Below are 72,089 nucleotides of genomic sequence, written 5' to 3'. Positions count from 1 at the left end.
TAAGGGGGCTCCAACCACATTTAACCTCAACCCATGAATTTGATGAGCATTTAATTCCTGTTTGCCAAAACGAAAAGCTGAAATGGAGGACAACTGAGGGAAAAGAGGGGAATCAGCACATTTACAATGTTTAATCTGTGTGAGTTATTAATAAATAAGGTTAAAAATAGAGGGGCTTTATTAGTAAAAAACAGACTGAATATTAACCAATGCTTGCTATAAATGCAATCCCAGTTTAACAGCACTTTGAAATGGGAGACCTGCAAACCAAAAGCAGGCCTGGTGCTCTTGTCTGTGTCTAGGTTTCATCCTGTCATGGGACAATAAATGTGTATCAAAGTCAAGGCATAAACTCTGCTAATTCTTCAGTATAACCTTTTCACATCACTTGGCAACTGCCCATTTAACTGAAAACTGCTTTAGGAATATGCTAACAAGGAGATTTAAAGGTCTTCTTTATAAGATCAACATATCTCTCTCCCATATAAACTCTGAGAAAAAGAGTAACTAGTAAACAGAGCTGTAAATCCTTCTCAGTTTTTGAATTAAAATTTTAGCTTTATTAATGTGGCAATTTTTTCCTCTTCAAAATAGGACAGAAGTACTACAAAAAGTACGATAATTTTTTTTTGTTATAAAAATATTTTTTGAGTTATTTCAAATGTTTTAATTTCTTAAAAAGGAAATTGATTATGAGTGGTACTGTCAAAACCTGCTTTTTAAAAATTTTTCAATACAATCGTAAAATCAAAAATGTTTGTCATGCAAAAATGTTGGCCAACTATAACAATGCAATGTTTGAACAGTACCTTTTTTAAAAAGAGCAATGCCACTCATGATGATCAGTCAGTCACTGATATTCCTTGCTGCCTCTTGTTTTGTAGTGTGGCATAGGAAAGAGGACTATTAAAATTCAGCTGATAGTCTAGAATGATTCCTATGTTCTATGTGGAGGGCTGCAGAAAAAGAGAGCTTTGATGCAGCTAAGAAACATTTAGCTTGGATTGTATCAAGCAAGGTAACTTCAAGAACTAAAAAATAAATCTCCCAGACTCTGCTGAAATGCTTTTTCCCTCCAATTTCCTTTACAAAAAAAACCAAAAACAAAACCAAAACCATACAACACAAAATGGAGTGGAGAGTCGGAGCCACACACAAGATCAGTGAAAAGATACTTTTCAGCTATAAGGACCAGCTTGTTGCCAATTTCTGTCAAAATAATTCCCCAGGTTAAATCCTGGTGCTATTGAAGTCATTGTCCAAATGCTCATTGGCTGTGAGGGGAGATGAGGATTTGTCCCGTTCAATTCATTAGTGATGGTATGAACCCCAAGCAGTATTACGCTTCCTTTAAAGAAAGAGAAGCTCCTACTTACTGTTTATATACTAACGTTATTTCTCACACGTTTATTGTGTTACTCTCCTTAATTTGGTGCCATGCTGGGTCCCTGTGGGATGCCACTCAAACATTATGTCAATGTTCTCAAAATTGAACTCCAGTGCTTTATTTTACAAATGGCTTCTAGCAGATGTGTGGCACACTTTATTAACTTAAGTACCCATTAGTTGAAAATTTCATTAGTTTGGGGGAAAGGGATCAGTTTCATCAATAGATCTGGTATGGGTGGACCCTTTGTGTCAACCTGACCCATATCAAAACGGATTATTGTTGTAAGTGAGACAAGTGACCTAATGTTCTGCCTATTATGCACACATGATCTATAACCTTTTAAAATACTAGTGTGGGAAAGGAGCACACTTCAGTGCGTCCCCAAACCATGGATTCTTAACAGGTGGCAGTCCCTCTCTTAGCAACGTTTGCCATGGGCTGTCTGCGCCAGCATATGAATTATCAGGGGGTACAGTTTCCAACCAGGTAACCAGGGGAAATCTGGGATGGAGAATGAAACCAGAATAATGAACGGCCAAGCAGAAGTTTTAATGAGTGCAGCTGGTGGACCTGGGTCTGTAGTGCCATCGTCTGACTGACCAGTGCATTTCAGCTGAAGCATTCCGTGTGCTGCCTGGATCTGTCAGGCTAATAAAGCCCCAGAGGTAAGGCTGGCTGTCGTTACAGGAGGAACATATGGTACATTTTACTCCACAGTTTTAATGTTTTGATGCTGTTTGCTCTTTGAATGATGGCAGCAGTAGTTTCCAATGCATTCCCTTGACCTTGTTTTGGAAACCATTTTAGGGCCAACTTGTAAGTCCATGCAAAAATATTTGGTGGGACCACACACTGAAAGGTGCACTATATAACCCTTTGGCTGTTTTGTGCAGCAGTTCTCACACCTGCCTTGAACTGATTGACCTTCTGAAGAGCAAAAAGTAAACCTGCCTGGAAGCGATGAGTCATAGAATCATTGAGGTTGGAAAAGACCTTTAAGATCATTGAGTCCAACCATCAATCTGACACTGCCAAGTCCACCACTAAACATGTCCCTAAGTGCCACATCTAAATGTCTTTTAAATACCTCCAGGGATGGTGACTCAGCCACTTCCCTGGGCAGTCTGTTCCAGGGCTTGACAACCATGAAGAAATTTTTTTCCAAATAGCCAAACTAAATGTCCCCTGATGCAACTTGAGGCTGTTTCCTCTTGCCCGTTGCCTGTTATTTGGGAGAACAGAGTGACCCCTTCCTGGCTATAACCTCCTTTCAGGGACTTGCAGAGAGCCATAAATCTCCCCTGAGCCTCCTTTACTCCTGGTTAAACACGCCCAGCTCCCTCAGCAGCTCCTTGTAAGACTTGTGCTTCAGAGCCTGCACCAGCTCCTGCACCGTTAGGGTCTCCCTGTTTCAGAATACCCAGTCTTCCTGAACTTCTTTGCCCTTCAAACCATCAATCTGACACTGCCAAGGGAAGGTCACACAGCTCACTTCTCCTGAGCTCTGCACACTGTGGGGTGAGAAGCAAGAATTAGGCTGGACAAACTGCCCTGTCTGGGACAGCCCATTTCAAGTGCCCTCCTAGAGGCAGACACTTCCCTGCTGTATATTCAACACCAGAATGCCGGTGATATGATTAGAGGTGTGAGAAAACCAGGAAGACACCAGCTGGGGTAAACTGGAGTGGTCTGTTGGAGTCTTTGACCTGACTTGCAGCCAATTACTCCCAGCAATATCTGGGCGGCCCACAGATGGGATCAACCAGACACATTTGATGTGGAAAAAAGTCTTCTTTTCAATGCTATGAATTTGGGAGACAAAGGGAAGGTTGGTTGTGTTTCAGTGTTTGTAGAGAGAAAATTGGTTTTGGAGCCACCTGTTCATCTTTGGTAATAGAGAATGGTTTTCCTGGAACGAACCACTTCCCTCTGTTGATAATGAAAGTCAAAGGCAAAATACAGAAGACTCCAAAATCAAAGGAACTGAGATAGGCAAACTAGATTTCCTAGTTTAGTGGTGACTTCCTTTCTCCTTCTGCCAGCTTAGATTGATTCTCAAAGTTTGGGGTTTTGTCAGTTGAACAGAAAGAGGTTGTTTAGCTTCTGCAAACATGACAGGTATGCACTTATTCCTCTAGGAGACAGATAGGTACAGAAAGGATAGGTACAGAAAAAATGGCTGAGAAAATCAGAAAAATGGAATATGTGCCTCGGCCAAACTCCCAGATTCTAAGTGATTGTGGGACACTTAGTTCACTTTTAGTTCTCATGCTTGTTTCCCACCTCTGAAATTTAGGTCTATTTGCTTCCTACAGAAAGTGTTTTCAGGTAGTCTGAAGAAAATTTTGTAAGAAAATGAAGTATGTCAATTCTTCTACAGTGTCACATCACCACAATCATTTTCTGAAACAAAACCATGCTAATGTTATTATGTTTAATCTTCTGTCTAGTGCTGAACAGACAAAGAATTTACAGAGATTTAATTCCAATCACTGCTTCTGCCGACAAGCTGAAGTCCTCCCTCTCTCAAGTCAGTAGGGAAACATGCAGTTGCTTCTTTATCTCAGGTTCACTGCAGTAATTTCAGTATATTTTGCTGGAAAGTGCTTTCTCACAGCCAGGTCTCCCGTGATACCAATATGAAGTGTACACTATATTCTTTCCCTGTTTCCTCTGGAGCCTAATATATCCTTTGCAGCACTTTCAGCTTGAAATGAAGTGTATGACCTAAAGTCTATAGAATAACATGAATCACTGTACAATAATTTATAGGGTCACCTTGTAATTACTATTGAGTATAACATGACTCCGTTTATTGGAACATATACAGGAGAAAGGTTATTTTTGAAATTTTTCTTGTTTATTCAAGCCAACATTACTCCAGATTTGAATGGATTTATTGACACCACATTAAAAGTAATCATTGCCAAAACAACTGGGAGAAAAAAAAATAAAAGGTAGAAACTTCCTGCTCCCAAATCCTTGCAGAGAGGTGGGGAGCAATCTATGGCTTTTCTGTGAAAGGTGGTTTTTTTCATATCTAAAGAACTGAAATCTGCTCAAGGTTTGGTAATAAGAATGGACTAACTGAATGATAACAAAGCATGTTGCATGGTAGTGTTCCAAAAAATAATGTTTTATTTGGAGGCAAAGCATATTAAAGCAAAGAGAAGCCAATGATTTAAAGGAGTAGAGTTATGTTCTGGGCTTGTTTGGGAGATTTTCAGGTTTCTGCACTTACTATCCCTAAGTTATACTTTCCCATGTCTTTGCCCACAGCATAGGACAGGGAGGGGTAGAAAAGGAAGTGTGCTCAAAGCAGTGGTGCCCTTGATAGAAAATGGAAAAATCTTCAGGCAATCCAGAAGTACAAAAAGCACATATTTGGCTCCTATTTGTGGGACCAGAACCAGAGACCTTGCTGAATTTTACCAAAATTTGATGGGTTAAAAACCACCAAGACTCTTCACACCACAGGAGTGTCCATAGAGGCCTAACAACTAGAGAACATCAAAGCCAGTGCAATAAATATAAGTGCTGTGTTCAGAAGTCCAACTTGTTGCTCTTCTGGTATTTAGGATCGCTTAACGCCATCACACATTCCAGATGTGCAGCCCAGGCTGTGCCAGTTCTGAACCTATGCTTGGCTTGACCAAACATGGAAGGTTTTATTCCAAATAGAGATGTATTCATTTGCAGTCAAGAATAAAAAGTGTATTTATGGAGGGAATTTTGGGTGCTGTATGCCAACACACCAATTAGGAGTGTGTAGAGTAAAGAGGTACTGTCAGGCCGCATATGTTTCAAATATATATATTCAAAGACCAAAATACTTAGAGACAGCAGATGGATTAGTGACACATTCAGAAAACTATGGGTACACATATTCTGGTAAATAAAGCACTGTCAAAGCATGGACACGTGCACTGGGATTTGCTCATCCACACTATTCAATTGTTAGAACAGTCCTTGGTGTGGTTTTGGCCTAGATCAACTAACAACCTCCCAAAAAATTCCTAGGTATGGCTTGTGAGTTAGTTCAGGCCAGGGACCATTGCCAGCAGGCAACATGCAGGCAGCTGTCCTGTGCTAGAGGTTAAGAGAGTTTAATGTTATGGATGCGTCAGATTGTTCCAGATGGCTCAATGGCCCTGACACTATTTAGTTTACTAATATAGATTTAACCTTTAGGTTTTTATACTCATCCACTTGGACCTGTGACTCACGCACACCAAACAAGCAGCTGTGGTGATTTAAGATGTTATTGCACCTGAGCTCTTTGTTACTGGCTCTTGCTGGAGGCTGCTGACCCCACTGTAGAGCTGCCAAAAGTAATGTACTTCAAGTGTTTCAGGACCAGTGAAGGTCAAGCCACGATGTGAGGTCTGTACATGCACTGAATATGGGGAAAAGATCTGTTTAAGATTCTTTACCCACACCTTGAATCCATGTATTTATAGAGCCCAACACAAGGCCAGAGCTCTCACTGGTGCTGTTGCTGTCGCAGTACTCAGCACAGGATGCCCTTAATCATGAGTGACCTTTTGGGTAATGACCCTGTCCTAGAGCCACTATTTGGCTTTCATGGACTGCACTGCTTTTTGTGAATCTGTGTTTTCCTCTGTTTTTCCTGAATCTGTCCTTCCCTGAATGTTGTTGTGCAAGAGTTTTGCACCCTAAAATCTATGATATTTTCCTTATTTGCAATCACTCCTACCTTTAGAGACAAATTAGCTTTATAGATAATTAATTTAAAGGCATTAGTTTGATGTCTGTTCAGTTGTCCCCGGTAGGTTTATTGTGAATAGAGCTTCCAGCTGCCAGGAGAACTGTGGTGGGGTACAGAGATGCAATGTGGTACATGGCTATGAGGAACTATCACCTGCTGGTAGCACAACAATGATGGTACCAGCTGGGACTATGCCTCTGCCTGAAAGGCAGAGAAGTGCAGGAAGATTGGATATTTTGAAACAGGGAGATCCTAAAGGTGCAGGAGCTGAAGCACAAGTCTAACAAGGAGCTGCTGAGGGAGCTGGGCGTGTTTTACCTGGAGTAAAGGAGGCTCAGGGGAGACCTTATTGTTCTCTGCAAGTCCCTAAAAGGAGGTTATAGCCAGGAAAGGGTCACTCTGTTCTCCCAAATAACAGGCAATGGGCAAGAGGAAACAGCCTCAAGTTGCATCAGGGGACATTTAGTTTGGCTGTTTGGAAAAAAAAATCTTCATGGTTGTCAAGCCTTGGAACAGACTGCCCAGGGAAGTGGCTGAGTCACCATCCCTGGAGGTATTTAAAAGACATTAAATGTGGCACTTAGGTACATGTTTAGTGGTAGACTTGGCAGTGTCAGATTGATGGTTGGACTCAATGATCTTAAAGGTACCCTCAATGATCTTAAAGCCCACTTGTTAATGAAGGGCAAAATATGGAGAAATCCACCATGGCTTCCTACCAGACACTTCTGGGGCTGTATGTGAACGGACATGAAATAGGCATAAAATACTTTAAATGGAAGAGACTGAAGAAATTACAGCCCTCTGGAAAAGGTTCACAACCTCTGGTGCACACATAGCAGTGCTACAGACAGTCTCAGGAAGATATGCATGTCTGCATGAATGCTCTTTTTTTGTGTATTATTTCTCTGAGTGGAAATCGTCTCAAGAAAATTATGCTTGGAAACCTGATAGCAAAAGGCAACTCAGGGGTAAAAATAATTGGACATAAGCTTTTCGTCTTTATCAGGGTCTCTTTGTTTTCCTACAGTGCTTCTTTGGCTGGAGAAGCACAGAGCAATAAATGTAATTTAAAAGGCATCCTTGACATTTGTGAGATCCTTAGCATCATAGCACATGCCATTCTTGCCCTTCAAAATATGTAGGGAAAGTGTGGTCGTCTCACACAGAGCATAAGAACAGCTGCTGCTTAATGGTTCTTCTAATCACAAGTGCATTCTAATAACAAACAAATTCTACTACTTCTTACTTTAAGCCAAGTTTATGTGTTTATTTTAAGAACAAAGGCTCAAATGCATAAAGTGTCAGAGTGGCTCTAGGAAAAAAATTGTGGGCATCCCATCCCTCCCTTCCCCAAAAGAAAAAGGAAGTGTTATCTGGTTGACTTCAAGAGCAACATTCTTAGATTAATCTCAAAAGGTATCTAATGAGTAAGAGGAATGAATTACGTCAAAACAAAAGATCACATTTACTGGCCCATCTTTCCACCAAAACAATTTCTACATGTGTTGAAGATAAACAACAGCAGCAAAGCAGGGACTCTATGACTACTAAATATTGCGTAGGGCAATTTTCTGTGAGTTGAAATGTTAGTTGGAAACAGTTCAATACATTTTGCTGAATAGCTTTGGGAACACAAGAATTGCTGAAGCCATGTTTGATACACATTTGTGCTGCATGTTTGAATGTGAGTTCCACTGGAAGATATTCCTGCGTAGGACATTCATGGTTAAGCTTTTCTTTGAGAAATCTCTGTCATTCAATGGGTGTGAATTTTCAGCCTTTCAGTGGTTTTGGGAGCCCAACTCCAAAAAGGGGTTTAGGTCTTAACATAAACAGAATAATTCAAAGTACCTCTTGTGATCATCTGATCCAATACCCTACACAATGTAGGATTAACTTGGAAGTTATGTTGAATTTTGAAGTCAGATGAAGTTTGTGAATGTTCACATCTGAGTTCTGAACATGTCCAAAGAAGAACATTCCACAGCCTCTCCTGGATCTATGCTAATGTTTGATTATTCCCAGGGCAATTTCTTTTTATGCTTCATATGGCTTTTATTTATTGTTTTTTGTCTTTCCTGCTCTGAGAAGAGCTTGACCGTCTTCTCTATAACCATGCAACAGGTCATGGAAAACAGAAATAATGTCTCTCCTCAGTCTTTTCCTCTTAAGACTCAGCAAACTCATCCATCTACCACTTGTTTGCATGCTGTGCACTCCAGCCCCCTGAGTAGGTTGCTGGCCACTGCTGAACTCACTCTGGTATGTCCATGGTTCTCTTTCACTGGGGATCCCCAAACCAGACACAGTAATCCAGATGTGGGCTCACAAATGCCAAAAAGAGGAGAAGGATCTCCTCACAGACCTCCTAGCTACAGCTTCCCAGTATGTGGTTGGCCTTCTTCAGCGAAAGACCATACTGCTGACTCCTGTTCAACTTCTTGTCACAAGGAGAGTACAGACAGGTAGATAAAACATGTAAATGCATATATTAGACATTGCACATTACATATTATATCTATATATATCCTAAATTTTATCCTTCCCAAAGGAACAAAGTGGGCTTAAAATGTTCTCTTGCAACCCTATCCAGAGCGGAACAAATGGGCTATCTGCTAACTACATTATGGTGGATATCAGTAATCACTATGGGAGTACTCGACTTCAGAAACACAGACTGGCTGCAAACCAGACTCAGAACAGAAGTGGTGGTAAAGAAGCAGCTGAGCTTAGCATCAGACTTTCTAATATGCGCTGACTTTTCAGTGTCAATCTTTGCAGGCTATGCTTCTCTACTTTAAACACTTTTTTTTTGGTTACAATTATTTGTTTTTTTAATGGGAAAAAAAAGGAATGTAATTTTATTAAATAAATCATCTTCTCCCAGTAATATCAACTAGTTTTCATGCCTTGCTAAACATTAAACCAGACAAAATGGGACTTGGTTACATACAGTTAAGTAGCTCACTCTTTGTGCACGGTAAATGAGATTATTATTTGTTATTTTTAAACAAATGTTCACCCATAAAAAGAAATATCTCTATTAGACAGAAAAGTGACTTCACAAAGGTGCATTATGTGGCAGCCAAAAAACTGAAATGGGCGGCAGATTATTTCCAAAGTTAAAAGTTTATGGTGAAACCACGATATAAATTAACTGCTAGCAGCCGTTGAGTCCATTCCTCGGATCATTTATCTGTATGAGAGTGTTATATGTTTGATGCCTGGTATGTATGATGGTTTTGGGGTGGACTAGAGTGTTTCTGAGTGATTTAGCACATGAAATCAACTCCAAGTTTCTAAAACAATAAACATGATGATGGAAGAGGGAAGTCAATATCTGTATCTTGATTTCTTGTTGCCATTACAGTGTGTCTATCTACTTCATGGTCTTCAGCACTATGAGATTTATCAGATTATCTCCAAGTCATGAGTTAGTTTCATTCTGACAATTCCATTGAAAAGCAGAGAAGTATAATTCCCATTTTACTCATGGGAAACTAAAATATGAGAAAATGAGGTGAATGAATGATGCAGTGGATAAAAAACTGGCCTAGGAACTGAACCCAAATACAGAAAGTGAGTTATTAAAACTTGTACCTGTCTCTTCAATGGGTAACACATTTCAAGGGAAGTCAGGAATGGGGTATACATCAAGAAGATTTGTAAAAAGCAAAAAGATAGTGATGTTCAGTGAAAACCTGAAGAGGGACAACACAAACACATACACATGGCCACAAAGAAGTTACCAGGTCAATACTGGGTTAGCAGAATATCAACAAAATTTTTATTTAAAAAAAAATGTGTGTTTCTAAAAGGATTGGAAAATTTAAGCTCAATCTTTTGGAAGAGGAACTGGCCATTGTTGAATAAGATCAGCTGTATCACTTTACAAAACTGTGCAATGTTTTCATCAGCAAATTTCAGCTGAAATGGACTGCAAAAAAAAAAAGGAAAGCTACCTCCCTGCAGGACCGAAAAACTATACATTTCTGATTCAGAGTTTAAACAAAAATTAAAGTTTTGGAAGATGAACCTGGTGGAACACCACTGGTGAAACTGCTGGATTAATAGGTCCTGAGTGGGAAGAGCTACATCAGCTCACTGCTGATGGGAAGGCTTGGACAGCTCGATGTGCTGAAATGAAGGGGATGACCTAAGGATTAAGGATTAACTTCAGGCTTTTAACTTGACAGTAATGTACATAGTACGTGTGTTGCATGGATGTTTGCACATATAGACAGATGTGTCTGAGAGAGAGACGTTGTGGGTTTGTACTGCTGGAATATGGGCTATGTGTGAGAGATGTGTGTTCCTTCAGACTTGGCTGGTTTTCTGTTCTTCAGCTTTAAAATCAAATGCTTTTGCATAACTGTCCATATTGTTTGTGAATAGTTATAAGCCAGTCATTTCCATAGAGAAAAATAAAGGCTTATTAAATAAACAAATATAGTAACATCAGGGAAAGAGCATTATGGAGAGACAAACAGCCTGCTAAAAATGGGAAATATCTGTGCAAAGTGTCATGCATCAAAGAAGTGAGAGCTTTTTTTTTATCCAGCTTCTTTTTGAGAACATTCAAAGGAAGTAATCTTGAAATAAATTAAATTAATACCTATGCTGAACTTTGGAGACTGATACCACCTTTCCATTTTCCTTCCTTTTTAGCAGAATAATATGATGCAGTCTCAATGGGATTGTGAAGTGGAAAGGAGTGTGCATACACCCGGGAAATGGGGAGTTTCTGGCTAAATGCAGAAGTTTGATCTGGTGGCATTAGTGTAGGGGCCTGATGGCACCTTCTAACTGGCTTTGGATCTTCACTTCCAGCCAGGAGAGCCACTGATTTAAAACTTAAGAGTATTACAGGTATTAGAAGCAAAGAAACAAATAACCTTTCAGAGTGACTGGTTGGCATAGTGTGGGGCTGTTTATGAGACTGATGACAAAACAACAGGTTAGCAGATAAAGAGATTTCTGAGGGTTCCAGTGCAAAAAGCTTCCACAGATGAAACCAACCAAACGAACTACAACTGCCACTGCTTTTGGCAGAGCTGAATACAAAGATGTCCATAAAATACTTTCTACTGAAAACAGTTCTGAATAAAAGCAGTATCAATTTTTTCAGAAATAATGTTCTGTAGTCATTAAAAATACTAGAGCAAAATAACAAGTTAGCAAGTATGTTAACAATTTCCCTCTAATTGGCACCAACATTGGAATACATCTTAACTGTGGCAGAGGTAGTGGAAGCAGGGAAAATGTGGGGAAAGAAAAGTATGGAGGTTAAGTGTTTCCTTTCCATCCTTAGTCAAAGCTGCACAGAAAGCAGAGCAGAATATTATCCCTGTAAGAATAACCAGGTTGCCCAGAAACCCAGGAGTCACCAGCCTCATTCAGTAGCGTAATAGAAGTAGCAGGCAGTACTTAAAAAGTTGTCAGTCTGATACTTTTCCCCAGGAATGGCCTTAATTAAGACCATCTTTACTCATCCCAGTGGCCTCTTCTAAGTATCTAACCATGCCATTTGTCTGGTAGATGCAGTGAATATTTTAGTTCTTCATGCTCTCTCTGCTGTGCATTTGGTTCACTCCTTGCTTCAGACCAAGTCTCAGGTCCCCCAGGCACCTATGCTGCATATGGCTTTTGGCTCACTCTTAGAGGAAACTTGGACACTTGAACAGAGAGTTGTTCCAAGTCTTATTTCCTATACGCTATATAATGTTTGAGCTAGTTTGTATCACTTGTTCAGAGACTAGATCTTGCTCCTTGAGTCCCAAAGGCAGTATAGATGAATAGATTTATCCATAAATTCAAGATTGTTTTAAACATGTCCCCTTGAATTCATTCGCTGGGACATCAATATGAGGCTATAACTTGTGGTGGGTCTCTGTTTACAGCAAATACCTGGCAGATTCTTCACAACAGATGCATGGTATAGACATTTGACCTTTGTTACTTCCCCACGCTGTGGTGGATCTGCTACTCATGTACTCAATCCTCTCACTCTGACAAGGCTCAGCTTAGCAGAGGACCCCTCTTCAGCTGCTCTGAGAAGATGTGCATCTTATCCTTCTAATAGCTACAACAATCATGCTGTCAGAATATGAATGGTTATAGCCATAACATCAATTCCTGCATATTGGGAAAACCTCTATGATTTGGTATGACAGAGGTATTCACATGAAAAGCATAGAAGAGGAAAGATGCAGAACCAATTGAGAAGGCTTCAATTGCTAGAAAGCTTCAGGGAATTTTAGGATGCCTCATGGTTGCAATCAGAATGAGGTTGTGTTTACATGCAGGGGTACCATGGAACTTTTCTGTCTATGTATAATGATGTATTACAATAATGATGCAGCAAATTGCTTGTAAACCATCTACCAAAGGGTAGCAAAGTGTTAGAGATGGCAACCCAAAGCCATATCAATTTAGTCACAAGAGAATCACAAAGTAACTGAAGTTGTAGGGGACTTTGGGAGGTCTCTACAACCTACTTCTCTAAACAGAGGCAAGCTTTAAATCAGATTGTGTTGCTCAAGAATTTGCCCATTTGGGTCTTGCAAACATCAACACAAGTTTTTATTCTGTCCCAGATTCCCTTAACGCCTTGAATGGATAATGAAACGAGGGAAAAGGTGATGAGATGTATATGTATATTTCCATGTCTAAGGCCTGGGACCAGAACCCAGAATTCTTGGCCCTGACAGACTTTCTCTGTGATACTAAGTAATACTGGGTAAAAAATTGTAAAGAAGCTCTGGTTAATGTTGTACAGGCAAGCTTCATTCTGACCTGACTCAAATTTGTTAGTGATTAATTTTCTTGTCTGCATGTTTTTTCAATGATATTTTTGTGTAGATTTTAATAGATAATAATATATCTTTGTCCTACAGGATCCCAGAGTGCTTCTCAAGTTATACATCTAACTGGCCAAAGCCTACTTCTGCTGAGGCCAACAGACATTTTGCTATTGATTTCATTTGGGCCAGGATTTGGCTGTGTAGAAATGGAATATGAGCAATTCTGTATGTCCGCATGGCCTTTAATAAATTCTGGTTTCCCACCTGGGCAATAAATCTGCCAGCAGAAGAGTAGTACAAATTTTGGTGTCACTTACTGAACAACTAAATATTTTAATATAAATTTTGAAAGGTATCAGTAGGCCATAATGGCAGTTGCTCTAAAAGTATCAATAGCACAATTTAGAGCCAGAAGTGGAAGGCAGTGTGTGTGGATGTGGATAAGTGTGAAGAATCTCTGGATATGCAGCAAACTATGCATGTACTTTTAAATCATTTAATAAAAAATCAGCTCTAGTTGGTTGCATAATCTAAAATTCTGGAACATTTTTGCTGTCCTACGTCTGCAAAAGTTTTTCATTTAGGAACACACACGTTTCTTGTCAATGTTATTTCTACAATCACTTAGAGCAGGGCATATTGTTCTCTCAATTTCTTGTTAAAATGTTTCACGTAATTAAACTTTTACAACCAGTTCTGCTCTATGTCTGATACCTGCTGTAAATTATAAAGAAAAACCTCTCTGGCATTTATGAGAATTCAGATGATGAAGACTACAGAGAAAAAGAAAAGAAAGAAGCAGTGTCACTGAGCCCCAAATAGTTGCTGTTTCCCTGTTATCTCCCACACAATTTGATTTAATGAAATAGAATATTTCCTGTTATATAAACTAGACTGAAAAGAAGCCAAAATAGAACTAATAATATTACAAATTATGATATTGCAAACATTTCATAAGTTGCAACACAATTTGAATAATTGTGTGTTTTTTCTATATTTCTGTAGCTTACTACATGGGAAATAAGGCTAAAATTTTCTAGATTCTGAAAGACAACAGCAACAACAACCAAACAACAGGAAAAAGAATGGAAATTAAAGAGTCACCTGGTTGTAGTGCTTGTGTCACATGTGATGCACACACACAAACATAAGCAACCTCTTCCTGTGTCAAAATATTGCCCGAGTTTCAAAGGGGTGCTTGAGATGACCTTTCTGGTTTGGAGATTTACAAAACAGATACGTTCCAGTAAGATCAATTTTGAGAGCAGTGTTCTGCTTCCAGGCCCTCCCAGACCAGCTGTGGGATGACTGCAAGATGGCACATCGATTACAGGATTGAGAGCTTTAATCCAGTTGGCAGCAATGCTGCTATGAGACTTGGTAATCTCCTCTAACCTCTAACCACATTTTAGTGTGCAAACTATTGTGTTTGCTCTTGGGAAGCTTCACTCTTGCCAACAGGAGCCAGTATTTATACTATTTGGCATATTTATTATTCAGTTAACCCATTCCTTATAAGTAAATAACTTTTTTAGCATTTAAAATTCTTCCAAGAACAATGGATGATGGACAGAAATAAATAGACATGAGGGGAAAAACAAAAGAAAACAAAATTTAAATTGCTCTTCTCCCATAACTAATATAATTCTATTCTTTGTTTCACAGGGTTGTTTGTCTTGATGAAGGGAAGCAACAATCAGTCAGTGGCCAAGAAATCTTGTTGTGTTTAAACATTTGTGTTAAAATTCAGGGAAATGAGTTGTGCAGTCTGATATCCAATAAAGATCAGGTGACCCATAGGCTTTGGTTTCCTTGTGAATGAAGGTAAAAGGGCTCTGCAGCCAACATATTTTTTACTGGGATGCTCAGTAGAACATGTAAAAAGAGAATTTTATACCTTTGGTTCCTCTGGGCAGGGCAACGTATGCAGATTAGTTCTATTCAGAATCAAAACATATTTTATAGTTCACAGGGGACTATTCTATCTCTTATTCTGCGAATTTTTGCTGTAATTGTGATGTCTGAAAACTCTGAAGAGAAAATTGATTTACCTTACATTCTAAGAGACAACCACTTGCTGGCAGCTAGATAGGTGTGTGTATAATACCATGCTTGTGAGATTCTGACTTCTGGGTTAAAGATAAGAATCTGATAAGTATTTGATAAGAATCATTATCTGATAAAAATCATTACTGGTGAAGTTATTCAGATAATAATATTATCTATCAATAGGGATGTCAAAGTCTGGGTGCTCCATTGCTTCATGTATGTACTCCATCACACCATGGAATGAAAAGAGGTCTGTTTTTCCCATTAATGAACAAGCAAGAACCATGTTACAGAGTGAATTGATTGTACCAAAACAGACATGTGCACAAAATTTCTAGTGTTCTTTGTCAAAAAGTTTATTCTCAAAGAGGCAACATTATTTCAGCCCGAGCATGCATTTCTCTAGGACTGTCTGTATAGTACACCACTGCTGGTCAACATATTTTTCACTTAAAAACAGTCTTATTTTGTGAGGGACTTCTTCAACATCTTAAATTCATCTTTTAAACTGAAAATTCATTTAAATGGCCTAAGCTTCTGCCTAAGAGGGGAAAACTTTTTGACTTCTATCATACACAGTGATGTCCATGAAACTTTGGCACTTGAGTAAACTCATAATAAGTAAAACATAGACAATTTAAAGTGAAACCAGAAATATCATGGAGAAACAGGTGAGAAAACCCTGTATTTCTGAAATATAAATTAGCCAGTAGAAAAGAAAACTCGTATAAAATTCTTGGTATAGTTGTCTGAAAACTGACACAGGCATAAATTAATTCTTATTTAAAAAATCTTTGTATTATTATCTGAAAATTTCCAGGAGTCAGATTTCTACATATGTTCATATTTGTATGTTAATTTTCAATTTTTGATGCCATTTTCAGAATTTATAATTTTTTTAATTCATGGTTTTACACATGCTCTTTTCCTTACTTATCTATTAAGGTATCTCTATGCTGGGAAATAGATGTGTTTCCAAGTCTTCCTTCAACTGGCTTATGAATGTGACCTTTATCTTAAAACCTGTTTATTCTATGTATTCCATAGCTTTTGTGACTATTTACAATATGCATTGCACATTATTAACTTGATCCAACATATTGTGAAATTACAGAAAAGACTTCCCATTGACCTTGAAAATTGTTGGATTAAGCCTTATGCTCCAAGTAAAAGTAGTTGTAATAAATGACACAAAAATGTAATAAAGAACTCATTTATTGGCTTATTAAGCTTATTAAAATAACCTAGTGTAGATTATCAAGTTTTCATTTACAAATTCAGATTCAAACATATATACCTGAAGCTCCAGTATACTGATTGCTGTTATATTTAAATACATTTTGGTAGAAACTTGTTACTTCTCCTCTTCTACATGCCCATTCAGGTGTTCATGTGCTGCTGGATATTTTCCATAATCTCCTGAGGACTCACTTGCTCAGTGTCAAGTTGTTCATTAGTGAAGTGTTGCATTTTGTTCCATTTCTTGGAGCCTTTCTCAATGCCTTGCTGAATCAGTATGTGTGTCATTTCCACTTTATTCCTGAGTGCCTGTCTGCTTTTTTGGGGCATTTGGTAAATGGCCTGCCAGTCACATGGGCACCTGTATTCTAAGCTCTCCTTGACGAACAGCTACATACGGCTTTATGCTCTCAGCTGTTATTTGCTCAAGCCAGCGAAGAAGCTCTGAGAGATACTGAAGGAAAGCAGAGTAATTCTCTATAGTTAGATCAATTAACCTTTTGGCTTCACTGATTAGCTTTTCTTGGGACTGACTAAGCTGCCCATAGATCTCCCGGAGTTTTTCTTTGAGTTGCTTGTTATGTTCATCGATTTTCCTCTTAGCAGCTGCAGACCAAGATCGGATTTTTTCTTGAGCAGCAGATGAGAGTTCCATGATCTTCTGTTTTCCTTTTCCTTCAAAATCAGTTATAAAGTCATAATATTCCTGACTGTAGATTTCCACCAATTCTCTTACTTGGTCTGTCAGGCGTGTAGCAATGCCAGCCAGATCTCCAATACGCTGGTTGTGCCAATCTACGAGAAGATCTATGATATTCTTCAGCCATCCCAGTACTTTTTCTTCCACCTCATAGTATTTCGCTGACAATCCAAGTGTAGTTGGATCAAAATATTCCTCCCGCAATGACTTTACATAGAGGAGCAGCTGGTGCAGCTTTTTTGAAAGGTCCTGGAATGTCTTCTGGCTGAAGTCTTTGAACTGAGAAATGTATTTTTTAACATCTTTTGTCAAGGATCTCAGCTTCTGGGCAAATTCTGAAGCCATTGCATCTTTGTACAGCTGTTGTGTTTCGACTTTGATGTCTTCAAAAGTTTTGGATTGCAAGCTTCTAACCATTTCTTCTACCTTCTGAAAAACTTGCTGCACTGCTTGTTTCAGTTGCTTCAGCCTTCCTGCAAAGTCAGCTTCCTGAAGAGTAGCAAATGTCTGCCTGATTTTGTTCTGCAAATCTTTCAGCATTTCTTTGATTTGATCAAGTATATTACGGCCTCTAAGAATTGTTTCAGAAGCAGGAAGTCTGACTTCCAGCTCATTGATAGCTGCAATCAAGGCATCAAAGTACTCCTGAAGTTTTGAAAGGCATACATCAGCAGTTTTTGCTGCCTTCTCTGTAGTCATGAGGTATATTTCTGCACCACTGTACTTTTCAGACAACCCAGGGACCTGAAATTGTGTGGTTTTCAGGAATTCAGTGGCTGAGTCAATTACGTGTTTTATTTTCTGGTGGTACTGTTCTATTATGTCAATTAAAACGTTCAAAAGTTCCGCTTTTATTCTTTGATAGTCAAAGTGTTCGGCCTGATCTGCTGCTCTTCGATAAAGCCGTTTAGCTTTGAACTTCAGCTCCTGATATTTGTCCGAGGCCTCATTGGCAGCTGTGCGAAGCTGAGCATCTAGTTCATCTATTTGATTTGCGGCAAAAGTGTATGCTTTTTCAGCGTTATTCTGCATTATATTCTTCATCTTTAAGGTGGCAGCACTAATTTCCAGTCCTGTATGCTCCTTATGGTACCGATTAACGTATCTATAGACTGCATTTGTCATTTTAGGCACTCTTGCTTTCAGACCCAACAGCAAGTCTTTGGCAGCATCCTCGTTCCAGTTGAATTTCATTTGAATCTGGTCAGGTTCTTTAAGGGATATCTCACCTTTTACTATGTTGATGTCATTCTGGGGAGCAGACTGAAAATACAAAGCAGGATAAGAAAACTCCAATATTATTTATGAGAGTATTTTAACATTCTCAGTATTGCATCTTTAATTTTATGATTTATTAAGACAAGCACTCTCCAATTTTTTGTCCACTGTCTGTTTGCTGTCTGTTTGCTCTCATCTTGAAAGTTTATTTTGGAAGAAATTATCTTGTACCAATCTATTTCAAGCTCCGTCAAAGCGCAAGACTAGAACATAACTTAGTCTGGTCTTTAATATCTGACTGCAAATAAGATTTTTCCTTCCTTTGTATTAAATGCCCATCATGTCTCATAAGGCAGGTGAATTACTTGGGAAAATGAGACTTCTACTCATTCCTAAAATCAATTAAAGTGATTTCAAAAAGGATCTTTTTCATATGAAAATATTAGAGGATTTAATTTTGTAATCATTTAAATAAATGAGACAATTTAGACAGTTATTCAGAGAAGTTAATAAATCCTCAAATGAGAATATATTTACCTGTATAGTTTTTCCATTTTTATAATAAATAGTGAATTATGAGTTGCTTCTGATCCCTAAATTAGAATATAATTTTGGAACGTAATATTTTAATTTGGAAATTATTGTAGTATGCCAATAATAAAATAATATATTGTAACAGATTAAAAAATTAATATTAACAGATTAAAAAAGACACTTCACAGATGGTCTGACCTCTTCTAGTCCCCTTATTCCTATAATGGTCACTTATGTAGTAATTCCAAGTAGCCTGATGGCTATCTATTAAACCTGACGGGTAGCTTATCTAAAACTGACTTTGTACATTCTTCACTTTCAGTGGATGTGCCTTCTTAACCACAGGAGATGGAAAAAAATAACTCTGTGAAGGGCTTGAAAACACCTCTTTACGCAGATATTATGTTTAGTACTAGAAAGGCCAGTGTAGGAAATAAAACCTTTAATTACTGATACTATAGTTTTAATTTGGTGGTTAATTTATATCTCAACATAAACACACACAAAATTTAAAAGGGAACTTTTCCTCTGACCACACCAAATATTTTTGCTTTTTATTGCTCATATTAAGCTTACCTGAGTTTGGTAGTACACTCTGGCAACTAAAGTTTCATTGTCGCTTTCCATGACATAAGCAAGGGTCCCAGCTGAGGGTGAGGATATTGAGCCTGATGATTTCCATTCATTCTCTTGGTAACGCACATGAACATCTGTGAAAGTCGGGCTGATGATGTCTAGTGATAAAGTGTCCTCCGTGCCTCTGCAACCACAGTAAATACACAGATATGAAGCAATGCAGAAAGCACAAGCCCAATGTTGTATGTCTGAACATAGTACCACTTATAATTTCATATATATATATATATATATATATATAAGTAAACAATGCTTTTGTGATGAAAATAAGGTTTATTATCCACATTTCTTAAAATTTAGCCTGACATATTCAAAACTTCCTGTCACTCCAATTTTCCTGTTTTAGATAAAACTATATTGAGCTCTGTTATGAATTTTCATTAAATTAGGGCAGGTAAAAAAAGCCTGTAGCTGTACCATTGTCAGCTTTCCACAGATTTCTACAAACTGATGGCAATTTTTCCACCAACACAAGTATGGACACTACTGTTTATCTGTATTTGTACTTGCCTTCACTGATTCTGTCCCTTGGATGTATCAACACAACACTTGCAGATTGAAACAGGCAGAAAGAGAGCCAAGTCTAATTCCTGGTGTGGGCACTTGTGAATAAAAATTACTCTGTACTGGCTTGTGGTGACAGAGGGATCCACTGGGAACAAACCCAGCTATGTTGATGGTTAGATCTAGAACTTCTCTGATTATAAAATACTGTGTTTATCTCTCAGTGGTTTTCTGACCACTGAGGTGGTGAGAAAAGCTGTTCTAGAAACCCTGAGAGGGAACAGCTTTCAAGTTACCTTGACAGGGAAAAGGATATAGCCCATAATGGCAAGGTAGATATACATACAGGTTCCTATTAATTACTGCAAAGCGCCCTGGGGCATTGGAGATCAAAACAAAAATACATCATTTGCAATTATGTATATTATAAATTACATTATTAGAGCAAATCTTTACCGAAATCCTGAAATAGTTAGATTTTCCTGATAGTTTGCACTCAGGTCACGATGTGAAAAGCTGCCAGTTGTCTTCATGACAAACACACCTTCTTTATATTCGTAGTTTGAAACAACTGTGAAAAAGATTTCAAATGTGTATATTACCAACAAAAAATACAAAAGACATATCCAGTTCTATGTTATTTGGCCACTTTTGGGGTATTTCACTGATATGTCAAATTATGCTTCAAGAAACTTAATGCCTATAATGTCCCAAATAACAAGACATGAAAACATTTAACTGGAGCATTTTAAAATTCACATTATATCTCAACATGGATATGACTGACTCACATGCTATATATATGTAGTCATTAGCCTTCAGGGTGACTGACTGAGTCTCTGATACTAATTTATGAAAAAATACCACTCCTGATAAAAGAAAAGTCATATAAAATCAATGCTAAACAGACAGAAACACCTTCATATGCAACATTCTGGGTGAAAAAAGATCTGGAAAATCCTAGAATACAAGAATTTTTTCCCTCAAACTCATGGCATATAGAATTTTAAGTCTTACCATTCAGGTCATATTCCAGGAATTGCAATGTTGAGCTGCAGGTAGAGTCAATGGAATGTTCAAAAGAATCCTTCTTATTTGTCAAGTCTGTTCTCCAGGTGACGTTGTACAAAGGGGAAACAACTTTGAAAGATCCAGTCAAGGCACCAAATGATGGGATGTAAATTCCAGCAGGCAAGGATATTTTCAGAGGGGGGATCTCAATTTTCTGTTCAGGAATGGTAATTGTAGGCATTTCAAAATCTGCAATTTTATTAGCTACTTCATCTAGATCTACAGAGAAACTGCCAAATGAAACACTCTTTGGTAAAGTGAATTGAGACATAGTTATTTGGTATTCAGGTATTGTCACCTCAAAAAAGGGCATTTTATATTCTTCTAATGTAATATAATTTGCTCCTACATCCACTTTGGGGAATCTCAGCTTTGGCAGTGTGGGTAAATGGACATCAAATGGCATTGTGCTTAGTGTCTGTGGAATTTTTATGTTGCGCAAGTCAACAGTGTATGCTGGGACCTGGAGAGTGGTGAAAGGAAGGCTGAACTCTGGAGTGCTGAGGACAGGGCTTGGAGCCTTGAGGTGCAACCCAGGAATAGTGACAGTGAAGCCGTCGGTCAGCTTATTCACAGGTATGGGGAAAAAGTAACCATCCTCACTCTTGGTGTACACGAGGGATGCTGAGCCATTCAAGTACTGTTTCCTGTCAGCACTGGTAGTGACGTCCAGCTTCAAAATATCCCATAAGCTCTTCTCAGAAATGGGACACTTGATGACTTTGAGGAAGTCCATGTATCCTTCCAAAGAACCAGAAATATCAAATTTTGCTTTTGAGTTTTCATTTGATAACTGCATATCATGACTGAGAGATAGTGAGTGAATTTGGCCTTCACCCTTCCAGCCAGCTTTCTGGTTTGCAGGACTGATTTTCACTACAACAGCCTCATTAACTGATGCCATGCCCAGGAAGGGATTTGGCTGAATGGCTTGAATCTGAAGATCTGCTGATACATCCCAAGGAGCCAGCTCTAGGGTTGCTTTGCATCTCTGAGTCCCTGTTGTTGTGAAACGAGATGTACATTGTGCATAATTCTTCCCATTGTGCTCCCAGACTGCATAAATACCATGGGTAGATGCTTCAACTGCAAGTAATTCTTTGATTTCAATCATCCAGAGTCCATCTGCTTTAGAGTGGGCCTCGAATCTGAGGGATGACCGAGCTCCATTAGCATTTAAATAGGCATTTACCTCATGGTCTAAACTCCCAGAAAATGCATTTCCAGTGTAAAATACTCCATCAATACCCCCAGTTGTAGAAGATTCTACTGATATGTAATATGTCAGGCTCTCTAAAGCAAATTTGTGAGCAATTTCTCCCTTAGCACTAGTACCATATTTGAGAGTATTAAAATCATACATTAATTTTATCCCTGAGGAAAGAGTGGGTTTAGATTTTGTATTTCCAGAAAGTTCTTGGCTGAAATTCATTTTTAAAAGTGGTGTGTCAACTTCTATATTTGTTGCCACGGTAGCTTCCATCATCCTCTTGAAGAGAGTGATAGTGCTATCATGGTTTCCTCCTAGGTATTTGTTATTACTCAGGGACAATGCTGTGGCCAGCTTCAATCCCCTTTTTCTTGTCAAACTTGTTGAACCATCCAGCTTAAATTGCAGAGCCTCAATGACAGAAGAGGATGATACACCGAGATGTCCAACAATATCTGACTGATTGAACAGTCCAGCATTTGCAGTTAAAGTGATTACACTGGATTTAAATGAGAAGTCATAAGTAATGTTGCCCATGGCAGGAACTAAGATGTTGTTTGCTGAGCTGTTGATTCTGAATCTTGGAAGCTTTAGAGTGCGTAGATCCTGGGGGATATGAAGGACTGGAAGCTCAAAAGAAGGTACAACTAGTGTGTAAGATGGAACTGAAAATCCAATTATCGGGACTGTGAATCCTCTTGTGCTTATTTCTTTTGGAAGTGTGAAACCAAAGGCTGGCATCTCAGCAGTGAAAGGAGAAACTTCAATATTCACAACTGGAATGGTGTATCCAGGAATTGTGAGGGTCCGTGGTATTTTGTTCAGTGATGTTTGTATTTTGTATTTGTCCAGTTTTGTTTTGGCGTCATTATATGACTTTGTAAGAAAATCTAAAGCTGCATTTCTCCCTTTCTCAAAATGCTTGTTGAATAAAAGGATGTTCTTATTAAGTACTTCATGCACTTTTGCTAAAGGAAGTGGGATTGCATGCATGTCTTTGTTTTTCTCATACTGAGCATTCAAATTTAATTCAAAGGATTGTCTGGTTGTCTTCAGTAATTCCTTCAGGCCTAGCTGTTCCCACAGTGAATAATCTTTCAGCTGAGGAGTTTTGATTCCAGTGTAGGGAATCTGCATCTGAGGAATGCTTAGAGGAACGTTTAGGAAGTCCAGGTTGGCATCTCCATTCATTTCAATATGAGCTTCAATTCTGTCATCATTGCTGCCAGCAGACATATTATGGGAATATCTATACTGATTGAATCTGCCAGTAGCTTGCCAGTTGACCTGCTGAACAGAAGAACTGAGAGCGAACCCATAGTTATTCAGGAAGTCAATTTTGCCAGTTAGTTTCATCGGGAAGCTGATTTTCACGTTTCCATCATTGTTTGTAGAAAGATGAATTTTGGAAGGGTTTGCCAAGAAGGAAAGTTCATTATTTACAGTTCCAGTAATCCGTCCATGGAGCCGAGCATTGTGAGAGCCTGTTAATTCTACTTTCATTCCTAGAAGCTCTCCTGTGCCTTGCACATTCAGAAGGCTACGTCCCACACGCTGCGACTCCATTTCAGACTGAATCTGAAACACTGCAAACATTAAGGAATGGCATTCATATTTCATAGCTTGGTTGACTTTCAGGTACTTATCATTTATTCTGTTGTTGGCAGAAAATGTAATAGTGGGGCCCTCAATCTTGAAAGTGACAAGTGAATCATGAGTGCCTTCATCGGAGAAATTAGGTGAAGCCCATTTCCAGTTTCCTTTACCAGCAGAGGTAAATGATATGTGTCCGGCTTCTACCTCTGTTGTCATGTTATTGATCAGATCAGCCTGGCTAGAGAAATCAGCTTGTGGAATATTCAGTCTGTGAGAATATGCCATTCCACTCTGCATCCAAATTTTTCTTTGCAGCTTGACCATTAAGTTATTCTGTAGTTCTACTGAATTTTTCTTTGTATTTAGGTTTGCTCTAGTTTCAGCTTCACCTACTACTGAGGTCCCTAAAAACACCACCTCATTGGTGTGATCAACTTTAAGGAACCTATGGTTGACTTTCATGGCATTTTTAAGGTTCAGCTGTTTCATGTCAGGGGCCAGCAGACGTGAATCTGCAGTCGCGCTAAAAACTAGGAAGTCTAATTTGGATGTTGTTTGAGCTGAAATGGAAGTAACAAATTCTGGGCTGTTTGCAGATGTTGTGGTATTACGAAGCTCAGCTTGTGTAGACAGTGTGAAAAATGGAGAGGTGACTCTGAAAGCACCAGACAACTTGCCAAATGTAGGGACAGTCACAGTACGTGGGATATGTGGGAGCTGGAACTCGGGTATCTTCATGTTAGGAATCTGGAGCTCATTTAGATTTAGCTTTGGAATCAATAATTCTGGTATTTGAAACTGAGGCATTTGTATTTCTGGGAAAGAAATATCAGAAAAAGGCATATCTTTCATCTTCAGATCTTTCAAATAGACATCGATAGATGGGAACTGAAATTCTGCAGACATGAATTTGTCTATTGTTCTCACAATCAGAAGCTTAACTTCAATCAGGTCAATTGTGAAGGAAGGAATTGGAAAGGTATTTAGAATTTTAAATTCTGGGGTAGTAAATTTCATTGGGATTTTCATGTCCTTTAGTCTCTTAATGTTGATCTCATAGGAGGGGATACGGAGATCAGTCAGTGGGACAATGAATTCTGGTGTTCGAAATGTTGCTTCCCGAAGACTTCGGAGACTAACCTCAAAGGCAGGTATAGTGACTATAACTGCCCTGATTTCAGGGACTTTAAATCCAGTTTCAACAAACTGTTTTACATTTTCAGCCCAATTTTTTAGATCATACTCTTCAGCCAATGCAGTGATTTTTTTGGAAGCTGTGTTCCATTGGTCAGAGATGTATATGACAACAGAATTGTAGAATTGGCTTATCTTCTGAAGACACCACTGGAGTTCCTGAGAAATATCCATTTCAGAAATCCTCTCTCGCAGGTCTTCTAGATGTTCATTTACTTTGGCTTTGAGATTAGCAAATGTTGTTGAGTCTATGAGCTCCCTGAGCCAGTTAATTACTGCAGCAAGCTTCGTGTCCTTTAGCTGTTCCATGTATTTTGAAATCACAGTTCTAAAATCTCTTATATACTGTTTCAGGGCTTCTGCTTTCTGTGGAAGTTCTAGATTTCTGAGTTCCTCATTTATTTTCTGAGTCACTTCTCGAATTCTTTTATTTGTGTCGTCTACAAATTGGTTATAATCAAAAGCCTTGAGCTTTTTAATAACCATGTCAAGGAACTTGTTGACTTGCTTTATCATCTTTTCATAATCAAAGGTTTGCACTTTCTTGACAGCATCATCAACAAAAGCAACAACTTTATCAAAGCATGACTTCACATCAGCATTTTGCAGGTAGATGGTCAGTTTCTGGACAGTTTCTTTTATCCTGTACGTTTTAAGCAGTTCTATCATTCTGTCAATTAAAAAATATATCTGCTTATCAATTTCATATTTTATAATCAATTTGTGCATACGGCCACGGAAAGCGCTGATCTTCTCAGATAATTCATATTCCTCTATCCAATTTAGAATAAAGTCTTTGATTTGTTCAAGAATTTCATTAATTTTTTCGATTGGCAATGATCGCTTAAATTTTTCTAAACATTCTTTAGCATCAAACGCTTTAATCTGTTGTTTCAAATTTTCCGCAACGCTTCTGAGATCAATATTCTGAATCTGAATCTTGAGTGATTCTAGTTTTTCCTGTATTTTAGCTGTAATTCCGTACTCATCATCAAGATTTTTAATCCAAGCAAAAGTGCTGCTTCCGATTTTGTTAAGATCATATTGTTGGAAAAAAACCCGCAATTTTTCAATGATGTTGATTACAGTTGTTCTTACCTGATATTTGTTTTCTAGAGCTGTCATTGTTTCAACTATTTGATCAAGAAGCTGTGCAATAAGTGCTTTAATGTCGTACTGCTCATAACAGTCTTTGATGTATTGCTCAACTTTTATCAGATAGATCTGCAGCTGTGACAGTATTTCTTGAAGATTGTCCATGGCTTTTTCCAGCATAATTTGGAGATCATCAGATGTTATTCTGTAGTCCTTTGTGAAAGCAACAAAATTGTTTTTCATGCTGCTAACTTTGCCTTTGATATCTAATTTGTCCATGTAATCATTAATGTCCTGTGGCAGTTTGCTCAAAGTTGCCTTGTATCTTTTCATGTGTTGTTCTATATCTATGCTCTTCAGATAGCGTTGTATGGGCTGCAGTGTGGATAGAATGGCGCCTCTGAGTTTTTCAAAGTAAACTGGCAAATTTTCCAAGAAGGGTAGGCTGATAACATGCATATCTTTATTTTTGTCATACTTCACAAAGCCAGAGATGCTGAATTCTTGAGGCTCCGATATGCTGTTCCTGAGACCCAATAGATCAATTAAATTAACTTCTTCAGATGTTAATGGCAGCATGACTGATCTATCCATTACAGAGAGATCTGCTAAAGCTCTTCCATTAAGTTCCACACCGATCTTTTCTGCATTATTGTAAGTGCTGAAATCTTGTGAATATACATTATTGTTTAGCTGACTTTTCAGTTTCCAAGAACTTGACTGCTCCGATGGAGTAAAAAGCATCTGAACTTTGTTGTCAAGCAGGGTAGTGTACCTTCCTCTAGACTTCAGGCTATGGCTGGTGGAGCCCCTGTAATCATGGGAGAAAGTGAAAGCAAGAGGCTCTGCTTTAAACAGCAATTTGCTGTACAAATCTCCTGTGTGTTCACCCACAGCAACCAGCTTTCCATTAGCATTGGTGTGTATGTCAGCCGTGATGACAAATGGGGCCATAGTGGAACGCAGAACATTGCTGAAACGGAGAGGCTTGGAATCACAGTTTGTGTTCATGGTAACTGAGGAAGAAAGTCCTGCCACATCCAGATGAACTCTGTGACTCACTGCTGCACCTTGAACATTTGCCATGGTGTCTGTTTTCAAGTCTGCAGTTAGACCAGCGCATGTAAGGGTGTAGGTGTGCCTTATTTCATCTGCTCCATGGGCTCCTCTGACATTGCCACCCAAGTTCATATTCAGAGGCTCGAGAAGGAGTTCTGCTTTGTTGGAAACTTCCGTTTTAGTGTATTTAAGATTATTGCTCAGTTTAGCTGTTAGTGAGCTAGGCTCCAGTTGAAGGTCAAAAACATGCTTGTGAAACTTGTCAAAGCCAAAGCTGTTGTCTAATTTTGAAACAAACGCTAAGGACAAGCCTGGAATATTCAAATCATTTGTGTACTCCAACTTAATCTCTTTGAATGATCCCTGCAAATTATTTGAAAACTTGAGTCCTTCTCTATTAACTCTGAAATTTAAAACATGTTTGTTGTCCATACCCAGAACCGTACTCTGATATTCACTTCCCAGCGTTATTTCTGTTAGGCTCACTCTTCCACCTACATTGAATTTTGCATTGTTTTTCCCATAGCGCCCAGAAGAGGACAGTGACATGGAGCCTCCAGCAGTGTCGAGCTTGGCATTCATTTCACTCTGAATTGCCAAGGGACTAAATTGCACGTTGGTGGTTGCACTGCTGGCTAGACCATACCGATTGACATTGAGTGATGACTTATGTGCAGCTCGATTCTTCTGATCAGTCAGGGAGATATCAGTGTTGAAAACAAGGTCCTGGGAATTGAGAGAACCTGCAAACACAGCAAAATACTGGATTTGCTTGTAAGTGGCTTGGTATTCTGATCGAAGTGCTGCCATCTTCTTTGACAAAATTATTTCAAGCTTATTGACACCTGCAGTATGTTGATACCTCCCGTTGGTTTCAGATGACATTTTCAGCTGGCTGTTTTCAAACTTCAGTGTAGCTGTGTTCTTTAATAGCTCATTTTGTACATCAGAAACTGAAGTAATGGAAAATGAACCATCACTGTATCTGCCAGATATCTGATTGGAAGCCTGAAGGTAAGAAGATTCCAGCTTCAGATTTGAATTTCCTTCTAAAACCCGCCTCTTTTCATTGTATGTGGTAGACAGAGTGTAAATGCTTTTTGCATACACTGAAGCCACTTCCAGCTGCCCTTCCATATTGACATTATTGGTATTCATGTTATTGATCTTTTCAGAAACAATGTCACTGGAAAATGAAAGCTGAGGACCCAGAGTACTTGATGCTGTAAGTGATAAGGTGTAGTTTGAAACTGGAACAGGTTCATAATTCTTTCTGCCAGACAGCTTAAAAACTGATGTTAAGACTCTGTGCTTCAGGTGATTTTCGTATGCACAGATGAATCCATTTCTGTTATATGATGCTTCTCCAGAACCTTTCATAGGAAAAAAGAGACAAAAGGTAAGTGTGTCTATACTTTTTAATCTTTGAGAACTTGTCTGATGCCACTGAACTTCTATGCTACTGCTTGAATTGCAATTTCTGTGATGACATTTTGTTTTAGAGGCCTAAATGCTTTGGTAAATACTGAATATTTCAGTAAAAATGGCTACTATTTGGATATTTGAAGCTAAAGCTTTGAACTAAAAATAAATTAAGTTTCTACGCTACACTACTAAATATAGTAATGTGAAATAGCATAAAATGATGTCATTATTTAAATTAAGAAGATGGGCTCAGGAATAGCCCATATCTAACATTCCTAGATTTTAGTGTTTTGTTTATCATGCCTTAGTTATGGTGAGGAGCTTAGAAGAAAATGAAGTCAGGTTGTCCTTTTGCTGTTTAAGAGCCCAAACTGCAATTTTAGGGGAACCAACTTAAAAATACCATATTATGACAATATATGGACACAAGAAAAGATAAAACAATTTTATATACATATATACCCATATTAATAGACTGAGAAATAAATTGTGGGCATACCTACACATACACTTGCACACCTGATTTTGAAAACAGTTGATTTACCAGCTGCACAAGTGTTTGTAGAATCATGCCTTCAGTTTTGAAGGACATTTTCTTCAGTAAGGAACATCCAGGAAAACATGGACTGTAAAAGTCTTAACTGAATTAAACTGACTTCTTCACTTTCAGTGCCTGAATAAACAGACACACCCAATATCTTTAAAATCAAAGGGAAAGTGATTCGAGATCACGCAACACCTGTCTTTAAATTGGAATGAAATACACTGTGCCTGATATAAGGGATACAAAATAATTAAAGAAGGTTTGCAAACACTGATATCTAGCAAACATCCTTACCTTTCACACTGTAGGAAAGCAGCTCCAAAACGGAATCAGCGTTTGTGTTATAGGTAGCTTTTATGCTGGTTGCTCTCTCTGTGGTGCTGTTAGTCACGGTGTACGCGGCTGTCCAGTTGTAATAATTGCTGTACACATTAGCAGAGACCTCCAACTTGCCCAGCAAAGGCACACGGAAAGGATAGGATTTTGGAACAGTAAATGTTGGGATTCTGTATTCCTGAGATGGCACACTTATTCCCATGGACTCCACTACCAGAGGAGGTGTTTTAACAGTCTTTGGCATCCATATCTCATCAGATGATTTTCCCGCAAATGGCAGTGGAATATCAATTACAAAACTGTTTTTATTGAAGTTGTATCTGATCTGGCCTTCACTGGAAAATAAAGATAGAAAGATAGGCTGTTAGAAACTAAGTTCATAAAGCATATACAGGAGTTTTCATGATTTCCTCCTCTGCCCAAGACACTGAGCTTCCTAACACGCTTATATCAATGTCCTGATTTTAGTTTTAGAGAGAAATGTAACGATCAAACTCTAATGTCAACATTTTCAAGCACTCCTTCATCAGTATTTATCAAAAGTATTTTTGATACCAGGGAATTGTTTCAATGTTTTTTCCTCTTATTTCATAAACAAATGGACTTGTAGGTAAAATTTAAAAAAATCGTCCAAAATCACTGGCACACTTGTGGGATGCTGAGTACCAGAAAAAGGCAATTATGTTTTTTTAAAAAGTGATGTATTCTTAGAGAAAGGCATGAAATGATATTAGTGTTAAGAATTTATCTATCTTTCCCATTATAAGCATTTCAAAAGTTTCATCTAAATATTCAGCATTTTTTTTTATTCTGAATAAAAATCTAAGCATGCGACCAGGAACTAGGACTGAAAAATGGATCATTGGCTGAAAAAGTGTAATTAAGAAAAGGCAAAACAGAAAGAAACTTGGCCTTAATTTCTGAATGAACAATAGGCTGGCAAAGATACTTTTCTTGTTTTCGTAACTGGTCTTTCATATTGCAAAATCTTGAATTTTTACACTTAGAGTTACATCCTAAGATGAAAATTAAGCAAATGCCTTTGAAATTTTGTTCCTTTACAAAAAGATTACAAATTATAAAAGGAAATTTGTTCCTTTAAAAAGCTACATAAAAGAGCAGTAAAAACCCCCATTATTACTACTATTATTAGCACAGATGATAACAACCTAGGAGAAAAAACCAGTTTCTTCCTTGCTTATACTTAGCTCAGGAGCCCAATGGTAGCAATAGAGATGTGTAGCACTAACACACCATACCATATTAGCACAATAAAAGAGAATACATGGAAAAACAGATCTAAGAGAAACAAAATTGAAGACTCTTCTCCATTTCTTTTTCGAATCCAACCTTACACTAGCCTCTGTTGTCCTTTTCATTTATTTCAGCATTTCATTTCTATGAAATTTAACAGAAGGGTAATGACATTAATACAAGTCCTGTGAAACTCTTGTAGGTAGAAGGGATGGGACCAAACTAGTGCACACATCCAGTCCATATGAGTACAACTTCCCTCTGAGCATGCCAGGCATGGGAGGAGGTCAGGTTGCTCTGTTGGTGGAGGTTAACCACTATGTGTAGGGGAATGGGAAGAACTGTCCAACAGGACTGCACAGGAAAATGTAGAGCTGTGAGGGTGATGGCCAAAGTGTCAGCAGGGATGTAGGACACAAATCTATGAGAAACATGGCTTCGGTAGTTCTGTGGCTTAAAGACTGTTGAATGCTGTATTTTCATTCAGTATGCCTTATAATAGAATACTTTGGTATCTCTTCACATACGACATGAAGTCAAATCTGTATTAAATATGTACATCAATTCCTCCCTATAATTTCATTTCTCTGACTGTAAAGTTCTTTGTTATCATTCCAATTTTACGCTGATGTTAACAGCAATTCCATCCTGTTTTATAAAACCAAAGCAAAATAAAGTAACACTAAAGTGTGAACAAACATCTATTTTCAGTTTCCTGTTTCACTATCCTAATTTTATTCCCTACCTTTTCAGGAAAAGTTCTTCAGGAATGGTGATAACAGGCAGGTTAAGTTTCTGAATGTTCAGTTCCTGCAGTGCACTTAGTTTGTCTTGCAGAGTCTGGGCATAAGGGACATCTTTTGATGTCTTCTGCAGCCAGGTGTTGGTTGCCTGCAATGAGGAGAAAAGTTTTGTAAAGTAAATAAAAAGTTTTAGGACTTCTCAGTGAAGGTATCTGAAAGTTACTTGAACTACCCAAATACTGGGGTCTAGGTATCTGCTAAAGTGACTCATTCTTATCAAAGCTGTAAATACACAGCTTATTCAATTTGATGAGTGATTTTATAAGTAGTTCTTATTTTGACTTTCATGGGGGAGGCAAGAATTCCTCGGGGCTATATACTAGATATCTACTGCAGGTTGAAAACCATACCACAATAAATTGTGACACGATATGTCGCATTGTCATATCTGTGTGAGCCACTTTCCGATCCAGAAGTTCATTGGCATGCTTCTCCAGAGTTTTTGGGTAGTCTGAAAAGTCAATTGGGAAGGCAGAAGACAGTTTTTTCACAGCAGCACTGGCACTTGAATTCCACTCTAGCTCAACTTTCTCAGCATCTAAAATTCAAATTTTAAAAAGAAAATGGTAAAATTAGTAATATTCTAATTTTGAGAAATACTATAAACTAATATAAAAAGATGCTTAAGTGTACAGGTTGTGTATGTGGATCATGTTTTTGCTCCTACCATATCTGAGAACAACTCTTTTTGAAATTGAGTTTCCATGAATTGTTGCAGCTGAGCTGATCTGAAGATATGCTTTGTTTGGTGAATAATTAACCAATGCTTCACTTTCAAGTTCAGTTTCCAGGCGAGGAAAAGCAATGATGCCTCTTAACGTTGCCTCTTCTACTCCAGCATATCTGTGAAAGAAAAAACACATGTGAATAAAATATTTAATTGTATTTTTTCAGGAGCAATTTCAGCATTTAAATCTATAGCAAAGGCATAATAGGTGTTATAAAAAAATTAGATTTAATCAAACTTGCAAACACTGTCCTAATTCAATGAATATTTTCAGCTTATGCTAGGTACTTTGGAAAACTTGTAGTAGACTATTATAATGCTACTGTGCAGATACACACAGTAATGAGTCTGTTTTACTTTCAAAGGAATGAAAAGGATGGAAATATGTACCTGTCCTGGTAAAGTTGTAACTGAACCAAATTCTAAATGCCTTACTCAAGCTGAATTCTCTACTCAGGATACAGACTGTGGCCATGAATCACATAGAAACAAAACACTTGGCAAAATATATTATGCCAGTGGGCTTCATTTTCCTTTATTCACATTTATTTTATATCTCTGTAACTTTGTTGACTCGAGCAAACTTCTAATGTTATGTTAGTGCAAATGAAAGGGAATTGAGGTCTCTGACATCTGTCCAAAGCTCCCACTGATATCAGAGGCAATTCTACATGAACAGCAAAGACAAAGACTCCCTGGGGCACCATCAAGATCACAGAATTCCATGGAAGACTGAGGTTTATTAAAGAATGTGATCAGCCCATTTCACTATGGGTTTCTGAGGCAGACAATTTTAGAAACCCTGGCAGGCTGAACATTTTTGTTAGCTCCCCTGTAGATGTTCCCGGAAATATTCTCATCGAGAAGCGTGGGAATCTTTACAGGAAGCTCTCAGTTCTTTTTGGTTTTGTTTCTTACTGAGTGCCATTAGATTTCTTCATGGGGAGATGTAATAACTTTTTTTAGAGCCAAGCATATCCAGTAAAAGATAATACCTCTCTGAACAAACCTTGCCTTGTTTATATCCTTGGATTATCACACCTGCAATAACAGTAGTACAATGCATTCTTGTAGTCATGCAAACATGGAAGAACTACCTAAGGAACTTGTAATACAAATTATACATATATATATACATATAGTAGGAAAGATCAATCAATGTGTTATATGTATGCATTTGATACATTAAAAATAAAATACTTTAAATTTTTTCTATAATGGGGTTTCAATGACAAGTTTATCTGTGTCTGTATTTAAGAAATTTCTCCAAAACAAGATAAAATTTTGCCCAATTTTTACATCCAGTGAAATCTTTTCAAAGGTAGCTGTTAAATTCTAAATATTTTCCTGAGTTACCTTATCTGGCCAGTAAGAGTAACTTCTGTAATCTTCCTGTTGTTGACGTCTAAGACAAAGGTGTATGCTTTCTTCCCAGAAATGGATTCATCAGTAATTCTGAAGTTTGTACCAAAGTCAACACCAACATCTGGAATCTGGACATCACTGGTCAAAATTTTTTTGCCTCTGTTGTACCTGAAGGTCAATGTGGCCTCATGCTGGTTTATACCTAAAAAATATAATGTACTTTATTTATTCACAACTATGGAATCTGTTTGGACTTTTCTTAAAAGGTGAACAAAAAGAATCAGCTGACAATTATATCCCACTAAAGATCTAACACAACTTTTAATAAGTCTGATTTGCAACTGGGCCATCTTTTTTCTTCTCATCTTCTAAACACACCATGGGCTGATCCACTGACTCATCAATACTTTTATTATTTAAATGACCCCACAGATGTTTTGTATGCTTTCATTCTGTATTTCATAAGAAACATATTTTTCTCATGCTTATATTGACCCCCTCAATATCTCCTCTTCCTTGCTTCCTTGATTCACCAACATCACACTTTTACTAAAATCATTCAAAATACAAAATTGGCCTCTCATCATGAAAATCTTACACTGAGATTGCATGAAAGGAAATCTGGTTAAATTGTGGGCCTGCTTGGGTGTGAAAATGGTATTCTATCTTATACTGTTAAGAATACTATTAAGATTTATTACTAAAAATGTCTTTTCTATAAAATGACAGTTCAAAACTGAGAAAAACCACAGGTGTTTTTTTTTTTTTTTGACACTTACCTTCTGCCTGGACAGCAAACTTTAAGGTGTCAATCTGGTCATTTCCCTCTCTCTGCAGTTCGTAGTTTGCACTTGCAGAGTATTCCTTTACTTCGCCTGTGGACACTAATTCAACCTCAAATCTACAGAAGAAGTAAACAAATGAAACTTTTTTGTCCAGGACCACAAACAGAAGAAATCATACAGTTCTCAACAGCTCTCTTTCTGAGCTGCTGCTGCCAGTAAGTTTGAATGATTTTTTAAATGTAAGCTTGATGTGAGAGACTATTGGAGACTAAGCAGGAAGGTAGTTAGCACAAAATAAACATAGTCTAAGTTGACATGACTTACCTGCATTCTCCAGTCAAGGGAAAATAAGGAACTGCCTCTGCGTCAGTGGAATTAGGGTACAATACTTTGGTGCAGAAATTTAGACCAGGAATGAAAGGCTTACAAGAAGTTGAGGTTTCTTGGTTCTCTATCAGAGTTGGAATCTCTTCAGTTTTGGCTGGAGACACCAAATGCAGTGTATCACTGAAACAGAAGAGTCAGTAATTTATTCCCAGGACAGGTGCTCAGATGTCCTATTAACACAGTTACTTCTGAATAAAATTCCCTTATTGATGTAGGAGCTAACTGAAATAACATCTGGCTTTACATGATGTAGGTATTATTATTGATAGTTATAATTTAGTGTATTGAGCCATTTGCTCTCTCTAAAATTAATGCAAGCAGTTAATTTAAATTCAATTTTAAAATATCTATTGCTATTATAATAATTTTATGTGAAAGAAAACAAAATAATGGAAATAGTAAGAGTCTTGTATAAAATTTAAAAAATAGTGACAAATAATCTGTAAGCCATGACTGCAAGTCACCACTTATCTGGCATATTTGCTTGTCTTACAAAAGAAGTTATTGCAGTTTTATAATATCTGGGATTTTTCTGAACTGAAAATTTCTCCATGCCTATCCTAGATTTTCAATTCCACCACAATAAAAGCCAAGAACAGAAGGAAGAACATAGCCTTGAAAGTTCTCATTCAGTTCCCATTACCTGATACTGAGGAGTTTTACAGGACTCTTCGGAGCAGGAATGCTGAATTTCAATTGTCCAGCTTTTACACTAACATGTGCCTCTATTCCAGATTCATGGAAAATATTAGAATTCATCTCCACACCACTTCCAGCAAATTCAGGCATATTTATTCCCAGGTGTGTCACAAACTCCACTGCTACTGAAGGTTTAGCAATGAGATCTGCTTGCATCTATTAAATAATCAAAAAAAAAGGGGTATTTATTGGTCCAAGACACTTCTTGCTGGTTATACAAAAAAACCCCATACCACTCTTGTTAATACAGAGGAAAGTTTTACAGAATTGATTTTGCTATTCAAAAAATCTGATTTCCAAATCACATAATCAAATGGAATGTATAAGTGGTAACTGTGGTATACAAATCAGCAAGATGAAAACATCAAGAATCCCTACCTATTTTAATGTAAAAATACTCATGCTTCAGAAAGATTTTATACATGGAGCTACTTGCATGTATTTATAAATCTGAAGACATGAGCCAGTTCTCCGTTGTAAGAAAAAAATAGCAGTTTTCAAAGACAATGAGCAAACAAACAAAATGACAAAAAGAAATGGATCCAAGATTTGAATTTCTCCAAACACACACTGGCTTATTGTCAACCTTTTGCTTTGACCATTAAGAAAGAAAGGACAGAATGCAAAATTCTGGAAAAGATTCCAAAGCTAACTGAAGGGCAACAAGTACTAAATTTGGGAATTTATTTCTTATTTTGACTTAGATCTTGTATATGGTAGGAAATGAAAAGTTTAGATTAACTGACACTAATAAGAAATTCTTAGAAAATATTGACTAAGTTAGAGTAAGGTAGTTATTAGAACTGTAAAAAGGAATAGAAAAATTTATTTTCTTTTAAGTGGATAATTAATTTCGTGTCACATGCTTTTTTCTTGCTACAATTTTAAGATGTTCCCTCTCAGGTGAAAAATATTTTAGTTGACTCTTGCTACAATTTTAAGATGTTCCCTCTCAGGTGAAAAATATTTTAGTTGACTCAATTTTCAATATTTGTTTTAACTGCTAATCAAATTTTTTCTCTTTGAATTGGCCCCAACAAAATGTTTTGTTTATTTTTAGGCTCAAACAGCAAATTCACGTAGTGTAGCTTTTCTCCTGTTGTATTTTGAGTGCAGGGGGAGAGAAAGAAACAGATGAAAAAGTGTTATTTTTGAAAGAGTGATTGAAATACTTTTAATTCATACATTTTATTATGTCTCATTTGTAATTTATTATATGCATTACTTCTTAATCTAATTTAAATGTCATCCACAAATTAACCAAAGACCTCCAATGAGTTAGGGTTTTTTAATATTGAGAACATTTTGCAATCTTTAAAATGCTTCTAGTGTTACAGTTTAACCCATACATTAAAATGTAGATTATTAAGAGGAGAAAAAATTTAGACAACTATTGGAACTTACGCTTTTTTGATGAAGCTTTGCAGCTACTCTTGCCCCAGGTGTTGCTATTCCACACAAGGCAAACTTCAGTTGCAAACCTGCACCAGTTGGAAGCTCAAACTCATTGTCCATGAATATGTAGTGGACAAATAGATCCCTGTCAACACCTTTTGAAATGGCTTGTGCAATCTGGGAATCAAACAAGGAAATGAGCACTAACAAATCCACAGTTTGGAATATGTACATTTTGTACTTTTCAAACTGATCAGGGAATGATTGCAACTCTATAATCCAAAAGTTAATTTCATATGGAGTAAGAATCTAATTTCCACAGATTCACTGCTTCAAAAAGCAGTGAAAAACTGTCAGCAAAAGCTGAAATTTAAATTAATAGCAGATTTTTTTACCAGCCTTGACCTACACAGGTTGTCTACCTTAACATATACATACAAAGGTGAATTGGTTTAGATATCATGTAATATTCTGGTTTCCCCAAAGATAATGGCAAAGCATTATTTTACTTCAATGAAAGAAGGATATTACCAAATATTCCCAAAATTTACTACATCGTTTCTTTTTAACTTGATAAGGATGACATTTTTAATATTAACACATATTTACATAATTTAAAATTTAGTCATGTAACTTAATAGCCAGTACCACAGTTTTGGGAATTGTTCCAGTAGATGTCTCAACAATACAATATGATCTGAACTTTTCCTTTTTTCTTCCCCTCACCAATCCTCCAGGAGGACACCACTTGGTTATTGGGGAGTCTTCATAGTTTTCTCAGTCCTTCAACATGAGCCTGGGTATTTTATTTTAAATAATTATATTTTCATGCTGGTATCAAATATTTTTGCATAATAGTTAAATGCAATCTAAATCTTAAAAAAATCTGTTTAAAAAAAAAAAAGTTGATAATGCACATTGCTACATCAGAAACATACCATTTCAGGAACAGTCTGAAGAGTTTTAACACTCTTTAAAATCAAGCTTCCCAGCAGTTTAAAATCATTGAGTTTCATGTACCCAAGTTCTTCTCCCAGGATCCTTAGATACGCTCTTCCTTCTGGAGCTTGTTTGCTGCCCAATTCTTTTATCAGTTTTTCAAGGTTAAGTATTATTCCTTTCGCAATATCCTGAAAATTCAGTCAGAAAGCAATAAAACAGACTTATATGAAGTATGTAAGGTCATATATCTAGAACAGGTACTTCATGAAGGTCAGCTATTCTGCACATGCACTTATAGACTTCTCCCCACACAAAGATCCCTCCAAATACAATTAAGAAAGCATGTTGTTAAATAACATTAAGGATTTCTGTTTATCTCACAATAGAGTAGAAGGAACATACAGAGTAAAGCACTAAGTGCTGTAATTACTGTGTAAAAATAGGAATGCTGTGATGCACAGAGAATGTTTTCAAGCTGTACCTGATCCTGCTTGCCATCCTGCGAGTAACCAAAATAGTCAAAAAGCGCCTTGGAAACCTTCTCTGGCACTTTGCCATCAACCCAGTACAAGGCCTTGGTTGCAGTGTCTGGGAAAAATCCATTCTCTCCAAACAATGCTTCCACTGTTGGTTCAAATCCCTTTCCATCCAAGCCAAGCTGAAATGAACAGAAAGGACAACGCATAACTGAGATAGTTGCCTCCTTTTCTTTGGAACTTTACAACAAACAGACTTTCTGGGGAGCAAAAAATGCATTTGAAGTGTATCCTAGAAGCCCATGACTCTTAACAGAAGATATGGAACACTATGCCTTATAATTCATTTTATCTCTATGGTGAGGTTCAACAAAAAATATCTGCATAGGTTGTATCTCACTTAAAATCTACTATGAGTACTTCAGTGTGCCAGTGATGATTCATTAGCACAAAGTCAATGTGGTATGGATGGGTTCATTTTACCCTGAGCCCTTTAATAACTTCCACAGGGTCCTCCATCCAGTCAGTGGCAAGTGACATCACATAATGAATGGCTTGCTCTGAAGCCCAGTGAGACCAAATCAAAGTCCCCTTGAAGTCACAGTGATTTCTCCCAAGGCTTGTAAAAAAAAATACATTATTCACAGAAAGTTGTTACAAGAAAACAGAAATGAGAAAGAAAGCAGCTGAATACTAGCAAATGTTTTTGTTAATTGTTGTACCTCAAAGACATCACTTGGGTTGAATCCATAGGCATGCAGGGTGGTTTTCAGCATGGTCTCTTTAGGAATATAGCTGTTTGGATCAAATATCACGTTTCCTTCTACTTTGGCAGAGACGGGATCAATTCCAGGTACTGAAACTCTTTTTGAAATCTGATAATTTTGTGAGAATTTTCTGAAATCTTTGGCTGTTGGGAGCTGATTTCCTTTCAGAGCTTCTTCAACTTGGCTTTTTAGACTAGGGAGGAGGATAGCAATTAAAATATGATTAGTATATATTCCATACACTCATTTAGTTTTAGTTAAGGGTTTTTTTTCCCTTTGCAGACATTCATACAGCTGTGCTGATTGCTAATGGGTAGGTCTCTGCACATATTTAACAGTAAACATAAGACTTAAGGAAAAGACTATAATCTGGCGCTGTCCTGACAAAGCCAGTTTACTCAGCTGATGTGCTTGTCCAAATAAACAGAAAAACCAGTCCAAAACTGCACTGCTAGATAACTACTACTGCAGCTATGGAAAACTTTTTTCTTCCAATGAGACCAATATAGACCTAAATTTCACTTACTCTTCGATGCCCAGTTCTTCAGAGTCCAGGATGTTGGCAATGTGTGAGGCAACAAAGCTTTTCACCTGCTCACTCTTCTCCTTTGTGAGAACTCTCAAAATCTTTGCAAGATCACTTGGAGAGGGATTTTTCATCACTAGGAGATAGGCTGCTAGACGTTTGTCTGTGGGTGCATCCGGTTCTTGGAATGCTTTGAGAAGGGCTGAACGATCCTACACAAACAGAGAGAGGTTTGCATTGATGAACTGGCTCATGGATGATATTGCTAAACCCTTTTGGGAATATATAGGGTGAAATAATGACAGAATATTCTTGACTGGAAGGGACCCATAAGGATCACGGAGTCCAAGTCTTTAGTGACTGCATACCTATTTTTGTACCTTATTTCAATAGCCCATCACAACAGTTTCTTTGAAGTTGTTTTGTTAAACTTTCTTTTGCTAGAAAACATCATAGAAATTATGGCTTTATTGGAAGTGATTTTCATAGAATCAGAGGATCACAAAATCATTTGTATTGGAAGGGACCTTTAAAAACCATCTAGTTCCAGTTCCTCTGCCATGAGCAGGGAGACCTTTCACTGGACCAGGCTGCTCAAACCCCTCTCTAACCTGGCCTTGGACACTTCCAGAGATGGAGCATCCACAGCTTCTCTGAGCCACAGCCTCACCACCCCCACAGTAAAGAATTTATTTCTAATGTCTAATCTAAAACTACTCTCTTTTAATTTGAACCCCTTCTCCCTTGTCCTGTCACTAAATGATCTTGTAAATAGTCTCTCTTATCCTTTATTTTCTTATATTTTAATTTACTTTTCCCCTCCTTTTTCCCCTTATCTTTTTTGTTTGCTTTCTTTTTAATCTTTTATTTTGTATCTTGTACATACAGGTTACACATTTACTTAAAAATTCAGATTTTTTATTATTGGGAATCGTATGTGCAGACAAATTATCAAAATTTGGAAATAAGGTCATTCAATTTAGAAAAAGAAGATGCTCAAAATCTACTGCTGCAGGAAAAATAAAAAACATAATTTAAAACTAAGTAATAATTAAAAAAATTAAATGTATTAAACTGAATCTGAGGGTATGAGTTTCAGGTGTTTCCAGTTTCCCAGACTTTTTAAGCCTTATCTGGAAATGAGAGCATATCTTTTAGAGAAGAAATTTTGCAATAGTGAAACTATCTCACGATACTGAGCAGAAATGCTCTGTTTAATGATACCTATTTTGTAAGGGATGCTGTAATGTCACTGCATTGTAAACACACATCTACCCAGTACTGTTAACAATGACAAAAAAATGCAAGTATAAAATAGGGACATGACTTTTTTCTTAGTTGAATACATTTAAGTCTGGGGTAATTACTTAGTTAACACCACTTTTAAATAAGCAGGAGACACTTAAGACACTAAAAGGAACAGATTTGATCTTCCCATTTAAACTGAGAATAACTAGACAAAGAAACTGCATCTCAAAAGAGCAACACCCACTACACCAGGAGGTTTCCCAGCTATGTGTATGGAAACTTATTAAAGGGGTTTAATAAGGGGTTCTTTAAACTGGAGCCAGCCAAAAGGGAGATAGCAGAATTTAAAAAATGGGAATAGCTTTGCATATTCAATAACTCCTGTGAACAGTCAAGGTGAACTGAGAAGAGTTTATCCTGGTTCTTGCACCAATTTACCTCTTCAGTAACTGTCATTTTCCTGAATGCCTGGATGGCTGCTTTCTGAACTGAAAGTGATGCAGCTTCATTTCTGATACATGTCTTCAGAGAAGATTTCACACTGGGTTTAACTTTCTCCATTACTGCACCCATGTTTCCAATAGCCTGGTAGTGATGAAAACAGAGAAAGATAATAAAAACTTCCTCCCCACCAAGACAAGTAATGTGATAATAAATATAACATAATATCATATCATAAATATCACAGAATATCATAGAATATCACATAATATCATATCATATCATGCAATATAATATTAGTATTATAATAATAGCCTGAATAAGGAAAGAAGGAAATAAAAATACCCGAAGTGTGAGGTATGTGAGTTCATCTTCCCCAGAACAATCAGTGCCAAGCAGTGAAACCATGAAGTCTGCAACATCTGCTATTTCTTCTGTCACAATCTTCTTCTCATTGTAGAACCTAAAGAAATAGATAAACACATCAAAAACAGAAGAGGAAATTGGGAAATGTGTATATTTTATTCCTAAAGAGAAAATACATGAAAATAAAAATAAAACAAAAGTGAACACTCTTTGGGTTTACTCAAAGCACGGTAATTTTGTACAATTACATGCCACCCTTACTTACTTAGTAACAGAATGACTCAGGCCATAGAATGAAGCTCTACTTGGCTGATACTGGGCCATGTTAAGAATTTCCCGTATTCTTTGTGGAGTTGGAGAAGGCAACAGTCCCAGGGTATATGTGATCAGGTCTGCCACAAGTGGATTGACGTTTCCAGTTCTCAGGATTTGAAGGATTGCACTGTAGCACTCTGGAGTCCCACACTGGGCCAGGGCCTGGACAGTGACGGAGCTGAAAGGAGAAAAGATTACTTTTATTAATTAATTACCTGTTTGCAGTTATTGCTGCATGTTGACTGTTTGAAACAAACATATGGCAGGTTTATTAAGGTGTTTTAATAGAAATTATATAAGCTTATGTGTGTCAGGAAGCAAATTATGTCCAATTCTTACCAAAAAAGAAGTTTCTTAGTTTTCCAAGTTATACTAATAACCCAATTAAATTAGAAAAAGTAAGTATTAATGATATGATCATTACATAGACATATCTTTTTTTTTCCTTCACAACAGACTTTTCCACAACTTCAAGTATTATTATCTAATATATTGACCCAGACTGAGGCTCTAGTTCCTTTACAGATGGAGGACATAAAGGATATGTAAACTGGCTCAAGTCCAGCTCGGACAAAAGAATAAGGGTGTGGAGTGGAGGGCAGGGTCAGACCAAACAGTAGCACTCTTCCATGTCTGCTGAAGTCTCGCACTCAAAACTGTGTTCTTTGCTATAAGTTACACTTGGGTGTTTGGAATTACAGCCATTATCTTTGAGCAAAGCTGCATGAAAGATATTTGGCCATAAAAACACATCCAAAGGATTGTGTCAGGCACACACAGTTGGCTTGAGGCTCCCTTCCTTATTTCTCTCTATGTATAGTTCTTATAACACTTATCTTTCTGAAAGACATTACATCCAATACATCTCTAATTTAAAACCATTTACAGCAAATCATCAACCATAGCATGGTTTTGCCGTGGCATTGATGTATGGTGTTTTTGCACTGTGAACTGCTCAAACACACCTTGAGGTTTCCATCATCTTTGGTACAAGAAGGCCAAGAGTGCTGTTATGCAAACTCCTCAGCCCAGAAACAAATCTGTAAAAGAGTCTTGCTCTCTGCTGGTTCTCCTGGGAGACTGCAAGTTTCTGCATTTCCTGCAGGGTTTTCAGAACAGCATCGCCCTGCCTGGACAGTTTGGCATCTGTACTTTCCAGTGCAAGTCCCTTCTCTTCCAGTGCATCTAGAAATTGGAAAAAAAATGCATTCTTTATGTCTTTGTCAGGGAGCTATGTTAATTTTTATCTTCTGTCATACATTCAGTACAAATACAAAGTCTGTACATTATTTAATAACTGTTGAACAGTTTACAAAAATAATGATGTGGAATTTAATATAATTGTCCAAAAACTTGAATATTTGTATTCTTTTGTATTTGTACAAAATTCTTTTGTATTTTAATGAAGATCATTCCTTAACACCTCTCAGATTAGCATAATTTTCTTTTTAAAATTTTAATAAATATATGTTGTAAGAAGTATTTTATGACTGGGATTAACAGGTCAGAAAAGTATGTTTCAGAACAAAATATGTAGTAATAATGGATTGTTTACATTTGGCACTGAAGTGAAAAGATGCTTAAGAAATCATGGGTAGCTGAAAAGGGTTCATTTAACTAATTTCCAATAAGATTAAAATTACTTTTCAAGCAAATTATATATTTTTAAATTTTAAAGAATAATTTTAAAATTAATATGAAAACACAAAGATTATTTAAAATTAGGGGTGTTTTTAAACTTCTCTGGTTTTCTCATTTTATACTCAAACTTTTCCCTACTAAGCTGGTAATATTTCATTTAAAATGATGAGTTTATTTGGTCCCCACATCCTTAATTAATTCACTACAAAAAAAATCACAAAAAATTTTCCCTGTGTTTGTCTCTGTATTTATAATATTGAGAACTGCAGCTATACCTCCATCAAAATTTTTGTTAGTGATCTTTGGGGTATCTTCAAGCTTCAGAGTCTGGTTGACCTCCGTCATGACAACATAGCGACTTCTAGGAAAGAAAGACAAATTTAGTGCTTTAGTTAAGTCCAAGAGCTTTTATAAGGTCTTGACAGGCCTCCTGCCTTCTTAAAAACAAAATGTCCATTTAGGGATGAAGTCAGGGCAGAATGTGATACATCACCATTTAAAATGGATATTTATAAATATAGGCTAATGATAAATAGTGAACAACCTACTTGTTTGAGGAAGGCAGAAGCAGGTGTTTTTCACTGCAGACAACATCTCTTATGTGCCTTTTCTTTGCATCAATATTGTAATGACAGAACTGACTGCTCTTCAGAAGGGCAGATAACGGAGTGTTCTGTAAAAGAAATAGTTTGACAGTCAGCTTACTGAGTAAAATGGGAAGCAATCATAGTTTTAAAGGTTGACACAGTTTTACTTTTAGATTAATAGTTATATATTGGAAATGGAGATGCATAACTGGAATCATTCTTACACAAAGACAAAATTGTGCCAGTAATAATCTTTGGATTTAAGTCTCTTCTCAGGCAAAAATCCCACTGAAATGTTCCCTCAGGCCTTATTGAGGTGCTTGGGTTAGTAGTTACTGCATGATTAATCCCCTGCTGCCTACAATAAAGGCTCCTTTATAAAACCAATTTGTAATTTTTGGAGTAGTTAATTCCCCTTGTAACAATTGTGATGTTCAGTCTCATGACACAAACTTTAAAGATATCTACAAAAAGCTGTAGAAGTGGCAAAAAAGTTCTAAAATGTGTTTTCCGCATTATATAAAACCTTTTTTTTTTTTTTAGTTAAAACATCCAAAAGCACAGATGCCTTCATATCAGAAAGAAATCTGACCATATTCATGCAAGCAACTGCATGTGATCATTGTGGATTAACAGGCAGACCAAACATTTTGTCAAACCTCTTACTTCAGGGCAGCTAGAGCCCTATCCTCCTGGACCTTACACATACTTTTAGAATTTTAGAGGTCTACTTGTTTTAAATAAAATTGGAATTTTGAAAATTTTGACCCAATTTGGCTATGCTCTGATAGATTATTGCATTATTGAATAATCAATGGAAGTAACTCCATATATGAAAAGCTCTCCTTTAAAATAGAAAGAACATTGAAGAAGAAGAACTCTTGCTCTGCATCCGTTTTTTTCTATTGACAGCCAACAATACTGCAGTCTGATCTAATGGAAGGGTGCAATAAAACTACGTTTTCAAAAAATAAATATAAAAGTAGTCATGGTAGTGGTTATTGATCATTTTAAGTGGTGGTGTGAAAAATGTTACATTAAATAATTTTTAATGGCATACTTACTAGTCCTTTTACAATGGCAATGGGGCTGACATGATCTCTGATGGGACTGAAGCTGTCACAGCCTTTCAGGTACCTCGTGATTGAAATATCTTCTGCAACATTCCCTTTTCTGGATTTGAATTCAACTTCACTGTCACACTTTCCATACACAGTATCCTGGAAAGAAGAAAGAAGTGAATGCCTTTGCTCGTGCTGTCAGACATTTCCTGATCTACCTGACAGGCACCTTTTCTTATCTGAATGTCCAGGCCTTTTGAAAATGGTGTTCAGGAATAACTCTGTCTAGGTGAAATTTTTTCCATTGGTTAACACAATAAAGTGAATGCTTTCAAAAGACCTACCATTGGAATTGTTTTTATGTTTTCCACCGTTTCTGTTGGCACAAGGATAGCTGAGATGATACCTCTCTTGAGATTCAGTATATTCAGAGGCTCATCCTTCTCTGGATACAGCTTGACTTTGGTTCCATCCTGAATGCTGAATTTTAGCTCATTCCTGCTCCCCAGAAAAACAACATTAGTATGAAATCATATTAAAGCCACACAGTGAAGAACATGTTATCAATAACCTCTTGGGCTAGAGATAAAGCATCATGTTTATCTTGGTCTATTCACTGCTGTTACTAACAGAAAGTACTACTATTAAAGCAACAAAATTCCAACCAAGGACATTTTGATTTCGCCAGATTACGTCATCTAAGGGCAACGGCTGAAAGTTGGAGTTGCATAAATGCAGAGAGGAGATAAATTTTTAGACTGGGATAATTATTAACTACTGCAATAAACTGGGAAATGATGCGAAGGATTCACTACTAGTCTGAGTCTTTAAAGAAAACTTTAACTGTTTTCTGTAAAACATATTTTAACACTGTCTCTAGTTGGTTTGAGATCTATAACTAATGAGAAAAAAATTACTGAGGCGCTGAAAAAAGCATGAAGGTGCATGACTAAAATATGCACAGACAAGTACTAGAGACTAGCTGAAAGGAGGGAGTAGAAAAAATTACTTATAAAAGCAAATAGGTAGGGAAAAGATTAGCTACAGACTGGGATTGGAAATCTGGACTTCAGTCTCAAATGCCTTTCTATTGCACAGTTTGTTAGCAAAGGAAAACTATCTTAAACCAGCTGAGTGCAGCCATTTGAGAATGTGCTTACGAGAAGTACTAATAATTACACTTGCAATAATCTTTTGAGCCACTACCCAACAACTTCCTGATGTAGATGACAGAAATTAGGAAACCATTCCAGGTTAAAATGTTGTGTGTAAAATTCCCTTCCCTACTGGCAATTGAGAACTATGTAAACTCTTCAGTGTATCATGCATAGTTCTGCTGTGGAACCAGCTTACAAATCTACCATGTGATCATGAAATGTGTTCCATGCCCAGAAAAACATAATCAGGGTGGACCGTTTACACTGCAGTCTGTTCCATGTTAAGGTCCCAAGTTTTGATAATTGACATTGCTTACTTTGACATGGCACTTGCAAAGTCCTCAGAGTTCTTGGACTTTTTCAGAATAGCCCTTTCTTTAGTGTCAACACCAAATGTCTCCCTCAGGGAGCAATGCATTGTCCTCAGGATGAAGCGGCATAGCTGAGGTACCTCCAGCTCAACCTGAGAACACAAATATTATACGTTATTCTTTTTAGCATTTTCACATTTCCAGGATCACGCTGCTACTGCTTTGAAAATTCCTTGGGATTTGTAAAGTGTCAGGATCACTCTGCTACCAGCTGTTGGGAAAGACTCCAAAGCGCTATAAACAGCTTAAGGTAATTCCATGGAGGAGATAAGAGGGCAAGTATTTGCTTGGCTAATGGCATGACATCATACTAAATGAGCAACTTAGCTTCTGAGAGTTTTGAGCATTATCACTGTATGAAAAGTTGAGTCATTACACTGATCAATGTGTTTAGACTTCATCAGAACAGTATGCGCTAAATAAAAATATCTTTCACAGTTACTCCATTTCAGGAAAAAAACCCCTCAAAACCAACATTATGTTGAGAAAGTTTTGGGCAAGATAAGGTGACATTGGGTAGTTAAATGGCCTATAGGTCCCTTTACTCCTACAGCCTGATATAGTCTTGAGTTACCATCAGCAGGCTCTCATGTGATCTTCATGGCATCAATGAGTTATTTTAATTCAACTTCTAGAATGTTTGATGGAAATTGGTAGACTGAGCCTGGGAGCGAAGGAAAATGAAGTAGCAGGTCTTGCCCCTTTCTCATGTAAAAGTACAGCCAGGGATTGAAATGCACGGGCACAGAGGTATGAAGAACTTCTGCCATCCTCAGTGCCTCTGCCTAGAACAGGGGGGGCTAAGTCTTCATGATTCTCAATATGTGCCCTCCAAAAAGATGATCTTGTTTGTAAAATCATTGAAGGATGCTCCCCAGCTGCCAGCTCCCATGCTGTTAAGTACACAGTCCCCACCTGTGTGTATTTACTCCTCTTTGCCTACCTTGCAAGTGATCTTTGAACCACTTCGAGAATCTGCTGTTCCTGTGATCCCACTTGATGTCTCTGCTTCATATGAGTAAACATATTTTCTCAGGGGTTTAAATCTGGTTGCATCCTCTGCAATTGGGAAAATAAGAGTGGTTTTATGACCTGGGTAGGATATGCATATGTAATCCTTACAGTGCCTGCTTAGTGTTGTGTAACTAAAATAAATGCCAGAAAAAGGAAGCCTGAAGACCCATGCTCCAACTATTTCCTTATATAGAATATCTTTCAGACAGAGAAGTGATGTCTTCATGTCAGTTGGATACTTTCTGAAGCATAGGACAAAACTTCTGGGAGCAGCATAAATTTTGGGGTCCACTGCTCAGATAGGATCTGACAGTGTGACCCCACCTGTCTTTCAAATCATGCCCAAAAAGCAAATGAGAAAGACAGGAGAAAATTTGAAGTCTGAAACTGTTTAAAAACTACCCTATGGCTTCTAAATTGAGCCAATGAAATTGTAATTTTCAAATTGGTAATAAAAAGATTCCTTTCAGCTCAGATTTTTCCATCATAATGCAAATACAAGGGGCTGCTTTACCAGTCATATGACTGAGACTGAAAGCAAAAACCATAGAAATAGACAACACACCAAAACTACCATTCCTCAATACAATTTCACCTGAATTTATGGACAATCTTTCTGCTTTAGACTCTCTGAAATATGATTTACTCCAATTCACTTATTAGATCAGAAAATTTTACTAGGGTAGATTATTTTCAATGGGTGTAAGCTTTAGTTAATCGGAGAACATCCAGAACAAGGGAACACCACTAAATTATGACCTATTAAGGACTATTGCAGGAGGGAGCATTTCCAGAGGTGTTTCTCTTTCTATCAAAAATCTAATAGGCTTCCTAAAAAGAATGAATTCCACCTGTATTTAACCTCTCCCTGTTGCCCTCAAACCCAACCCTCTGTAATTTTAAACCCTGCAAGCACGAATGAAAGTGCTAATAGAAGTATAAAGAAAAAAAAATAGTCTCTATGTCAAATACAGAAATACAAGGCATTACTTTGGTGTCTGAAATGAGTAACATAACCCGAACAATATCCTCAATAACAAATCACTCCCACTAAAACTGCAGCCATTGTTTCAAACTAAAGATGATGATCAGACACTTGAAGTGTCTGTGTTGGAGCAGTCTAGATCAATCTGAAGCAGAAATTACTGTTCCCTTGGTTCAGACTGAGCAACTCACTGGAACTGATTCTGTTGTGATCCTGAATGAAAGGTGATTTCCTAAATTGCTCCTCTGTGGTTATTTGTGACTGCCTGACTATATGCAGTCCTGATTTACTTTTATAGAAAAAACAAAGACAGGTAATGCTGGTGTAAACCCAAATACCCACCATCAAATCTGTATGACTTTGCCTGCCTGTGCCAGCAGGAATGTAGCTTAATCTTTTATCAAATCTTTGTCACATCAGAAGCCAATGGCAATGTTAACATCACCCTTTATGTCACACCATTTTATACACAGGGAGGACAACAAATTAGTACTGTAAATCTCATTTCCTCACTGCACTATCACTCTTATAAGCTTTACATACTTTAGCTGAGATTATTTTCATGTAATTGCTAAACAGAATTATCGCAATAATAACTAACTGTCATACAGTAATCAGCATCTTAAAAAGACTTGAGAACTAAATTAAATTATCTATTTAACCCTAGAATTAGCAGCTATTAAAAGATTCATCACTAATCCTGTCACTTTTGGCTATCTTAGTCTCTAACTGTACTCAAAAAAATTTGAAATGCCAGTATCTATATTGCTAGAGTGAAAATTATTGCTTCATATCCTGCTTTTAAACAGAAAACAACAAAAAAGGAATAGAGAAATTATAAGCTTAGATATACACATAACAAATAAATAATTGTATCAAAAATAAACAAGAAATCGGCAATGAGCCCAGCAGTCTTTCAGGTGGTTCAGCCATCTGAAGTAAACCACATTGCCTGGAGGTGGTGCTAAAGCACCCGACAAAGGGAGAAAAAAACCCCTGAAGACTAAGAACAAACTAACTCATCCAGTACTTTGACCCTGTGGTGGAACATTATGTATCTAACCGAGCAGTCAGCACCAGTCAGAGTTCATGACAAAGATAGTGCATAAAGTCAGCATTTCCTGACTCTTGGCTTGTTTAAAGAAATTGCTGTCCTTGCTGACAGAGTTGATGATTTATTCTACAGGTATTTAGTTAGAAATCTATGTGCAATTATGTGGGCTTAGCAGCAGCTGTGAAGGGTAAATAAAATGTGAGATTCAGTCCACACGGAGGTGTAGTGTACTTAACCTCACTGTTAAAGCTTCATATTTGGTAACCAGGGATTTCTAGATGAAGGAATTTGCATCTGACAATTAAGAAATAAATAAAAAAAACCCCCAACCAAACAAAAAACCCACAAACCCAACAGAAAATAGTTTCTTTAAGAAGGTTCAGAAACTTAACCTCAGCTTGTCCAGTCTTAGGAAAGTTTTAAAATTATTTGAACCAAGCCTAATGGATAATTGAATACTTAAAATAAATGGCAAGAAGGGCTTAAGAATATTACCATCACTTTCATTTAAGTTATTCCAGAAGAAGAGATTAAGAAAACTCAGGCTTTGAAAGATGTTTTCAGTTAAAATACTGACTTAAGATAAAAAAAAGGAAATGCAAAAAATCACTCACTTGAACATCCTGGATTTGCACTTTCAGGCAATTCTTCGTCTGTAAACAACCCAAACAAACAACATTAAAAACCAGAAAAGCTGTTTACAAAAAAGTTTGTAAATCAAGACAGATAAAATGTACCATATAACACATTTTACTTTTAAATTTTGGTCTATTTGACCACACAAAAATACTGCAAAATGGATGAATGGCTATACTTGGTTTTTTGTATGTTTAAAATCGGACAACTTTGAAGGTTAATACAAAAATTCTCTGCCAAGAAATCTTTTCTGGATATTGAGAGTTTATTCCTTGGAGGAAAAGAATGCTGGTTGGAAGCTTATTCAAGCTAAGAATTATTTGCTCCAATCAGTCTTAGATATGTTCCATATGACTCTATTTAAAAAAATTAAATTAAATTAAATTAAACATAATCTACTAAATTTTTGGCATTTATTGGATGCTATGTCATTCTTTGGGATATCACACATGAAGGCCAGCACTTTTTACAATGTTCTCTGCACACTTTCCACATTTTCATTCTGGAAATTCTAAGTAGACCACTCTATAGAAATAGACTGTAACATTAGTCACAGTAACAACAGCATCAGAAATAGTACTATTGCTATGAAAATAAAATTAATAATATCATTAATAGCAATTAGAAACAAGGTTTATTGTATAGCAATACATTTGTGTAACATCAGTCAGGAACAGAACATTAGTTCAAGAAAGATGTCCATATGATGAATTAGATCTTTGTATAAAACCAGACCTGCATAATTACCTCTAGACTCACTTTTCTCCTTAAGCTCCTTGAAGCCTTAGGTAACACTACAGAGCTGTATTCTAAAAAGCCACTTCTTGGGAAGCGAGGATAGCTCCCAATCCGTAGCATCATATTGATCTCAGTTGTCTTTTCTGATCTTAGGACAAATCCTTTAGTGGCCTACTTCTTTTTCTGATGACTGTATCCCTTCAATACAAAATTGCATTTAAATTGCCTGCCAAATACAATTTGCTGTACTGCTCTCTCTCTTCACATTTGCTGCAAAATAGGTTAGCAACAGCTGGGCCAAGTCTGCATGGTATCTCCAAGCTATGGTAGCTCCATGAGGGTTTAAAAAGACAATGCTACAGAAAAACAGTGAATGCCTCACAAGTGAATGCCTTGCAAAATAAATTAAATCAAAAGCCATCAGGCAACATGAATGACTTTCCTACAATGGGATCCTCCTATGACTGCCCATTCCCATGAAGGGCAGAAATTGTATCTTTGCCACACTGAACCTTTCTAATTCTAAAAGCCTTGGTCCTTTTGATTTTTTTTCAATATTGTTGTTTTATTGGGCTCATAAATAAAGCAGTAGAGAGCACTGACATAAAAGAGAATACTTACGTGTGAGAACACCACTGCTGAGCAGCAGGGAGAGCAGCAAGAGCTGCACAGGGCCCATGGTGAGCCCTGGTCCCTCTTGCTGCTCTTTCTTTATCTCCTTTTTCTTCCCTCCTCAAGTCTTCCCTGCTGCCTCAGGGACAGTGAGCCTTCTGACTTGGACCTTCATTTATATAGTCTGTAGCAAGCAGCTGAGTCAAACAGTTTAGAAAGCTCAGAGCAAATTGCCAAAGGTCCAAAGGTGAGAGTCCCAGATCCTCACTGCGCTCCACACCATGCCCTGCTTTGGTTGCTGATAGTCACAGAAACATTCAGGTTGGAAAAAACCTCTAAGATATTGAGCTAACCTCCAGTAAACTCGGGATTCTCCAGTTAGTCAGGACTGTTCATAAATGATTGACAATGGCTCAGTGAGCACTCCTGCTAGCTCCTCATCCTTCCTGCTCTGAGAATCCAAAACTATGATTTTGTGAACTCTGATTTCGTGATGAATCCCAACACTCCTAAAATACAGCGTTATCCAAGTGCCTCCTCTTCACTGACTGTATCTTCTGAAGAGTGTAGAGCCCTCCACTATGGCTGTCCAGTAATTCAAGTCATCCCACCATGTTCCCATGACGGCCACTACATCACAGAATCCCTGCTGCACGACGGCTTCCAGCGCCTCCTGTTCGATACCCACGCTGTGTGCATTGGTGTAGGTGCACTAGAGCTGTGCTTCTGGTCCTGCCACCTTTTGAGGGGAGACGTTCTAATTCCTATGTGATGATTCTCAGGTGCATCCCCTGTTTGTAACACATCAACCGCTCCTGTGTCTTTGATGCCACAGAAGAGGGTCCCCATGCCCTACCTCTGCTGCAGCGGCAGATCAGGGACTGTGGTAGGACACGGTCCCTCAAGCACTGGCATGCTGCCCCCAGGCTTATCTGAAGGCACAAGACTGAGCTGCAGATAAGTCACTTCCAGTTCACTGGTCTTTCCCTTAAGCAGAGTTTTAGGAGCCAAATCCCCCAGCTAGAAACTCTAACAATGTATTCAAATAAATGCACCACATCTACATAAGTGATTACAATGCATAAACTGGAGATGGAAGAAATTATCATTGCATCGTGCTTTAGTACAGAAGTTGATAAGCTCGAGAATAGAAGTACTTGACAAAATCAGAATATTGTGCAACTACTGGCAGGAGATTGAATGGTTTTTTTTTTTTCCTTTGGAACAGAACTTGTCATATACCTTTTAAAAAATATTTTACTTTGACTTACAATATTCAGGTAAAACAGGTCGTGACTATTTTGAAAGTAAGCTCTGCATAATTCTTTTGTTTCCTTATTTTTAGGTTCATTTTTTTTGCTAATAACAGCAAAAATATCAAAACTAAATGATACATTTTATCTTAATGAAGAAGATTAACCTATGAAGAGAATAAACTTGGTTAAATGCAAACAAATCCCCCTTTTTAAAGTTTATGTGTATTGGCAAAAAATACAAGGTTTATGTCATGAGAAATTCTAGTAGTTTGAATTCTTTCCCTATTCATATTTATCAAAGCTAACTGCAGTAAAAAAATTGACTATGGAAATATTTAAGAACATTTTGTTCAGTAAATTTAATTTTTCATATATCTGATCAAATGGAAATGTTTTGACATTCACATATTTAAATATTTTTCCTTAGCTTGTTGAATCAAAAATCAAATTTTGGCTTAGATAAGCAGTAATTTCTATAACCCTGCAATGTTACTATTTTACCATACATCATGGCAGTTATCTTTAAAGTCTCGTGTTTCTTCATACCCTTTCTCTTGGACTTAAGGATTACATTTCCCAGGGTGCACTGAGATCATGTAACTCCTAACATCAGCTCAGCCAAATGGTAACCATTGATGTATGATGGCCTGTATTTTCCAATAAGGGAGGCATCTTTCTTGTAATCAGGATTTTGTCTGATGACATTAACAAAAGTATGCCATTTCATAGACATTTCCTGCAAAAATTCCTTTTGTGGATTCATTGGTGTTGAAGACACCAGAAAGCAGTCATTTATTTGATTTTACCATTCTGGTTTCTGTCCTTGGCTTATACTAATCACAGACACAGATTTCAATAAAAATCAATACAGATTTTTATTTTTTTTACTTCCAAAAAAGTAATGTGTTTTGTTTACTTTTGTGTCCACAGCTGCCCCAATATGTGCTGTGATGTGTAAAAATGACTTTTTCTTATAGTAAGATTGTACCAAAGATTGCATTTTGTTCATAGCATTTGATTAATTTTCGCACGCAAACATAACAGCTTTGACTATTTCCTTAAATCTATTTACTTGTTCACTGTAGCACTGCAAATAAACAGAGCTGTGGAGTGCCTACCATTCAGAGTTAGATATTTCCCTATTTTGCCTGTGTCTCCTTACTGCCTTCAAGTGGTTATTCACCCTGAAGTTGAACCTGACTGTATTAATATCATGTTGCATGGCTATAAAAAGGTTACAAAAGTTATGACTCAGCCCATAAGCATGCAGGTCATGCATACACCAATCTGCTGTGACAGTTCTATACTGCTGTATTACCTAGTGTCCTGGTTTTGGCTGGGATAGAATTAATTTTCTTCTTTAGTAGCTGGTGCAGTGCTGTAGTTTGCATTTAGCATGAGAATAATGTTAACAACTCAATGAAGTTTTGCTTTTGCCAAGTAGTGTTTACCCAAAGTCATGATCTTTTCAATTTCCCGTGCTCTGCCAGTGAGGAGATGCACGAGAGCCTGTGAGGGAGCATGGCCAGGACAGCTGTCCCAAACTGGCCAAGGGGACATTCCATACCAAGGAACCTCATGCCTGCTGCATAAACTGGGGGGAGCTGGCTGGGAGCTGCCAATCACTGCTCAGGGATGGGCTGGGCATTGGTCAATGTGCGGGGAGAAATTGTACTGGGCATCACTTGTTTGTTTCCCTTGGGCTTTATCTCTCTCCTATTCTTTACAATACTTCTGGTTCACAAAACCCATTGTTTGCACATTCCTGAGACATTCTGCCTATGGACTGAATCAATGGTCTTAGGATATGTAGGAAGAAGAACAATACTTCTGATATGCTGAATTAATTTGATACAGAGAGATAATTTGTGGATGTATATTATGGATATACCAAATCTCTTACATGCTGTGAAAGCCTGAGCAATTATGGAATTGTTAAATGTATAGAATTGAACAAACAAAACATTTAACATTCGAACTTTAACCAAGCTGATTAAACTGATTTGGGTTTAAATTTTGTTTCTAAACCATGTTGTGCATTAACACTTTATTTTTTGAAAACTCTAAGTTGTAGTTCTTCTGACATTCAGAATCTAGATTCATTTCTTAAAAGATCAATTTATTTTATGAAACTCTGTCTTCAGACTTCACCTTTTCCCACAACTACATGGAGAAATCCGTATCAAATCACTCATCTGAATTCACCCCATCCTACACTTCTGTCTTCTAGAGAGGAGCTACTTTAGTCGTGCCTGTTTTGGCAGTGTAACAATATTTTCTTAATGCTGATATAATTAGAGAAATTCCATTAACCTTTAATTATATATTCCATAGTGCATATATATATTTATATTTATATATAAAATTGTATCTATTATGTATGTGCATATATTATATATGGCATGATATATTATAGAATGTAGTCTTTTTGTCTGCTTGGTGATACTGAGAGTTTCTTTGTCTCTCTGGAGACTGCTCAGATGTTTTCACCGTACTTTCAGGAGAGGTTTTTGCATAGTGTTAGGATAAAACTTCTTTAATTAACTCATTGAAACACTTTATTAAGTTTTTAATCTCATTTTCATTCAATGACTTTTGCAAGAAAACAGAACAGACAGTTTATAGGAGCAGTTATGGTTAATACTAAGTTACTTATATTCCTTATATTCCTTCCTACTTATATTCCAAATAATCATTTTTGTCTTTCCTTCTGTTCCTCTCTCTTCTTTCTTTTTTCTCTCCTTCCTTCTTGTCTTTTCTCCCTTCTTCCTTCTTTTCTCTTCTAAGAAATATACCCACTATGTGGCGTTCAAATTTATTTTTATCTCATTCAGGTAAAGGCCCAGCACTTCTGTTATTTGGGAAACATTGGTCTTAGCCTTATAGTGCGTTTCCCAGTTCACAGTTTCATCTGTTCAGGTCTTGGCATGTCCCTCATCAGAGAAAAATGGTTGTATTTTTTGGTGAAACACCTCTGGTGCTAACTATAACCCAGTGGCAATTGGGGGAAACTGTGTGTCCCAAAGGAGGTGTTGGAGGTGCACAAACATACCCTCTGTTTGTCTAAGAAACGCTGCCAGAAGCCTGCTGAGGCATCAAGAGTTGAAAAATATTTGGCATAAGACATCTCCTCCAGAATTTCTCTCCTTGTAGGTAGTGGAAAATGTTTCCTTTTTACATATTTATTTAGTTCTTTTGAGTATATTCTTGGGCAAAGGGTCTGACTTCTTTTAGCACTAATAAGAAAATGTACTGAATCCTTTGAACCTTTTATTCCTACTCTCCTTTCAAAGTATTAAACCTCCTCAGTTCCTTCATTTTGTTTTGTCATTAGGCAAAGGAATTTGCTTTTCAAAACTGTAGTAGGTTGGATCTCTAAATTCAGTTTTTAATTTTCCCAAGACATCCCTACAAAGATGTAGCAAACATCTTTAGTCTCTCTCTTCAACAAGGTGACATTATGAAGTGCTTGATGTATTTCTAAACCAGTATTTTTTCCCTGTTTCTTTTTTATTTGACCATACTTTCTATTCAAATGCTTGCTTTTTAACTCACCACTGGAAGACTGATCATGTATTGTCTCTTTTAGTATTAATAATACTGTTTCTGGTACAGATGTTCAGTGCATCTGCAAAAAAGGTAAGGCTAAGAAATAACCCATTTACTCTCAAAATGACAATCTGGGGATTTCCTGTAGTAAAAATACATGCTGCTGTTCTAGTAACTTCCATTGAACCAGTGGCACTTTGTCATCCTTTCTGTTCAGGTTGCAATGTTTCAGTAGTGCCTGCCCTGCCAAAACATTGTATTCATGACATAAGCGGTTCAGTGAGCCACGGTTTTTGAGAGCTCCAACTTGAAACTCTGTGCACCTTTTTTGCTTCATCTCTCCCATGGTTTCAGCTCTCCATCATTTTCATACTGCTGGAGCTCATGCTGTGCCCACAGGCTTTCATGTACACAGGATGCCATCCCTGCCTGCAAAATTCCAACTGCTTTCCCAAAATTAATTCACACCACCACTGTGCTTTCTATGATGCTTTTCCTCATCTCTCCATCTGGCCACTTCTCAGAGTCTCAATTTTTTTTCCAGACTTACAAGCTGAATTCATCAAAAAAGAAACAGTTTATTTAAGTTTTGGGGTTTTTAAAAAAAATTATTATTGATATTTCTTTTCAAATATTTATCTGTCACATGTCAATTTTCTACAGAATACCATGGTCCTCAAAGAATCACACTATAGCAAAATAGCCTTCTGCACTTCAATTAAATGGAAGCTTTGAACATGAGAATTATCATTCATGGTAATTGTGCCTTGCTGTTTTTCTTTTTCCTGGCTTCTACTGCTCACAAATACACTGAGGAGTAATGTTTAAATATTTTCCAGTTGTTTTGGGAGCTCATTTTTTCCATCACTCTGAGCAGTTCATTTTTCTTTCTCCTTTTGAGTGCTGTTCAGTAATCATTCAAAGCCAAAGACTCTGACAGGTCACTTTCACTCTCTCTGAGCTGATCCATCAATTTGATCCATCAGTTTCAGCTGATTGATATTGTGCAACACAGCTTTCTACACAACATTATACGCAAATTTACTAGATAATTCCTGAGTCTTTTTAGGACATTGTTCTCCTTGGAGAGGGCAAAAAAAAAAATCCATCTTCATATTAGTGATAGGGAATAAAACCACAGGCAGACTATAACTTGCCTTACAGAGCATAGGAAGCCCTCAGTATCAGCTGTCCCTAATGTTAAATAATTGATACTGCAGAAGATGCCCCCTGTGACGTACCAGGAGTTTGAAGCCACAAGGAAGTCTCTGTGGACTTCATGTATGACAGCTAAGGAAATAGGTGTGACACCCAGTGTCTCATCTGAGGAGGAGAAAGAGGTCTCTGTACATAATTTTTTCCTTTACTAAGGTGCAGATGAAATACAAGGAAGAAAAAAAAATGAGTCAGTGCTTTTGCATGATACCAGAAATGAAAACAAAACACGTGAAGCCACAAGGGTGACGACAGCAGATATGGCTGTCAGGTGGGGACTGAACTTTAATCTCTATATTGACCAGGTTATAATTCTCATTCCTGGATGATGAACTGCACCTGTTGGGCCGGAGGTTCTGAAAAGTTAGAAAGAAGGGGGACATGTTCTACATCTGATTGGTGCTGACATCAAAGATTTTTGACTTTCATGGTCACCTTTGAAAATGTAGCCTTAATAAACAGTGGGTTCAGCTCCCTTTCCTGGGTAAAAATGCTTTCACAATTAGAAACATTATTGTAGTGGTTGTGATTTAAAATTCTAGGACAGGCCAAGAGTCACAGAGATTTGAAAAAATCCCTGCCTTTTATCTCTAAACATGGCTTGCATCATTGAAATATCTTCAGCTTACCCATACACCTGAGTATTTTACTGGTTAAACAGCACAAACTACTGATGGTATCCAAAATCCTTCATTTTTAGAAGGCATCTGAGAAGAAAGGATTTTTTACCCTCTGAGTTCCTTTCTAAACTCAATACACCACCCTAGATGAACATAAAACTAACAGAAATTAATACAATATTTTAAATAGATTTTAATATATTTTAATACTACGGTGATATTATTGAATGAAATAATTGTATCCTTACTTGTATGGGACAATATATGGACAATATTGTGGTGCATAAGAATACTACGTATTTCCCTATCACAGGAACAAGACATCTAAAATATGCTGTAAAATCTAAACTTTTGCAATGTATTTTAATGTATTTTTGTAAGTAAAGCATTTGCTGTACTTCATGAATTTTTTATTACTTTTATTTAATTTATTTTACTTTATTTTATTTTATTTATTTTCCTTGATTATGTGTTTCTATGATTCTTTTATTATCAGTTTGGACTTCAAAAAAAATTATCAGTCTTCTAACTAGGATAAGACTTTTTTTGTTGTTATTGTATTTCTGAAGAAGGAAATGTGTCTCCTAAAAGTCATATTAGTAACAGTTATATGTTTGCAAAGGAAGTTCAGTTTTGATGAATTATAACCTTGATGGAATATAAATCAGCATGAGAGAGGTGTATTTATTCAGTATAGTAAATTGTCTCTATTATTTCACACATCAAATAGGAGTTCTACTGTAAATATCTTACATGTGGAAGGGTTATGTCCTTACTTGTCTACAGATACAAACTTCCATACACTGATTAATACAGACTTCTGATAAATCAAAGGGGTTCCAAATCTAAAGATTTGGTTAAAAATTATTTCCAATATCACTACATTTTTCTCAGTAAAATCTGGTTTTTTTTTAACTCCACCACAGAGTCAGAAAGAATGGTGCTGGAAATAAGCATGTTACCCTTTGCTGGCCCTGCCTACGCATTGGGTGATGTCCCAGGGCTAGACTGACACCGTAACAGGATTCTGTACAGAGCTTCTGCTTTGGGGTCTGCAGCTTTAAAAATCAGCCCATGACATCTGTGGAAAACATGCCTCTCAGGATAATAGTGAGTTGAAAACAGTTGCCCCTTAAGCCAAAACTTCTTTATTCAAAGATTTCAGTGAAGTTGGAGCATTTTGTCTTATGTTAGTGCATGACTGTCCAATTGTCTCTGCTATCAGCAGTGTAGTGATTCATTATGCTGATCACTCAAATGAAACCAAACCTCATTTAACACTAAGATAAGGCATAAACTGTGAAGATAGGTTAAGGTTTATCTTTCAATAGCAGCTGGAGCTCAGAAAAAAAAAAAAATTGGGAACATCCTGTTGTTCAAATAGTATTCAGTTCAGATGTTATTTAGTAACAGAAAGAAAACTTTCAGAAGTTAATTTTTTTTAAAGCTCTTTGCAAACATGCTTAGTCAAGGTAAAGAAAATATCTAACTATTTATTTGGTTGGCAAGAGTGAGGATTTCTTATTTAGACTTTTTGGCATATACTTCCAACATTTTGGCATGCCAATTATGCCGTATTTTATTGAAAAAGGAAGAGACATGTAACAGTAAGGGTCACTTTATCTTCACAAATGAATTGGTTGACCATGATGGAGTTATGTTAATCTATCTGACAGGAAGACTGGGCTCTATTCTGAAGTTGCCTCTTTGTTGTCATCTGATCTCAGCAGCTATTTCTCTGTTGACTGCCCCACATTTTGCTTTCTATTTCTTGACCTTTTACCATTTTTCCCCTTGTATCCAGTACCCCTGTTTAATTTTTCTTTGCCACAATTGCACCTAAAGAATTTTATTTTCTCATGTTGTTCTTCCATTTCTTCTTCCTATTTTCTGTTTCAGCACATTACCCACACCACACACTATCTCATTGTTATCTTTACTTTTTCCTAATAGCTAGAATTTTGCTAAGTCTTGCTTTAGTGCTACACTGCTGAAATCTCCTCATTTCCCTGTTCACTAAGCCCTTGTAATCCATTGTCCTCTCCAGAATTCCTCTGCTAGGACAACCTAGCAGATTCTTATCATACACCTCTTCAGCTCCTTAAAGTGCTCACTTTTGTGGCATTAAACCATGCATAACCTCAGAGTGCTTTACTGTGGGGCTTCCTGAAATATCCCTCTGCCCATTTCCCAAGCTTGTGATGCAACATGTGTGCCTTGTTCCTTAGTGTGGAGTAGACTTCAGGCCTCCAATATTCAGATGTTAAATTCAGGTAAGATGAATTCCACCTTAACAGTAAGGATTTGGTGGGCAGAGAACACGCATATAGTTACGAGCACTTCAGGATTGTGGTCAATGTGTAGAGGTGTACAAAAAGAAAAGTAACATAATGAAGCAAGAAAATGGACAGTGTTAAAATATTATATCAGTACTGTAGTAATGTAAGCAATGATATGTTCTCAGCAGCAACAATAAAAATAATAGAAAGCAAACGGAGCTATTATTCAATCCCAGTGGTTCCAGTTCAATGAATATGTGCTGGAAGCTAAGAAGGATCAGAGAAACACAGGTCAGAGCCACACCATCTCTTATCTGAGAGAGACTGATGAGGCTCTAATTGTGTGGTTTGAAGAAGAGATAAGAAGCACTAAGATAAAGGCACACAAACCAATTAGAAGCACTGCAGGTCTACTCTTCTTGCAGTACTGAAGACATTTGGAAGGTGCCTGTATGTGAAATCCATTCCTGACACAGGGCCAGCCAAATGTATTTTTAGCTCCTTGGCTATCAAGGACACTTGTATGGTGGCTGGAAACAATATATGAATTTTACAGAAGATTTGCAGCCATCTCAGCTAGCAGCTGAGAAGCTCAAACAAGACAATCCACCATGGATGAAAGTATATTAGATACACAAGCCTTCAATTTTGCATTCAATGAACTAGAAAGTTTGCAATATATCTGAATGTAAAACCTAATCTAATTAAACAAAACTGAAGAATAAGTATGACCCACAGGTAGCTTTTGAGATCTCAGGTTTAAATATGTTTATCAATGTACCTTCTGGTTTTGCTTACCACCTGGAAGTCCTATTCTGGTTGGACTGTGAAGTAGTGTTTCACAAAGACCTAAAAGAAGACTTCTCTTGACTGAGCTGGTGATCTGAATACAGCCTAAAGATACTGAAGCAGGTGCATACAGCAATGCAAGAATACAGAAAGCATGCAATTTATGTATTTGCAAACTTGAAGACCTTAAATAAATGAATATCCTAGAGGATCTTGACTGGTTTCCAGTTGCCACATCAAAAGTTTAATATCACTTGTTTATAAAATAGCTGCCATTGATGAGGAACACAAGGAAGCTCAGATAGCATTAGGTACTCATTTGATTAAACATTTAGATCTCCACAGAGTACAAATGTAAATATTTCTATTACCTGCACACACCTACATCACAGATAACAGTATTGAAATGGTCCAAACTGTCATGCTTAAGTACATGAACTAAGAATTTCCCTTCAGAGCAAGGTAATTCTATAGCTCCTTCTAATAGTTTCCAGCATACCTCTCAGAATGACCTTACATTGCTGTGGAAAGAGTGTAGCTGTTTCTGTAAGTCTACTTTATATTCGATAAAAATCTTTCAGTCTAAATAGTAATTCATAAGGCCTGATTGTGGTGGGGCTGGAAAATAAATTTAAAAGATTCAGCTGCATCCTCACATAGAATTTTCACTTAACAGGCTTACATAGGTGGACATTTGTTTTTTTTGCTTAAGTGGAGTAATTCCTGATGCATTCAAAAGTGTAGAATTGAGGGAGAACGTGGAGGGTAGAATGAAGTTACTTGTTGATGGATGATAGAGTTTAAAGGAGATAAATATGAGAATGTTAAACTTCTCCAAGTATTTGAAATTGAAGTTGTGCTTAAAATTTATAGGTAGCATTTTTATTATTCAGTTTCATGGGATTAATATCAAGCCTAATGTTGAATTTCAGTTGCCTGAGATTTATGTTGGGAAAGTGCTTTAAATTTTCCCATGACTTTACACTTTGGTAAAAATATTATTCTGAGGTGAATTTACACATGGGCTTACCAGCTCTTAGGTCAATCAGTGCTGGAAATTTTCAGCCTTTAATGACTGCTGATGGACATCCAACTCAGCCAAAGCACAGAAGTAGGATTAGATTGAAACACCAAATGGTCAGCAGTCAAATAGTCTACAAACAGGTTACTTTGGATGTGATTTTCCTCCTATTTCTTTAAAGTTTGGGTCCATAGAGAGAAGGTGATGATGGTTAGGAGAGAGTGGGTCCAGAAAGCTAGGAGGTGTATTATCTCTGGATGACTACTTGGATGAAGCTACATATTTGAAAAAGCAGAATATAAGAGGAAAAATATCAGAAGAGTGGAAAGATGGTGTTCAAGTAGGGATGGAACACAGAATTTAGGAGAGTGGATATGATGCTCAAATATTCACACACCTAAAGATGCCCATAAATGCAGATAGTAACTTGCATGAAGAGAAATTCAGACACCCTTTGCTACAGAAAGACTGCTTTGACAAACAGATTTGCTGTAGTGGACAATATGAAAGACACAAACAGAAAGTGTCTGGCAAAAACAAGAAATTAAACTAGTAACAGGGGGAAAGGTTGATGAGGACAGTTGGGTTTGTTTGTACCTAAAAAATGAGCTCACACATAAAATGGGCCAAGGATAATTTTCTGGGTCAGAGTCAAAGGGTCATAGCACAATCCATGTCCATCAACTTAAATCCTCTCATTGACATGAAATGCTCACATGCAAGATGTGTACTGGGAATGATTCCTGACAGGAGAGAAGTCTGCAATAGTGCCTGGGTACTAAACCCTGCTGTTGATTCTGTATTTAGCCATGAGAAAAAGTAAGGGTCAAAAAAGTAAGGCTTTTGTTTAGTTTCCCAGTGTAGGTGTAGGCTGGGAGAGGAGAGTCCAAGGATACATGAAGATAATATACAGAGAATTGCAATGGAATGCCATCACCCAAGGACCAAAGAAAAGCAGGGAGGAGAAATGCTGCAATTCCTCTCAAATCTGGGAGAGGCTGGATCTAAAAAACCTGGGAAGCCGCTCACCCAGAATTAGTCAATAAGCCATCAAATCATCATATTTTGTCATCAAAGTGTAGGCAGTGAACAAAAATATGCAATGCTAAACAAAATGAGGGATATGAGATACAAATTGAGGAAACCTGGAAAACTTTCTATTAATTTTTAGGTAAGTGGAAAGCAATGATTCTGCTGGTTTCATACTAAAGCAGTTCTATTTAGTTTAGTTTAGGGAAAACAGTCAAGAAAGTGTTATTTCCAGTAATTCTTCTAGTGCAATTGCAGAGAATTTTAATTAAAAATGAGAATAAAAACTTGAAAAGGGAAGGAAAATAGGTAGATTATGAATTTCTAGGAATCAGAGCCAACGATGTCAGCCAACAACGAGCATTTATGAAAAGAGAATATTGTTAGGGAAAAAAAATCAAATTAAGAGACTGATCTTCAGCACATGGAAATAGAATGTAATTTCTTTAGAGCAATACTGCTCCAGAATTTCCATATTAAACAAGAGGATAAAACTTGAAATTAAGAACTCCCAGCCTAACTGAATAAATCATATCAAAAATGTCAGCAAATACTGTTAAAATATTTCAACAGAATATAAACATTTAAATATAAAAATATATAATAGAATACTAACAATGACTAAGAACAGGAGAGGCAAAAAATTCTGTCTTGGAAGGTTAAGGGAGTTGTGTCAAAACTCCAGAGGGAATGTATAAATGCTGCAAGAAAAAAAACAGCAAAGGAAGGATAGGAAGAAAGTAGTTGACAGAAAGCTACTGTTAAGCTTGGTAGGAAAATTAAATTGGCATTAAACTCAACTCTCTATCAAAGCTTGGGGCACACACAGTGGCAGAACTGCTGTGATGCTTTCTAGTGATAAAGAGAGATACTTCACAATGACATTGCCATCAGAGATGGGGAGCAACCCAGCCCAATGAGCAAACCTAAAACTGAGACTGAATCCTATCACATCTTTCTGTGATCTAGGATATAGTCAACATGGAAGAGATCAGAAAGTGGCCCAGGAAGGAACTAAATTAACTAAATTCAAATATTAGGAATCAGTTTCTGTAGTAAAAAGGGAAAGGTCATTCATTTAGGAGCAGAGAGGAGGAAATGAAAGTATTGTACTGGTGGTATTATTATGCACTACAATATAATCATAATTACTGTTTATTTTTCCTGATACTTCTGGGATTTCATGCAGAACACTATAAGCACTTCTTGTTCTTTATATTCAGCAAACATGAATTCAAACTAGATGGGAATGGAACGACCATGCAAATCAATATGGAAGCAAAACGTCTTTCTCTAAGAAGAGAGAAAGCAGCCTGACACATCTATCAGGGTGATTACTGATCCCTGTAAATTGACAGAAAGAGAGAGGAGCCATATAAGCTTAAGGATGGTGGTGTTACAGGCACAAAATAAAGCAGACAATGGTACATCAAGGCCGAAGACTGGAAATTATGCATTAGTTTATGAGCCTCTGCAGAAAAACAGTGGCATTGAAGGAACCAAACCTAAACATTTTTAGAGCCTAGTTTAATATATTTATGACCAGCAGAAGAAAACACAGTTGCTTGTGACAGGAAGCAGGACTATGATCCTAAGGATTTTGATAGTCGTTTCCAATTTTATTTATTTTCTTCAGAAATGCTGCAGAACTTAGCTAAGCAGAAATAATGAAGAGAATGATGAAAATACACATTCTCTGCTTCTTAAACTAGAACTACAGAGTTCTTACAGAAAAGCTTTTCTGTTTGTGCACATTTGCACCTACGGTTAAACATTACCCTGAAAGGTGAAGCCACTCATTGCAACATCAGATGGTATTTTTCCTCAAACACTGATGGGTTTTTAGAAAAGCAAAAAGACAAAAAAAGTCCTACCAACAACCTACACCAAAGATTTCAGGAATGCTTCTAAAATACAAACTGTGGATATCTATGGCTGACAACTATGGAGAAAAACAGACATTAATAAAGTTCATGACATTGAAATGCTCAAGTCCAGTATTGCAATTTTTATGTTTCATTATTAGATTCATGATTATGTCAGGGAAGGCACAACCACAGAGGAAGACAAAAAGAAATAATTTCAAAGGCACCAAGAACTGCTTATCAATACAAATCAGGTGCCTAAGGATTGTTATACCTTTACATATAGATTCCATAGTTTCTGCAATTAGTGATGTAGATAGGGCTACCAGTTATATATAAAAAATGCACACAATCATAGCAACAAATCTAGGACTTCTGTCAGACCAACTGATCTACAATTGGACATGTTTTTCCTTTCCCTCCAAGTCTTTAGTCAAATTTCGCCTTCATGAAAGAAATTGCTTTCATCCCATTTCCAACAAAAAGAAATGCTTTTATAATGCAAAACAATATTAAAATAGACCTGTTCTCCTACAATGACAGAAACTGGTAGAAAACAGCTGTTTTCAATAAGGTATCTAGTTAAATGTGACAATGTTATTCTTCTAAATTATCTAATAAACCAGTCAGGCAGCCTGCTCCCAAGAACACTGCCTGCATGAAACGCTGTGTTTATTAAACATTACTTATTATTAATTAATGAAGAGGAATAATATTTAAAATAACTTCCTTTGAACTATTTAATAAGGTCTGGAGCAAGTGGTGAACAGGATTTAAAGAGATTCATTCCCATGGATTATCCCAGCTCCCTTCAGCAGGAAGGTTTAGCCACCTCTGCTGACAGTCACACCTTGCCACCCTTTCTTTCAAAGTGCTCATAATTTTTTCTTCCCTTCAGTGGTAATTTTTATTTTTAAGAAATTTTATTAAAAAACCAACTTTCTGGATCACTGCTTATTAGAATACACCTGACAATCCATACCATTTTTTGACAAGAAAAGTATTATAAGGAATAGAAGGCATTTCAATTAACTGTTCAATGACAACAGAATTCACAAAACTCCCACAAAACTTTAATTTATCTTTCTGGTTATAATTTGGGAAATGTGATGGCAACGCAAAGAGCTTAATAAAGTACTAAATGTTGCAAATTAATGTTGACACTTTACTGGTAGAAACTAGTGACTGCTCTCACATATGCAGGATTGTGAGTGTGTGTATTACTCTATTATGCTGCCATTACTCATGATAATTACTATCAAAAAAGATTTATTTTCTACTGGCGTACAGCTGGCTGCCTATGTCAACCAAGAAATGATATTCAGATTATTTGGGGGGAAAACATGTACATTGTGCTTCATTAACACAGGTATAAATTAAACTGTGGAAAACTCATTATGTCATGGACACAGTTAAAAGACAGATATTCTTAAGTCATATATCTGATATAAACATAGACAAACTCATAAAAGGCAATGATGGGAAGGATTTTGAAAGATTGTAGTAACTAAAACGAGGCTGCTAACTGCTCTAAATATGAGCGCAGAGGTAACCAATTAAAATAAGCACTACAGAGATTTTTTTCAGAATCAAGCCTCCATTAAATTTTAGAAAGTTGATTACAAAGTTGATTGAATGAAAATCAGCTTCCAATACTTATTACAGACTTAGAAGTTTAACATTTAAAAAAAATTATAATTAAAAAAAATAACCTTTTGAAAAACTTTTGGCTTTCTTCGGCCAAATGTTTGGATGTTCAGTGATACATTTATTCTTTTTTTTGGGTGCATTTTAAAAGGCGCTTGTGAGATGCTTTTTGTTCATTAATGTATTTGAAAACCTGTGGAATAAATTAGTTTTTAGCCACAATGGTGAAATTTCCTCAAGTGTATGAAATTGCTTAAAGGTAATAACTCCTGACATACCATTTCACTGCATGTGAAATGTGTGTCCTGTGTTTACTGGGAGTTCATGTGAAACCCTGGAGAGAGGCACAGGCTTAGAGCAATTGCTTCATGGCCAGAGCAGCAGCTGCTTCCATGGAATATCTCTGAGAAATCAAGCAGTGTCATCAAAAATGCTTTGTCTTTGAAGCTGCATTCAATTTAGCTCAATGTATTTCTGCAGTTACAGACAAAGAAATACACAACAGCAATTATTGCAGCTTCATTAGCAGTAAATCTGCTAAGATTTTAATTTCCTAGTGTCTTGCTACCATCCAAGTACCAATTCTCGATTTCAACAGTAAAATAGAGGGAGGGATAATTTTAGATTGTTGCCAGTCATGCCAACAAAGCAGCAAAGCCCACCTTAGAAGCTGGGTGATTGACAAAGCAGCAAAGCCCACCTTAGAAGCTGGGTGATTGACTGGCAGCAAAGGTGCCCTGAGCTCTGCCTGGGCTGCCTCTGCCTGAGAACAGAACCACGATCACTGAGTTCAAGATCATCTCCATGCTCTGCAGCCTTGCCACACAGAATATATGTCAAGCTGGGCTCAGTCTGAGGAAGGGCTCAAGGAGCAAAGTACATGGGATAAAATGAAGAAAGATCAAAGTAAACACAGCATAAACTTTTTAACCTAACAGATAACAAAGGCATTAAAAAAGAAGAAACTGAATATAAAACTCACTGTAAAAAACTACAGAGTTCATGTGTGACGTTCTCCACTCAACATAAATTACAACTGAGAGGAAGTCAGCATTTGCTTGTGTTTGATACCTGCAGTATAAAAATGAGTTCTGCTTGAAGGCCTGTGCCACAAGAACATGTAAGAATTTCTAGTGCAGTCTTAGTATGATACATTTCATATATGATTATACAAGCTGGTAAAAATAGTTTTCCTAAACTAAAAACCATGTAGCAATGAGTGCAAAGAAAATTTTTTACTGACTAGCTGCCTGCCTTGCAAATGCTTTCATTACAGGATGGTGGTGGAAATGATTAGACAAAAGGTGATTACTTCACAGGCTTATCAGACCACTGTTAAAGGTTGTTGCTGCATCCCCTGGTTAGGGTCACCAGTCTCCAAAGATAGGATTGAAAAAAACAGAAAAAACAGCTTATGTAAAAGACTTCTCCCTTTTGCTCCCTCTCTCTCTCTCTCAGGCATGAAATATCTTTTCTGTGGCACTTACAGGCAGAAAGAACAATTTCAAAACTTTTCTTTGATAAGAGACATTGAAAATTAACATGCAATTTCAACTATTGTATAAGACAATTTTCGCATCTGAATCAAATTAATTAGCAAATGTGCTCCTTTGAAGCAGATAGAAAATGATCAGACCACTGCCCTAAGCCTCAGTTAACTCCATACAGGAAAGATGGCCCCAGACCATATATGATTTGGGGTTTTTTTGGTATAAAGCAGTTAATAGTAGGATACTCATCTCTAACTCAAACATAGACATAAATGCCAGCTATTTTGTAGAGATAGCAATAATATGAAAAATATATTAATTAAAATACTCATATTCTCTTGTATTTTTCAATTGCAATTTTAAAACTTTTTGACATTTTCATATGCACTCTGTTAACTCCAGTTGTTATTTTTCACTTTCTCTTGGAAAAAGGTAGAGTAAGGACTGCAGAAAAGGAATCCAGTTCTCACTTACTTAAACATTAGAAAAAAGCTCGTAATCACCATAAAGTCCTGTGCCATTAGATATATAGCACCACTCTGCCACTTTTTCTTTATTAATTATTTCCTTTTGAATAGCAATCAGTGAATCCAGATGTTTGAACGTGAGAGATCTCAGCTGTGGCATCTGGATCCCTCACAGATTCCAGAAGTAAGTCTGTTATTGGCATTTAAACTGAATCACACCCCATTGAGGTATTTATACTGCCTTTGGCTTGCTGTGTTATTGTGCATTTATTAATAAGCTGGTGTGCTTACATTTGGACCTGGGAATACTCCATGCACTTTGGAAGAAATCCTATCCCCATTGAAGTCAATGGGAGTTTTGCCATCAACTATGAGAGAGCCAGGATTTCATCCTTTGAGTTTTTGTTCACAGAGAGCAATACAGCTCGCCTTAGGAAGGGCCTTCAAGAACCTTTCAGGCCTGTAAGATTTCATTACTTAGCCATTAAAAAAATCTGCTAAGGGAAGAGATTAAGCCAAAAAAATCCCAGTTTCTCCATTTTTGTATTATCAGCACACTAACAGATCTCTGACTTGGACAAGGGTTGGTACAAAAAATGCTCAGATTGAGCCTCTCAAACCAAACAGGTGACAGCAGGTAAAGGCTACTGAAATACAGTTTTTGGCCCAAAGTTACACTCAGAGTCTATTGGGATTACAGAATCCTCTGCCTAAAGCAGTTATGTGCCATGTTGCCATGGACCCTCCCAGTGGTGGATTTGCATTTCTGCTCCTTTACAACACTATGCAGAAGCCACAAATATTTAAAGATGCATCACAAAAAAAAAAGGAGCAAAACCATAAAATGAAACCAAAATTTAAGAACTCACCCAAAAACCCAAAGCAAAACACTGAACTCATCTCTTTCAAACTGAAGTTCCCCATGTTTTTGATGAGCTTTTAAATATTTTCTAAAGACAGAAAACTTTTCCTAGAAAATTCTCTACAGACTTAAGAAGAATTTCTCATGAAAACATACTAATAGAAAGCAAAGTGTTTTGAGACTGGAACACTTTTTCTTGAATTTTAAACTATTGTTTTCCACGAAAAGGGAATGAAAGGTGCTGGGAAAACTTTTGTGTGTTTTTCAGCGTCCTGGTTATTTTGCCAAAGAAATCTAGGGCAAATTTATTTTAGTTAAACATTTATTTGGTGACCACTGTTTCTACAAAGCTTATTTTGCTATCCTCACCATTAACCATTTGTTTCTATGAGTGCCAGTGAGTACCACACTATTCTATCTACAAAGAGGTGGAAAGGAAGTATTGTCTGTTAAACATAAATCGCAGAACTAGTTCTGATGATTCAAAATCTTGGGGTTTGCAGCTTAATAAAGTTTAGATCATGAACCATTCCCACTGCTCTATAGTGAATCATAAAGCATATAAATCCCTATTATCTTAAGGAAATAATATGCAACATACATGGCTGTAAGGTTTTCTCATATGACTGAATGCTTATCCACTAGGACTAGAATGAGGGTTTGGTTGAAAAGCCAAGTTACCAGAGTAATTCTCCCTGTGCTCATTCCCAGCTTGCAGCAAATGCAACTCAATGTCAGGTTAAGTTCACATCTCCATAGGGTTAAGCATATATATGTCAACAGCAAGATCAGCTTAGCTAACATGAAATAACTTCTGAAGCCAGTATATATTGAGTATTTATCAGAGCTAAAAGCTGAACACTAATATTTAGTTTTTTTGTTTTAATAATACAGTATTTTGCTCAGGGATTTCTTTGGTGGACCACAATTTGATTGCAATCCTTATGCTCTATCTGCACTTTACATGTACTACTCCTAAAAACTGCACAAGTGGTAAAAAATGGTCATCACATTCCTAACAGGAAAAAAATTATGTGAGGTACAACAAATACTAAAGATAGAAAGAACTTCATATTAATCTTTCAAAATGTTACTCTTTTGAAACTGAACCTTGGATTTGTACCACACATTGACAATAAGGAGGTGCAGACTTATGTGGTGCCTAACACAAAAGTAGAAAAAGTCCTGAGATTAACTGATCCTATTCAGCCTCCTGTTCTTGGACATGATGTGACAAATCTTTTGAGATTCAATTATAGACATTAGAAATATGTACTTTCTTCCTGGGCATTTATCATTCTACTCCTTCACCTGCAAGTGCTGCATACTCAAAGCAGTGACCATGCAGAGCAGAATTGCCCATGCTGGGGACTCAGCAGCCATAAGCAGGCATGTTTGCACACTTCAGACCAGTTTTTATCTGGTCCCACAGACAGTGCAAGGACTGGAGGTCTTAAAGTGCACTCCTGTTTTAATCTCATTTCAAAGGAATCTAGTTTGTGCACCCCAAGACAGCTCTGATGTGAATCAAAGCAGAGTAAGGGGGGGTTTTCTTTAGGAGCATGTGCTGCTCCAGATTAAGATGTGAATGTAGTTGCATCTTCAGATCATCTGAAGTGATTTATTCCTTTTTAGAGTATCTACCTGCATCACAATCCATTTCTCATTCCCCTATCTCTTCCTCATAATAGAGATAGCTAGAATAATAGTTAAAATAAGTGTCTTGTCCTTTTACCCCTGAAATATTGGCAGCTGTCACTGCGGAAGTTTAGTTATTCATGGTTTGGCTATTTTGTTTCCTCTTATTTTCTTTTGTGGGTTTTTTTGTTGGTTTGGTTTAGTTTTGTTTTGTTTTGGTCGGTTGGTTTTTTCCCTATTTATTTTGGTTGTTTCTTTTTAATTTCTTTGCTTTTATTTTGCGCACTTAGAAAAGTAAAAGGGCTACAGTGTCTTCTCCACTAAAGAACAAATAAGATTAAGTATGAAAATTAGTATTTTAAGCTAAGGTTAATTTAAAGAATCAGTATGCTATCACTATTACTAACACTTCCCTGGAAATGGAAAAGATGGTGGCAAAAGATAGCCTTCTTTAGTCAATGCTACCTACCTTTGTAGGAAACAAAGCTTAGCCTGGTATTCTTTGCTTGCCCAACTGCTTATCTAGGTAAGAATTTTGACACAGCATGCAATGCAGGGCTGAGCTACAACACAGACCTAATATCTGAATAAAAATAAAATTTTCTTCAGAATCATTTTCTAAATTATTGAGTAAGAGAAGTGGTAACTGGTTTGCATTACATGTTTGCCTAACAG

At 37.1% G+C, this 72,089-nt stretch overlaps 1 protein-coding gene across 1 annotated transcript; it reads right to left on the bottom strand.

The window, feature by feature from the left end:
* Nucleotides 1–16,354: 16,354 nt before the first annotated feature.
* On the bottom strand, nt 16,355–51,754 carry APOB (apolipoprotein B). The gene is given in 30 exon segments (XM_054280383.1): nt 16,355–16,564; nt 16,566–18,176; nt 19,242–19,425; nt 20,262–20,376; nt 20,823–28,403; nt 29,294–29,670; nt 31,335–31,480; nt 31,743–31,930; nt 32,060–32,235; nt 33,476–33,686; nt 34,264–34,385; nt 34,594–34,776; nt 35,300–35,511; nt 36,760–36,927; nt 37,689–37,880; nt 38,174–38,350; nt 38,891–39,128; nt 39,462–39,673; nt 41,148–41,294; nt 41,496–41,613; nt 41,782–42,009; nt 42,797–43,016; nt 43,748–43,833; nt 44,021–44,145; nt 45,124–45,279; nt 45,465–45,618; nt 46,595–46,740; nt 47,592–47,707; nt 50,316–50,354; nt 51,697–51,754. Coding segments are annotated over 30 exon segments (13,896 nt in total).
* Between the last annotated feature and the right edge of the window lie 20,335 nt (nt 51,755–72,089).

This window comes from Melozone crissalis, unplaced genomic scaffold (genome assembly GCF_028551555.1).
Source record: "Melozone crissalis strain CALT ecotype California unplaced genomic scaffold, PUWL_Pcris_2 ptg000027l_1, whole genome shotgun sequence".
NCBI classification, from domain to species: Eukaryota; Metazoa; Chordata; class Aves; order Passeriformes; family Passerellidae; genus Melozone; species Melozone crissalis.
Note: the sequence above shows the minus strand (reverse complement) of the source record. Positions and strands in the feature narration are given on the sequence as shown.